General features: G+C 36.2%; 4 protein-coding genes across 12 annotated transcripts; 1 reads left to right on the top strand and 3 right to left on the bottom strand.

The window, feature by feature from the left end:
* Positions 1-15,780: 15,780 nt before the first annotated feature.
* Positions 15,781-42,975, bottom strand: LOC131143524 (cell division control protein 2 homolog). 5 transcript variants are annotated; one of them, XM_058091890.1, is made up of 11 exons: positions 42,731-42,975; positions 42,143-42,196; positions 32,823-32,869; positions 32,543-32,727; positions 18,981-19,101; positions 17,848-18,021; positions 17,283-17,446; positions 17,119-17,194; positions 16,932-17,012; positions 16,453-16,603; positions 15,781-16,249 (listed from the first exon to the last, which is right to left on the bottom strand). In XM_058091890.1, exons 3-10 carry the CDS (start codon positions 32,832-32,834, stop codon positions 16,514-16,516), a joined length of 903 nt encoding a protein of 300 aa, XP_057947873.1. In that variant the 5' UTR covers positions 32,835-32,869; positions 42,143-42,196; positions 42,731-42,975; the 3' UTR covers positions 15,781-16,249; positions 16,453-16,513. The 5 variants fall into 5 exon arrangements, with proteins under 5 accessions (XP_057947873.1, XP_057947871.1, XP_057947870.1 ...); XM_058091888.1 differs by lacking the exon at positions 42,143-42,196 and adding an exon at positions 42,347-42,475 and having other exon boundaries at positions 15,781-16,195; positions 42,731-42,974; XM_058091887.1 differs by lacking the exon at positions 42,143-42,196 and adding an exon at positions 42,422-42,475 and having other exon boundaries at positions 15,781-16,195; positions 42,731-42,974.
* Positions 42,976-44,712: 1,737 nt separating this feature from the next.
* On the bottom strand, positions 44,713-50,679 carry LOC131143523 (cell division control protein 2 homolog). 4 transcript variants are annotated; one of them, XM_058091883.1, is made up of 9 exons: positions 50,294-50,679; positions 49,755-49,777; positions 49,470-49,654; positions 46,944-47,061; positions 46,124-46,297; positions 45,494-45,657; positions 45,326-45,413; positions 45,187-45,240; positions 44,713-45,037 (listed from the first exon to the last, which is right to left on the bottom strand). In XM_058091883.1, the coding sequence occupies exons 1-9, from the start codon at positions 50,337-50,339 to the stop codon at positions 44,960-44,962; spliced, it is 930 nt and encodes a 309-aa protein (XP_057947866.1). In that variant the 5' UTR covers positions 50,340-50,679; the 3' UTR covers positions 44,713-44,959. The 4 variants fall into 4 exon arrangements, with proteins under 4 accessions (XP_057947866.1, XP_057947869.1, XP_057947867.1 ...); XM_058091886.1 differs by having other exon boundaries at positions 49,755-49,782; positions 50,463-50,679; XM_058091884.1 differs by lacking the exon at positions 49,755-49,777 and having other exon boundaries at positions 49,470-49,683; positions 50,463-50,679.
* Positions 50,680-54,621: 3,942 nt separating this feature from the next.
* Positions 54,622-56,943, bottom strand: LOC131167536 (short-chain dehydrogenase reductase ATA1). The gene is made up of 2 exons (XM_058126338.1): positions 56,882-56,943; positions 54,622-55,474 (listed from the first exon to the last, which is right to left on the bottom strand). The coding sequence occupies exons 1-2, from the start codon at positions 56,941-56,943 to the stop codon at positions 54,622-54,624; spliced, it is 915 nt and encodes a 304-aa protein (XP_057982321.1).
* Positions 56,944-60,133: 3,190 nt separating this feature from the next.
* Positions 60,134-69,894, top strand: LOC131143522 (NADH dehydrogenase [ubiquinone] 1 beta subcomplex subunit 7). Of its 2 annotated transcripts, none has more exons than XM_058091881.1 (2): positions 60,134-60,555; positions 69,658-69,894. In XM_058091881.1, the coding sequence occupies exon 1, from the start codon at positions 60,230-60,232 to the stop codon at positions 60,530-60,532; it is 303 nt and encodes a 100-aa protein (XP_057947864.1). In that variant the 5' UTR covers positions 60,134-60,229; the 3' UTR covers positions 60,533-60,555; positions 69,658-69,894. The 2 variants fall into 2 exon arrangements, with proteins under 2 accessions (XP_057947864.1, XP_057947865.1); XM_058091882.1 differs by having other exon boundaries at positions 69,655-69,894.
* The last annotated feature ends 2,195 nt before the right edge of the window (positions 69,895-72,089 follow it).

The following is a 72,089-nucleotide window of genomic DNA, read 5'->3' as shown; positions in this document are numbered from 1 at the left end:
TAGTTTATCCCAACATAAGATTTATAATATTGAAATCTGTGGGATAAAACTAAGCTAAACTCCCCAAAAATAATATCACAATCAACCAATCAAATGGGAGTATTAGCACTATCGAATAAACACAAGACATCTCAATAAACTCTCTCAATATCAAGATATATCAAGGGAATAAATATTTGAGAGTATTTTGACCAAAATGGGATTTTGAATAGAGAGGATTTTTACTAATTATTTTCGCTAATCTCATACTAATCTTGCAAATGAACCCATATTTATAGACAAGGTCAAAAATATAACCATTTGGGACATGTTAGGAATTATTAGAAAAGATTCAAAATGTTTAAACACCATTAACCCCATTTAACCCAATTTTACAGCAGTTAAATAATTTTTAACCCTCCAAGGTTCAGGTGGCTGAACCGTGCTTCAGTCGCCCGAACAGACACAACTTTAAAAGTTATTTAAATAAGTTCGATCACCCATGTCATGCTTCGGCAGCCCGAAACAAAGTCAGTAGCCTTTGTTCGTGACTTCGGGTTCCCGATCCTAGGTTCGGTCGCCCAAACTCTTGTTTCGATCGCTCGGGGCTCATTTTCAAATGTATAGTTCTGTCACCTGGGTCGGTGAAAAGCACTCAGACACAAGTTTGGGTGCCCGAGGAAAATACGTTCAAAAAGGTTCAATTGCCCAAAACCAAGTCAACTCGCTAACCTCCCTGCGGTTCGAATGCTCGGGGAGTTTTGAACTCTTAGGGTTCAGTCGCCCGACCTTTCTCATTTTATGCCTAGTAGGTTTATTTTCACTTTAATTGATTTCCCAGATATTATAAGTGATATTGGGGGCTTTCTTTTGTGCAAGTTCTAGGACCTAGGGTTTTTTCTAAGGTTTTACTAAGTACGCCAAAAATCTGGCATCGGTCGATCGTGCCCTAAGGTCATTCAGCCCCTATAGTCATTGTACAGTCATTTTGAGCTTACAAAACCTACATGCATGACATGTAAGGATCATTACAGACCAATATACTTAGTTACTATTACAGACCCAAATTACACAAAATATAAATTACAATAAGTCTTCAGGGTCTTTAGTCTTCAAGTCTTCATGTGTCATCAATTGGTTTGCTAATATAAATCTGCACACAAACTTGGCAAATGTTAAATACCAGAGTATTTTTCATAATCAAAACAGGGTATGACCCATGAGGTCAATAAAGGCGAACTTAGTAAACTTAGTTGATTTTAAGCACTTAAGTGTCCAATTTGAGCATACAAGGTCCAAACTGAGTGGGGTTAGTCCTGACACTTCTGTCACATTGAGTCGTATGTGTCAGAACTGACAATGCCAAAAACCTCTTCCTCTAAAGCTTTTTGTGCACTTAGAAGTAAAGTAAGAATACAAACAAACTTATCAAACTTAGAGGATTTTAGCACTCAGGTGTGTAAGTTAGGCATACGAAATCTAAACCAACTGGGGTCAATCCCAATACATCTCTGACATTGAGCTTGATGTGTCGGAGATGACGGTGCCCAAAAACTCCTCCCCAATTGAAAATTATGCGCTTGGAGGCGAACTTAATTAGTAAACTTAGTTACGTTGATTTTAAGCACTCGGGAGTCCAATTCATGCATACGAGGTCCAAAATAAGTGGAATCAATCCCAACACGTCCATCACATTGAGTTAGAAGTGCCGGAGCTAACAGTGCCAAAAAATTCCTCCCTAAAAGCTTTTTGCCCACATAGAAGTAAAGTAAGAATACAAACAAACTTAGTAAAGTTAGTTGATTTTAGCATTCAGGTGTCCAGGTCAAACATATGAGGCCCAAACCAAGTGGGGTAAGTCCTTACACATCTGTGGCATTGTGCTTGACGTGATAGAGCTGAACGTACCTAAAAACTCCTCCTCGATTGAAAATTATACACTTAGACGCAAACTTAGTAAACTTAGTTAATTTTAGGAACTTGGTGTCCAATTCGGGGATATGAGGTTCAAACTAAGTAGGGTTAGTCCTGACACGTCGTCAGCCAAAAAACTCCTCCCAGTGAACTTTTTGCACACTTAGAAGCAAAGTGAGAATACAAACAAACTTAGCAAACTTAGTATATTTTAGCACTCAGATATCCAAGTCAAGCATATGAGGTCCAAATCAAGTGGGGTTAGTCCCGACACGTCCGTGACGTTAAGCTTGATGTGCCGGAGCTAACAGTACCCAAAAACTCTTCCTCGATTGAAAATTAAGTGTTTAGAAGCGAACTTAGTAAACTTAGTTGATTTTAAACACTCAGGTGTCCAATTCAGGCATACATGGTCTAAACTGAGTGGGGTTAGTCCCAAAACGTCCGTCACATTGAGCTAGACATGCCGGATCTGACAGTGCCCAAAAACGCCTCCTCGGGAGCTTTTTGCACACTTAGAAGTAAAGTAAGAATGCAAACAAATTTAGAAAACTTAGTGGATTTTAGCATTCAGGTGTCCAATTCGGGCATATGGCATCCAAACCAGGTGGGATCAGTCTCGACACATCTGTAACATTGAGTTTGACATGTCGGAGCTTACGGTGCCCAAAAACTCCTCCCCAATAAAAAAATTATATGCTTAGAGGTGAACTTAGTAAACTTAGTTAGGTAGACTTTAAGCACTCAGGTGTCCAATTCGTGCATACGAAATCCAAACTAAGTGGGGTCAGTCCCGACACTTCCGTCACATTGAGCTAGACATGCCGAAACTAATGGAGCCTAGAAACTCCTCTCTAGGAGCTTTTTGTCCACTTAAAAGTAAAGTTAGAATACAAACAAACTTAGCAAACTAAGTGGATTTTAACACTCAGGTGTCCAAGTAGGGCATACAGGTCTAAACTGAGTGAGGTCAATTCCGACTTATCAAACTTAGCTATTTAAAATTGTATCATTTTTTTAACTATGTCCAAATGTTCAAACATTTTGCTATCAAATCATTTTTACTTATAGTACGTACATATATGTTCAAAAATCGTATACTAGTTTTTTGTATAATTATTACTTTGTAAGGTTTGCGGCTATCACACCATCAAGAGGATGCCAAGCACTACAGTTGGATGTAGATTTTGACTCTTTCTGTATTTTTTGTTATCTGAACATAATGAAATATTGTATTTGAATTTTAATTTGTATTTGTATTTGAATTTTGAAGAATTTATGAATTTTGAACCATTTTTGTTTTAATTTTGAATAATTTATGAATTTTTTAGTAATTATGGTTCAATATTATGTATTCTAAAATGTAATTATAGGCTTTTATAGGAATTAATGAATGAATTCAAAAAAAATTTATTTATTTTAAAACATTAGTGACGGTTTTTAAACCATCACTAATAACACCACTGCAAAGTATTAGTGATGGTTTGCAAAACCGTCACTAATAGTACCCCCTACAAAGTATTAGTGAGGATTTTTAAATCGTCACTAATAGTACCACCAGTATGCATTAGTGACAGATGGAAAACCGTCACTAAAAGTGGTTACTATTAGTGACGGTTTTCAAACTGTCACTAATAATTGGTCTTTAGTGACGATTTTATGTCAAGAAAATGTAGAATTTATAGTGAAGGTCTTAGTCTTTTAGTGACAGAATAAAATCATCACTAATACTTTATTATTATTGATGGTTTTAAAATTCGTCACTAATAAGTATTTGTCACTGCCGTTTTAGTGACTAAATTGAAACAAACACTAACAACCTTACTTTTTGTAGTGAGGTAAGGTCTGGCAATGATTTTTACTTCATGCGTGGAGGCAAAACCCTTATCTCTTCTGGCTTTTCTACTCTCTTTTTGTTAAATATGATTGCATCGGGTGATTCGAAACAATATAAAATGGTAAAAAGGACTATGACGTTGATTTTGACCTTATGCACGTAAATTGAGGTAAAATCTCTATCATTATGGGCTTTTCTACCCTTTTTTTTTTCAAATCTGACTACATCAAGTAATTCGGAATAGTACGAAATGGTTAGAAAGGATATGACAATTTTTTGACTTTAAGCACGCAAAGCAAGACAAAATCCTTGTCATCCATACTTTTCTACACTCTTTCTGTCAAATCTTATTGCATTTAGTGATTTAAGGTAGTCCAAAATGGTAAGAATATGTCTAATAAAGGTTTTGACTTCAAGCATGAAAATCAAAGCAAAACCTTGCCATTTCTGGGTTTTTTAGTATTTTTTTTACTAATTCTAATTGTACCAGGCGATTGGGAACAATTTGAAATGATAAAATAGTATCCTCTAGTAATTTTGCCCTCTAACACAAAAATTGAAGTGGAAGCCCCATCATTTTTAGCTTTTTTGGCTCTTTTTTTGCCAAATCTGGCTACAAGTGATTTGGAGCAATTCAAAATAGTGAGGGGTCAAACTGTAATTTTGACTTTTTACAACAAAAAAAAATAATAATAATAATAATCTAAACAAAATTATGATTTTTCTATAATTTTTGACTTTGTTGAACACTTCTGAAATTTTTGGCCATTTTTCATGGATCCATGTACCTTTTTCTTTAAATTTGTAAATTAAATTTTTTTTAAAAATATTAATTAAATATTTTAATATTATAATATTCGATAAAAATGTGAAGATTTGAAAAAATTTAAAAATATAAAAAATAAAGAAATTTAAGGATGGCACGTGGCCGCGCGTGCAAGTACGTAGAGGTATTAGTCAAAATGAAGTTGGGCGCATACATACACACACCCACATGTGTAGCCCATGCACAAGCATGTGCCCGCAAACTCCCACCCCGTCTTCTTCCTCTCTCCCCCCTACGCGTCATCCAGTGAGTCTCTGCCATTTTCTCCGGTAGGGACCCATGTTTCTCGTTATCTCTTTTTTTTTTCTATTTCTATCTCTGCCCTCCCCTTTCATTTTCACCCTCTTGCACACTCCACCGTCTCCCAACATCTCAAACTCATCCCCTCACCCCTCTGTAGCCGCCCTAGCAGTGCAGCTCCGATGTGTTTTTTTCCCCTTTTTTGGCCTAGAAAAGCCGATGGGAGAGGGTTTTTGAGGGGTGTCTTAGCTCTCTCTCTCTCTCTCGTATTTCCATGGTGAGTGTGTATGTTCTGATGCAACCTCTGTGTGTGTGTGTGTGTGTATGTATGATATGCATGTATTGTATGAATGCATGATATGTGTGTATACATAAGTATGCATGCGCATGCATGTGTAGACATAGGGTATGTATGATATGCATGTATGCATGATATATGTGTATGCATGAGTATGCATGGTATATGCATATGTATGCAAAGGGAATGCTTGATATGGATGTATGTTTATATGCATGATGATTGCATGATGCATGCGTGATAAGGATATATGGATGTGTGTTATGTACTATATCATGTATAATATGTGTTATGTGTATAGTATGACTACTAATTTATATATATTGTGTATTATACACACACACACTATCATATACATATATGCTATCATATTATGTATGCTATATACCATATACGTGATATGCATGTATGACATATATATATAAGGCATATATATAAGTAGATTTAATAGTAGTATATGTTAGTGTACTTACCTATGTATGTGCATGAGTACATATATGTATATATGTATTTGTATATAAGTACATATATAGTATGAATATGGGTGTTTGCATAAATATGTGTGATGATACCATTATGGGATGTATGCATGTAAATGACAGCATGTAAAATGTATTATCTGGATATGCATGTAAGTGTAAGCATGTGGGGTATTGACAATGGTAAGTATGCTCGTTAATATTGCAACATGTATTTTCATTTTGTCTTTATTGAAAATCCCAAAAACTAAAAAATATTGAAAATCTCAACAAAGAAAAAAATTTAAATTTAGTCAACTGGTTCCCATAGTCTATTTATGACTAATGATGGGATTGAGGGGAGAATTCTACTAATAGTTCTTTCTTCCCCTTATCTTTTGGCAGGAATTTTAAGTTTTGAAAATCGTATAATTTGAGAAGGATTAAGGATCTGGCTAACAAAATTAGACCAAATGAGCCATGTTTTATTCATTTAGTGTCGAAGCTTTCATTTTTGAAAAACAAATCTTCTCAAAAACCTAAAAAATATGTGTTCTTCGGTATATTTTCTCGATTTTAGAAGGTGGATTATGAAGCCCTAGAATTTCAAAAACTCATGCATTTCACCACACTTTTCAACTCCAACTCCCATTTTCAAAACCACTATATTCACTCACTTCTTCTAAATATTGGTAATATAAGTTTGGTTCCCCTTTTTCTAAAACTTTGATTTTTCAGGTCAATAATATAAGCTCGGCGTTCTCAAATCAACTATTTTCATTATTCATTAACACCATCTTCACCATCATGTTTTCATCAAAACTTTGGGTTCTAGGGTCAATCCCTTTTAAAGCAATACTCTAGGCTACTCAAAGGAAGAGTGCTCAGAGGGGATTTAATCATTGGAGCCTAGAGGACCAAAAGGGTTCTTTTACTTTTCATTTTCTATTTCTTTTTTTTAAGCAATTCTACGAACGGATGTTGTTAGAGATATTGAAAGGTTGATTATGACTAAGATGATTGGTCAATCACCTTTCCTATGCACAAGTGTAATCCCAAATTCTACTAACATGATAGGACCACGAACACTACTAGTAAGAGTTTGCAACTCCGCTCCATTATTAGTACCTGACTCAAATTTTTCAGAAAAAAGCGGCCTTAATATTACCTGAGAGAGGATCACCTAACCGAAGGCCCAGTTGAGACTTGAAAAAACCCATACACGTACCATTCATCATGATCGAAAACCATGGGCTCTTAGCACATTCCGCTATTAAGTTACAAACAAGACTAGAAAAGTCAAAACCCTCCAAGATCCAAATCAAAAATCTCCAGTCAATCCGATCATAAGCCTTTGCCATATCCACTTTTAAAACTACATTTCCCCCTTTACTCTTTCTGTTGATTGAGTGAACTATTTCCTATGCCTGAGTAGTATTTTCAAAAATACTTCTATTAGGGAGAAAAGCCCCTTGCTCCGGAAAGATATTTCGAGCCGCTTTCAATACAAATAATCTGATATCCCAACTCTTTACAAAGTCAAAAGCCACTAGTAAAAGCCTGCAACTCCGCTCCATTATTAGTACCTGACTCAAATTTTTCAGAGAGAGTGGTCTTAATATTACCTGATGAGTCGCGGATGATATCACCACAATCACAAGAACCCAAATTTCCTCTACAAGAGCCATCTATATTTAAGTTCAACCAACCTATAGAAGGCTTTTCACAGACTACTTTTCGAGGAGTTCTAATCTTCGCCTTTAATTGCCATCATTTGGTTCTCCTATGTTTCCTTGGGTTTTTATTTTGCAGGTCTTTTGTTTTTGTTTGTGTTTTTTTTTTTTTTTTATTACATATGGGCACGTTTAGTTTGTTTTACTTGGTTAATGGTATGGGTTTTGATAGGCTTGTTTTGGTTTTGCCGTCTGGTCTGGTTTTGATAATTTATTTGCAAATCCCTTATGGCATGTTTGTAAGCACGGTATTCCTTCACCATAAATGAGGGCTATCAATAAATTTGGGATTTTTGCAATAAATAAATAAATGATAGGACCATGAACAACCGCACACTTATCTGATGATCAAAGAGAAGCTGGTCTAGGCCCTATAAAGTTGTTCATTGCAGAACACTCAAGTTGTTCTTGCAAAATCCCAAAATTGTAGAATCATCAAAAGTTTGAAAAAGAGCAAGATTTTGTTAAGAAAAGTATTATGGATTCTTATAAAAAGGACACTATTTCATGGTAATAGGATTTCCTCATGCAATCATGAAAACATAGAAAATAGAAATATGCCTTCTGAAATAGTGTTTGCAATTGAAAATGCTAGTATTGCTAGCTTGTGAGGATGCACCCTCATTTGTTTGTAAAATAACAAATGTATAAAATGTTGCAGAATAGAAAATGTTTCAAGGCACGTTACAATGTTGTTTTCTTTAAAGCGTTATTTGCCCCTACCAGATCGGTGTATTGAGTCAGCAAATACGTTTTCAGGATACAATGAAGCGCAAAATATATTCTGATATCAATTTGCGTTATACACAAACGAAAAACTGATCACAAACATCCTTAGAGGAATCTGAACAAATTTCTAGAATTCTATTTCGGCAGAATATAGAACTCGGGATTTAAAAAATATATAATTTGTGAAAGCCTTATGAGAGAAAGAAAGAATGATTGAATATTTCTATCTATTTATGGAGTAAATTCTGTCTTTATATAGACAGAATTATGTCTTTTCCAAAAGGTTACATCTATTCAAATTTATTTCATTAACAGCCACTCGCGAAACAAATTTCTGAAGTTGACTAAGCGTCGACCTGGTCACACCCTGGTCACACCTTGGTCAACACAGTTTGGAATATATTTAATTCTTTCTTTGTGTTCAGTAGACATGGTCGCACTTCCAAGGTCTCCCAGTCGCGCCCTAGTCGAGACATTCTAGAAAATCAATTATTTTGACCGTTAGATTATGCATACGGTTGAAATCGCATCACTTGAACTTATAAAAAAAAATATAAGATTACTTTTAAGTCATCTGATCATGATCAATGGTCACGATCTCACAATGATACAAGTGTACAAAGTGTTAAGTGCTTGTGCACCAACTAAATGCACCACATGCGCCCTACAGCCCATGCCATAAGCACACGCGTGTGCAAACTTTCGGACAAACCCACATGACATTAAATACTCATTAATGCTTTAGAGAATTTATAAATGAAGAACTTTGAAAACCCATAAAATTGATTATTTTAGAAAATATTTCAACATTATTTGCTATCTATACTACAAAAAGTGCAGTCTATGACAGCTAATTCCAAAACATTATTTGCTATCACTCTCTGGCCATGGATGCTACCAGCCCTCTTCAGTTTAGTCCTCTCTCGGTCCATACAACCTGATTTCAAGGTAATATTTTTAGTTTTTTTTTTTTTTTCGCATTTTAGATCTTACATGCACATCTTTGTGTTCAAAGTTGGGTTGACCTATTATTTTGGAAACAATTAATGCTCGAGAAAGGGATACATTTCAAAAAGTGACTTAAGAAAAGGAAACCTTTATGATCATGCATTTAGTTAATAATGATTTCTCAGATAAAAATTGAAACCTTTAGTATTTAAGTTTTAAAGCAGTAATCTAGTCAACATAAAATATTTCTAAAACAATATTATGAACTTAATAGTTGAAGTATTGGGACTTCTTGTTGCAGGTCGCATTGTGTAGCCTAGCCTAGGCATGGTGTAGGCTTCCAATCTATCACCGACCATTAAAAGAAAGATAACATTGTTTGAATAGGAACACAAACACATATATACTCATAAGGTAGTTTGTGAATTTAATAATAGAAAATGTTTTTTGAAATTTTAACTCTTTAGCATTGAATGGAATTAAAGATTTTGAAGTCGCACCATTCCAAGTTTTCATTTTCAATTGAAGCTAGTGTTTGATGATACAAATTATGAAATGAAGTTAGCTAAACTTGTTGAATTTGCAGGTGTGGAGCCGCCAACAGCCGCACTAAACCAGCCACCACCTTTGACACTGAAGACCGGCAGCCACCTACGCTGCAAATTTTGTTGAAATCTGCAGCTACCCTCTTTGAACTCTCCGCTCCCTCTCGTATATATATACGTGTATGTATGGAGTTGTGATTGGCTATGTGTTGTGTGTAGAGAGCAGAGAGTGTGGAGAGCTTTGTATGCTGTGTAGAGTGTTATATTGTGTAGTGCAGAGAGTTAGAGAGTGTGAGACAGAGAGAGTAGAGTCGAGCAGTGTGGCTCCTCCCCCTTGTTATATTTCTCTCAGTTTATAGTGCAGTGGTGTGTGCTCCCATGGATGTAGGTCAGTTTGGACCGAACCACGTAAATCCGGTGTTCCATTGTGGATGTGTTTGAATTTTTCTTCATGTGTGATTGTTGCTCCAAGGATTATTCCCCAATAATTGGTATCAAAGCCTTGGTTGGAGTAAAATCGCCCGATCGAGAAAAATTCTAAATTTTTGAGCCTCTGTCCAGTAGCTCAAAATTTGATTTTGAGGCTGCCATTGAACTCCTCTTGACGAGACGAAACTAACAGAGGTAACCGGAGCTCCAACGGAGCTTGGAACACACTGTACGCGCCCACACGCGCCGCCAGCAACAAGGGGACGTTTTCACGCCCCTGCACGCGCCCTCACGAGCCGGCAGACACGCCGCAAGTCCCTGCATGGGCGTCCACGCGTCGGTTATCGACCGGCGACTCAGCAGAAGGAAGAAGACGGTCCACGTCGACCGTCCACGTCAGCTGACTGCGCCTAGTCAGCGCGCCACGTCACCGCCACATCAGCAGTTGAGAGAGCTACCACGTCAGCCGGGCCCCACAATTACTCGTAGGTGGGCCATAGTGCCACGTCATTAGTGGGCCCACGTGCCATGTTAGCAGACAGAGTAGATAACGGCGTCACTAACACCGTCAGGGAATATTCCGTCAAGGAAAGGAATATTCCGTTAAGTTGACCAGATTTGGCCGAAAGTTTGACCGGGCTTTTCGAAACCATTTTGGGTCCGTTTCTCAAACAAATTAAGCCATTTCTAAGGTTTTCAGCCGTTCTGGATCCAACCGTGCTATCCGATTGAGCTAATTCCATCTCTAGATCAGCGAATCGAGATGTCGAACGAAAAGAGCTTTCACATTGAGATGTTTGACGGCACGAACTTCGATTTTTGGAAAATGTAGATCAAGAACTTCTTGTTTGGTAAGGAGTTGCACTTACCACTGATGGAGAAGCCAAAATCCATGAAGGAGAGCGAGTGGGAGTTGCTTGACCGAAAAGCCCTCGGAACCGTGAGGATGACGTTGACAAAGTCTGTTGCCTTCAACATCAAGCACTTGACAACCACTAAATCCCTTATGGATGCGCTATCTAACATGTACGAGCAGCCATCAGCCACGAACAAAGTACATCTCATGAAAAGACTGTTTACAATGAGCATGTCTACAAGTGAGAGTTTCAGCAGGCATTTGAATAATTTCAACGAGCTATCGGATCAACTCGTCTCGGTCGAGATTACCTTTGACAGTGAGATCCATGCCCTATTAATTCTCAGTCAGCTGCCTGAGAGTTGGAAAGGTATTGTAACTGCGATCAGTAGCTCTGCAGGAAAATCGAAGTTGAAATATGACGAGGTTATCAGCATGATTTTGACAGAGGAGATCAGAATGCAGTCGAACAATGACTCCACTTCAAGTTCAGCTTTGAATGTGGAAAGCCGAGGAAAGGGAAGCGGGCATGGACGATCTAACAATCGTGGCAGATCCAGGAACAGGTGGTCCAAATCCAGAAATCCTAGAGGCACTCAGGACACAGGTTCCCAGAGCACAAAAGTTATTGAGTGCTGGAACTGTAGAAAAACTGGTCATTACAAGAACCAATGCAGAAGTCAGAAGAAAGATATAAGGGCAAAGACAGAAGCAAATATTGCTTCCGAAATTGATGATTTATTGATCTGCTCTTTGGAGAGCAAAAAGGAGTCTCGAGTGTTAGACTTTGGAACTTCATTCCATGACACTTGCAACAGAAATTGCTTGGAGGAGTATACATCAGGTAATTTCGGTAAAGTATATCTGGGCAATGATCAACCTTGCGACATTGTCGGTAAGGGGATAGTGAAGATCAAAATAAATTGGTCAGTATGGAAACTAAAAGGTGTAAGGTATATTCCAGACCTAAGGAAGAATTTGATCTCAGTCGGTCAATTGGCAGATGACGGTTATAACACATCTTTCATTGGTGATGAATGGAAGATTTCGAAGGGTGCATTGACAATTGCTCGAGGTAAGAAAAGTGGTACTCTTTATGTAACTCCTGATACATGTATGTCTATTACAGTTGCTACAGGAAATGATGATAGCAACCTGTGGCATCAACGACTCGGACACCTGAGTGAGAAGGGACTCAGAGTGATGCACTCAAAGGGTAAGTTGAGTGATTTACAATCAGTGAAGATCGACACATATGAGGATTGCATATTTGGAAAACAGAAGAGAGTCAGTTTCCAGACAAACCTCAGTACCCCGAAGAAGGAGAGACTTGAGCTAGTCCATTTAGATGTATGGGGACCAACAACCATTTCGTCTACAGCAGAAAAGCATTATTTTGTCACGTTTATCAATGATCATTCACGGAAGGTATGGGTTTACTTCCTGAAGTATAAATATGATGTTTTTGATGCTTTTAAAAATTGGAAACCGATGGTAGAAAACGAAACTGGTTTGAAAATCAAAAGGCTAAGAACAGATAACGGTGGAGAGTATGTTGACACCGAGTTCAAGAAATTCTGCTATGAGCATGGTATCAGAATGGAAAGAACTGTGCCAAGTACGCTTCAACACAACGGCGTAGTCGAGCAGATGAACAGAACGTTGACAGAAAAAGCCAGAAGCATGCGTATGTAGTCAGGCTTGCCAAAGATGTTTTGGGCACATGCAGTCAACACGGCAGCTTATTTGATTAATATAAGTCCTTCAGTACCATTGGACTATTGCCTACCAGAAGAAGTTTGGAGTAACAAAGAGGTAAGACTTTCACATTTGAAAGTTTTTGGTTGTGTTGCATATGTACATATCAATGATCATGTTAGGGATAAGCTGGATCCGAAATCCCGGAAATGCACTTTCATCGGTTATGGTGGAGATGAATTTGGATACCGCATTTGGGATGATGAAAACAAAAAGGTGATCAGAAGCAGAGATGTGATTTTTGATGAAAATGTGATGTACAAAGATAGGCACACAACTGAATCCACCAAACCAGTTCAGAGAGAATCAACCTGTGTGATATGGATGATGTCCCAGAGTGTGTCGGGACACAACAGCAAAATGCCGAGAATCCTCAGGTGGAGGAACCAGTAGAGCAGATCGTCACATCATCGTCTCCTACTCAAGCTCCGGAGCTTAAGAAATCTACTCGGCCCCATGTACCAAACAGAAGGTATATAGATTATTTACTTCTTACAGATGGAGGAGAGCCCGAATGCTATGATGAAGCATGTCAAATAGGAGATGCGAGCAAGTGGGAGCTTGCAATGAAGGACGAGATGAAGTCCCTCACCTCCAACAGAACGTGGGAACTAGCTGAGTTGCCCAAAGGTAAGAAGGCCCTTCACAACAAGTGGGTGTACAGAATCAAAGAGGAGCATAACGGCTCCAGGAGATACAAGGCTCGATTGGTAGTTAAAGGCTTCGAGCAGAAGGAAGGAATTGACTACACCAATATTCTTGCACTAGTTGTGAAGTTGACAACCATCAGATATGTTCTGAGTATTGTTGCCTCAGAGGGTTTACATCTTGAGCAGTTAGATGTGAAGACGGCGTTTCTTCACGGTGAACTTGATGAAAAAACCTATATGCATCAACCAGAAGGATTCTCAGAGAAATGTAAAGAGAATCTGGTGTGCAGGTTAAAGAAGAGCTTGTATGGTCTTAAACAAGCTCCCAAACAATGGTACTAGAAATTTGACTGCTTTATGCACAGGAATGATTTTATAAAGTGTAATGTCGACCACTGTTGCTACTTCAAGAGATATCGATGTAACTATATCATTCTGTTGTTATATGTGGATGACATGTTGATCGCAGGACCAGATATAGAAGAGATCAGGAAATCGAAGCAGCAATTGTCAATAGAATTTGACATAAAGGACTTAGGCTCAGTGAAACAGATACTTGGGATGCGAATCTCTAGAGATAAGCGACAGGGAACATTGCAACTATCTCAGTCGGAGTGCATTGGCCGTGTTCTACAGAGGTTTAACATGAGCAACGCCAAAGCAGTAAATACACCTTTGGCAGGACACTTTCGCCTCTCCAAGGATCAGGTTCCCCAGACTGATGAAGAGAAGGACTTCATGGCTAAGGTACCTTTCGCCTCAGCTATTGGAAGTCTTATGTACGCTATGGTTTGTACCAGACCGGACATTGGTCAAGCAGTAGGAGCAGTCAGTAGATTCATGTCTAATCCAGGGAAGACTCACTGGGAAGCAGTGAAGTGGATCTTCAGGTACCTCAGAGGCACTATTGATAAGTGCTTATGTTTCGGCAAAGGAGACTTGAAAGTCAAATGATATGTAGATGCTGATTTTTCTGGTGAAATTGATCACCGCAGGAGCACCACCGGATACGTATTCACTGTTGGCACAACAGCTGTTAGTTGGATATCGCAAATACAAAAGATTGTTGCCCTATCCACTACAAAAGCTGAGTACGTAGTAGTGACAAAAGCTAGCAAAGAGATAATTTAGTTTCAGGGTTTGTTAACAGAGCTTGGGTTAAAGAAGGAGAGGAATGTTTTGTACAGCGACAGTCAGAGTGTGATACATCTGATAAAGAACTCTACATTTCATTCCAGAACCAAACATATCAGATTGTGTTATCACTTCATCAGATCTCTATTAGAGGATGGAGTACTGACACTTGAAAAGATTCAAGGCAGCAGAAATCCAACTGACATGTTGACAAAGGTGGTAACTACAGAGAAACTGAAGTTATGCTCAACTTCAGTTGGTCTTCATGATTGAAGACAGACATGAGCACAACATTTGCATATACACTGGTTGAGATGCTGTCTCCACCTCCAAGTGGGAGATTGTTGAATTTGCAGGTGTGGAGCCGCCGACAGCCGCACCAAACCAGCCACCACCTTTGACACTGAAGACCGGCGGCCACTTACGCTGCAGATTTTGTTGAAATCTGCAGCCACCCTCTTTGAACTCTCCGCTCCCTCTTGTACATATATACGTGTATGTGTGGAGACGTGATTTGCTATGTGTTGTGTGTAGAGAGCAGAGAGTGTTGAGAGCTTTGAATGCTGTGTAAAGTGTTATATTGTGCAGTGCAAAGAGTTAGAGAGTGTGAGACAGAGAGAGTAGAGTCGAGCAGTGTGACTCCTCCTCCTTGTTATATTTCTCTCAGTTTATAGTGCAGTAGTGTGTGCTCCCGTGGATGTAGGTCAGTTTGGACCGAACCACGTAAATCCGGTGTTCCATTGTGGATGTGTTTGAATTTTTCTTCGTGTGTGATTGTTGCTCCAAGGATTATTCCCCAACAAAACTCACAATTCTATAATAATAATAATAATAATAAAAGACACATATTGTGCCAGAGTCCAATCTTTCAAAGGGCAATGCCATTCACGTTGCATTTGATGCCATTCTATGAGTATTGAAAGATGTCCTCTAGCATAGCACAACAAGAAGTATCATCCTTTTGCATCATGGTTTGCTGCCCACCTATGCTTGAAGTTCTGCACTCTTGGCTACTCTCATTCTTCGTTATAAAATTAATCTAGAAGATCTAGTCAAATGATAGAAGAGTCTATGGGTTCGCTCAGAAGCAATAGCAGTTGCGTAGGCATACAAGTCACAGCTGGCACATAACGATATAGTGCCCAATTTATAAACTCCGCATTACATATTCTTATAGATAAAATAGGGAAAATAAGTCAAAATATTTTTTTTAGGTGTACAATTCATTCGCTTATAACTCAATCCATTATAAGTAGATTTTGGAGGCATAGATTTCAAGTCTTGGATTTAGATTTAGGTGGATTTGGACAAATTTCAATAAAATTGTGTACTACATCTTATCCAAAGACAACTCCAAATCAAAGGTATCTCTGACCAGAGGATAATTGAATTTGTAAATGTTTTGACTTGCATGTCAACACACCCCAAATAGTATTACTAGCTAGATTTCTAAATAAATTGAATTGGAATTAGTTGAATTAAATTTTATTTTAAAATCATTGCAAATATAATGCAAGAGAATTGGCTATCATGAAGGGATAGAGAGGAGAAGAGCTGAAGTCATCGGAGAAAGAGACGGGGAGAGGGCTTCCTGCTCGATGCTCATATATGTCAACCTTGCACAAATGAAAAGGGAGACCGTGCAATGAGAATAAGGGTACATTTTGGAATGACTCGTGTCTTCAACAAATTCAGCATTGAGTTTAGTTGGCAAGATCAGATTCAGATATTTTCATAAGTATCAGCCAGTGTTTAAGAGATACAGAGAGAGTGGTAGATAGGTCTCCCCATTTGCTTTAGGTAGCTCTCCCCATTTGCTAAAATGATTGATCTCATCCCAAGCCCCCAATAGTACCAGGTCCTACAGAGTTCATCAGGTAAAGCAAGTTAACATCAATCATCAGGATAGTTTTTCCTACACCAACAGCCACAACCACATCAATAGCAATACAGAAAATCTACGGGCGTTGTAACGAAGAATTTACAGAAAGCTCGCATGTGCCATTGGTGAAGCATCCATGAGAGAGAGAGAGAGAGAGAGAGAGAGAGAAACTGCTTCTTTATAATAATAATAATATGACCAGCTTCAAAGACAAAAATTTCACCAAGTGAACGTACCATTCACCTCAAGTCAATATTCCCAAGTAGCAGCAACAATGATACGGCAAAGAAAGGAGTATCAAGGTGCACTCTGGACATCGTTGAAGTATGGATGCATGAGAGCGACAGATGTTGTTATTCTTGCAGCAGGATTCATGCAAAGCATTTTCTGGAAAAACAAACAATTGGGCATAAGTAATGAGAAAGCTGCCAGCTGTACATAGAACAAGTTGAGGATCGCTTCATGTATAAAATTTATTATGTAATATAAACCCATATATGTAAGTACTAAAATGAAAAGGCTTGATTTAACACATGGTTGTTTTAATAACAACCATATGTTGTACAAGCTTATCCTTTGCGATTATAAGAACAAGAGGCTGTGTGCCTCCACTGTAAACAAAACTTCTAGGCTCCAAGTTCTCATCTTCTAGGCTGTGGGTTCATGAATGTTCAAAATTCTACACTCCTTCTACATAATAAAATCTACACTCAACAGAGAGAAGATCAAATCCATCTAGTTCAAGGCCAGTGACCACATCTGCCAGCTCCAGTCTCTCAAAATCTGCAGTCTTAAACTGCAACAAAGAAGAGTAAATGAGCTGAAAACAGATAATTTTACAAGAATGCCAAGGCAGGAGATCAAATAAAAATCCAGACCACAGATCCTCTTTTAATTTTTACCATGCTTAAATCAAAATCAGGTCCACATAGTGAAGTCACTCCAGGCCAGGTTTCTTCATTTGGCACACCAAATACCCTTCATATAATAAATTGGATGTCAATAAGACCAACCGAAAATAGTTGATATCCACACAAACACTAGACTAGTGTAAGCCATACCACACCTGAACATTTGAGATAATACTTCAACCTCAGTCAGACCAGGGAATAGAGGCGTCCCATTCACCATCTCAACAAATATGCAACCCACAGCCCATACATCAACAGGAGTGGAATATTTGGTTAGACCAAGAAGGACTTCAGGTGCCCTGTACCCCACAGTTCCCTCCTGGAGAATTTTAATGTAAATTTAAAAACCACAAGAAGCTGCCAATACACTATTTGAATGATCTGAATTGAAACATACTGATGATACAATCAGCTGTTGAAAACCCTCTACATTCAAAATGTTAAGAAGAGTTATTTTCCTAGACCCCTAGTACAGCTTAGTATTCTATAAAAAACTTGGTATGACAGCTGCCAGTTTCAAATAAAAGTAAAGTGGCAAATAGCATTCAAGAAGATGACATTTCTTACAGAGAAAAAGGTCAGTAAAATGATTTTTTTTTTTTTTCCTTTTCGTCCCACTGGAGGAGTGGGGGGGAGGGGTGTTAAGAACTTAAACAGAGTCGTCCCAATGATAAGTCAATATATTTTGATCAAAATTTGTTAAGATGCGAAAATTGATACCCCTGCAGTATGTGTTCTGAGAGGAACACCAACTGCTCTAGCCATTCCAAAGTCCGCCAGCTTCAGGATATTCTTCTGAACATCTATCAGCAAGTTTCCAGGTTTTAAATCTCTATGGATAACTTTATGAGAGTGACAATAGTGGAGACCACAAAGAATCTGATACAGGAAACTCTGCGAAGAGATTATGTTAAAAAGAAAAAGAAAGTCATGATGTTGATTGAAATAATACTGGTAATATAAATAAAATTGGCTGCAACAGTCAAAATCTAAAATCTAGATAACTGCAAGGAATCAAAACTCAGTGTGCATGTGCCTATGTCATGTGCTACTATGACTTCAGAAAATATCCTCAAGTCTCTGGTTGATCAATACCTAAGTACCTTTCAGTTCAGTACAGAGGTTAATTATGCACTCATGACATGATTGCATTGAACAATTTCTTTTCAGGATAAGATGAACTTTCTTGGTAATTTGGTAGGTATGAAATTAAATGTTTGCCCATATTGCTCTTGATTTCAGAACAATCCAATGCCATGAAGTTCTAGAGGATATTTAAAGTGAAATTTTAACCTGAATTTTATTTTTTTTAAATGACAATAATTCTGCAGTAATGGAATTTCCCACATTAGTCCTTTTGTCGTGCCAGGTCTCCTGCTGCTGGACAGGGGAGGGTGGGTGTCACGATGAAGAGTGGGATAGGTGCATTCCAGCACAATATGTATGGTGACTAATCAAATTGTTGAGTTAGTAAACTATCTTTCTTCAAGGGATTTTCTGGAAGTTATGGTATCTTTCCGGGGAGTTTAATAGGAAAGATCCAGTAAATGAAATAACTAATTGTAAATTTTGAAATTAAGTGGCAAGTCATGTAATTTTATTGTTCTCTTTGTGATATCTTTCTATGTTTGCACATGGCTGTAGGCTTTCAAACAGAATCAAATCAGTGCTTTTGTACAACTATTTTTTGAATTTTTTTTCTTGTTGTCTTTGTTTGACAGTTAAACTCGTGCACCAGCTCCTTCATACAACAAATCACATTGTGCATCAGCTCAAAAGCTATAATATACATTTTACAAAAAGAAAGATTTTCATATCAAAGATGCTCAAAATGACTGAAAGATACCACCCACCTTTAGCCAATGAGTATTTCTCACAGCACTCCTTTGTCTCTTGATATACTTCCACAAGTCAAGATCCAGATGTTCAAATGCAAGACACACAGAGTTCTCAGTGGTCGTGACATCTAATAACCTGTTCTCAAAAATTAATCAAATAGTTTTTCCAGATAAATCTGTTCTTAAAAAGGGTGTCACACATTATAATTAGTCCAATTAAAGATGATAATGCAGCAGATGGTTCAAATTTACAAGTAAATGCACTTTCTGATGCTAAAAAAAAATGTGCTCTCACTGCAAAAAAAAAATGCAACATCCAGTGCACTCTCCCATGCCATATTGTGGGCCTGGGAAGTAGGGCAAAGCAATTGGTCTGTGAATTTCGGTGAATTAACCAAATTCAAAAAAGAAATTCGTTAAAGAGGAAGCCAAACCGAACCAAACTAAACTGAGGGACTTAACAGAACCCTCAGCGGTAATTTTATTAACCAAACTAATTAACACTGTGCAGAGCCTACAAGATGTAAAAACGTAACAAATGCCTTGCCTTCAACTCTTCAAGACTTCAAGCTTCAAACTTTAGTTATCAATCTTCTGATAAATTGGTGATGGGGGTGGAGGAAGGAGGAGGACAATTGGCAAGGTGGAGGTCCTGGAGGAGGTCAAAGACTCGAACTCTCGAAGCATCAAATGACTCAAAATGATTCAAATGAGTCACTAAAGGAGGTTGAAGACTCAAATTGTCGACTGACTCGAAGTCTTGAACCGCGATTGGCGACGGCGATTGCTGATTAGTTGGAGGGGGACGGAAATTGCCAATTAGAGAAGGCTCAGAAAGGGGGTAGAGTTTGCCATTAGACTCGCAGAGGATGAGGGCATTGAGGGGGAAAGGGAGTTGCGGCTCAGGGACTAGGGCTAGGGGGGGGTGCAGCAAAGGGCCCAAATCCAAAAAATTAAATTATGAAAATATATGATATATTATTATATATTGTTTTTGTTAGTTAATTCAATTAACCAAACCAAAAATCGCATTACCCAAACCAACCACAGAAAACCAATGTTTTCATGGAACTCTGACCGAACCGATCAAGTTGAATATATTAACCAAACCGTTTTCACCGAATTTTGTCAGTTCAGTCGGTGAATTCGGTTTTAACTGATCAGCACTCAGCCCTACTGGGAAAGGCACTCATTTATTACTTAGCTTTTAAAATCATATCTAATGATTCACTCTCACATTATCAAATATGCTGATGAGTTTTAAACTAGCTAGAAATTATATGCTTCCTGTGGCCCCTGCCACCTTTCCATATCCACATTGTTTCAAGATAATTCCTTCATTTATCTTTGTATGTTCTTTAAGTGGGGAAAAACTTGCACAGAAATAATTTGCCAATCTAAGATTTCTCTGCCTGTAACATCACCTGACAATACGTACCCCAGCTACAAATATATGTTGGAGTCTAAACTTATTTAAATTCAAACCCAAATTGCTAGACCCTGGGCCAACCTCTAACTCATCCAAATATAATTAACACAATAATCAAAGATTTGGCAGTTATGTATCATTGCAAAAGGTGTTTTAATCTTTGTTTTGATTTCTTCAGCTGACGAACAGGCCAAATGCCAACTTACAGTTCTGCCCTTCTGGAAACCCCTAAAGTTCATACACTGTTCATTTTTACAAGAAAATTATACACTTAACCACCTTCAAGAAAGTGCCATATTTTAAACAATTTAAGGTTTCATTTAATTATTTACTTTCACTCATCCCTACAATATTTGGTGAAATATTTTAAAATACACATGATTGTTAAATTTATTTTGATCATTTTTTTAATTGCTATTATGGATAGAAGGCTCAAACCATCATTCCCCACCACATCCTCCAACCATGTGGCCCATGCTCAAAATGTGCATTTTGATGAATCATTATCATGATTTAAGTAGAATACAAGTGATCCATGGTGTTCATTTCTCTCAATTTGTTGCAGCTTCCAAATGTGCAGTTGATTGATTAGTAATATCCAGGAGTTTTCTGTTTCTCATTCATAGACATTTCATTCATGGAAGGAATCCCATCAGAGTTTCAAAAAAGACAAAAATTAGACTTCTCCCCTTTCAGCCATTCAAATTTCCTGATCATTGTCTTTTCAAAACCATGATATTCAACAGCAGATACCATCAGCGCACACGAGTGTGTGTACAGGTGTTTAATAGCTCCTTTTTTATTTTAAACAAATTGAATCAATTTGTACTTTTAATTCTGTGTGTTCTTCAATGGTTGGAAGGAGTTCATTTTTTCTTACTAATATTTTAGAAAGCATGCTTTCTTATTTGAAAATTTTTCATGAACCGATTCATTTGCTTGATGTGCATGTATGCATGCACACACACACACATATCGGCTTAAACACACACGCTTCTCACTAAGCAAGTGAACTCATATATGAAGGAAAATATAATTATTGGCTTGACCCTCCAATACCATCTCCAATGAAGAGCAATCAACTGATCTCATCCACTTCTAATTCATCTAAAAGTTAGTAATTTTTCTTTCTAATATATTATTTCCCCAACTCAGAAAATATTAGTAGAAGCTGATTTGAAAGGACATGGAAGGACAACACAGGTTATGCAAGGATACCTTGAGGACATGGATATGGAGACAAAAGTTAGTCTATTGATATGATCTTAGGCTTTGTCATGTTATATGATTTCATTACAATGAATACACATTTTAAGAAGAGAAAAGAACACTTAATAACTTTCAAGAGTGGATGGAATAAAAGTCAAATAGATTTTTCCCTTAAATAATAGGATAGATCATTCATGATGCAAGGATTGTAAAGTTTTCCCACATAAAGTTTAACTATACAACATAGAGTTCATGTTAAATATATGTATTACAAAATGGAAGAGAAAGATTAACAACAATCAATGCAAGAGAGCTAGGTGGTGAAACCTAAAGGGAGAAAATATAATATAATTTAAAAATAAAATGATCAAAGTTGATGATTCCTAAAGGGCATAGCATAGATGCAAACAATGTGTGGAGTAGGATAGCTAGCTTTGTTAAAAAGATAGAAAAAAAGAGCTTAGGTGATTCTAGAGGAAGATTCTTGGCTAGTAAAGAAAGTGGATGGTGGGGTCAAGATTTCCAAAAAAATGTAAAGATAAAAATAATTTAGTATAAAATATGGAAAAAAATATAGAAAAAGAGGCAAGAAAAGATGCCAAAAAAAAAAAACATTAGTCAAGCTAAACATAGAGAATAATAATTTACATACTAGTCTTGACACAAAGGAAGCAAAAAGAGAATGATGGTGCTAGAGAAAGAAAAAGCAAGGACTTAAATAATGTAAAATGTATAAAAAAAAAATTGAGAATGATAGTAGCTTGGCTAAAAAAGAAGAAATAAAAGAAAGATGGTGGAGTTGCTTTAATGAACTATTTAACAAAAACCAAGTAGAAAGCTTAAAATTACAGTTGACAAGTGAATAAAGGCTAAAAATTGAGTGTTATTAGAGTTAATGAACTAGAAGATGAAAATGAAAAAGCTACAAGACTGGATGACATTCTTATTGAAGTTTGAAATGCAGAGGTGAAAACAGAAGTTATGCACAATAGAGTCATGACTAGTGTTAAGACTCTAGGTCGAGATGGAGAGTCTAAAAAATTTCCAATCGCTATGCATGTATATCAAGGATCTGTTTTGAGCTCTTATGTTAAACGCATCCAAAATGAGGTTCCACGGATGTTGTCTGCAGATGATATTGTCTTGATTGATGAAACCAGAGGTGGAAATGAATCTAAGTTTGAATTTCAAAAAGAAGCTTTAAAATCTAAAGGTTTTAGATTAAGTAGAAGTAGAATATATCAAATGTAATTTCTGTCATTGCAGGGGGGATATTAGAAAAATGATAAAACTTATGGTCAAGCAATTAATAGCACTAGTACATTATGATACCTTAGATCTGTCATGCAAGTTGAAGGAGAAATCGAAGATGTATTAGAAGAGATAGGCTTTCTTAGCAATTATGTGGTATAAGTAGGGGTAATTTTGTCATTCAAGATTTTTATTATTAATATAAGAGGGCAGAACTGGAGCCGAATTTAAGTCTCCAGGAAACTGCCGCCTCCTTTCTCTTGCTTTCTTCTTTTTAGTTTCTCTCTTTCTCTTCTTTTCTTCTTCTCTCTAACTTTACAACATGGTATCAAAGCATTAATCTCCTCTAAATCATATTTTCTAAGTTTTTTTTTTTAGTCTGACACTCCATTTTTCGTTTTCTTTCTTACTTCCCCTAATCAGATCTCAAATCTGATTTTTTTGGTTGGTATGAAAGTTGTTTAAGATCACTTCTCATCTTGGTTTCTCTGTGCAGCATTGTTGGTAGGATGTTAAGTGTGTGTTCATGGTCATTTTCTGATCTGAGGTGATGCTCTGTTTCTGGTATCTACTATTGTTTGTCTTGATGTTCGTTGGTTGTTTGTGGCATGATGATGTTGTGTGTTCATGACTGTTTTCTGCAATCTTGTATCAGTTGCTGGTGGTTTTGATTTGTGTTCAATAACTTTATTTCCTGCTCTTTCTGGCATTTAGTTCTAGTTGCTGCCAGCCATCATACATGTGTGCTGCCAGGTTGTTTATCAAGTGCTAGCGGTGCTTGTTGTAGTCTGCCCACTTCCACATGGTCAAGTAATTCCTCATAGGATATTTTAACTTATGCTCCATGTGTGCCATCTTGAAGTTCTAAAGTTCTGCTCTGTCCTTGTCTGTGCTGCCCGATTTTGTATGTTGTGATGTTCATTCCCAGTAGGGGAGTGCAGTTATTGTACCATATTGGGGGTGATTTTGACAGCCTCTACATAGAGAGCTTGGACTGATACTATTAACATACAGATCCCAACCATTAAATTGGTCAGATCCTCCAACTACCTTTTGTGGTCTTAGGCAGTGCATGTGTATGTTAACGAGAAACGAAAATTTAAATATTTGATGCATTCTCCTCCATCTCCAGCCTTCCAAGGATTATGAAGATTGGATGAAAGAGAATGACATATTGCTTGTGTGGTGGTGGAATAGCATGGAGCCATGAATTGTTGTGAATGTGATGTTTCATAGAACAGCCAAGGCCATACGGGATGATCTCTGTGAAAGCTTCTCACAAGATAAAAATCAAATTCATGTTTTTGACCTATACAAGAAAATTTTCAAATATGACCAAGAAGGCAAGCCCATTACTAAGTATCGTAGCACTCTGAAGGGTATATGGGGGAAACTCAACATTTATCAACCTATTAGTTCAGACATTGAGATGTTTAAGAGGCAAAGGGCAAAGTTCTTGGCTGCCAAGTTTTTGGCTGGGTTGAGTCCAGAGCTTCAACCCATCCCCGATTAGATTCTTACAAGAGAATCAAAACCATCTATGAATGAAGCATATGCTGGAATCCAATGGATCACCAAAGATGGCTCTCAATCTTCTCGAGCTTCTTCATATGATAGTTTAACCATGGTTAGCACTACATTTAACCATGGTCAAGGAAGTGTTAGGACAAGGACTAGGTTTGGATAGTGGTTGAATCAAAGGTAGCATATCAGGATGAGGAGCTTGTGGCAATTCTCGCATTTGCACACATTGTGGCAAGCACAATCATACTAATGATCAATGTTGGGATCTCCATGGGAAACCTACTTGGGCCAATAAGTCTCTTGCCGAGGATGATTTTACTATTGACACTTCAATTGCACCTAGATACTCCACTAGGGAATTAAGTACATCATCTACCATGTTCCAAGAGAAGTATAACAATCATGTCTACACAGTTCAACAACTTCAAAACCAATCTTCTATTTAGTGTTACTATAGCCCATTCAAATACAACCAAGCTTCTTGCCTCTTCATCCTCCTCACTATAGGTTATTGACTCTAGTGCCTCCTCCCCTATGACAAGTAGTCCTAATTTATTTAAGTCATCAAAACCCACTACTTTACACTCCAAGGTTACTCTTGCCAATGGTCCAGTTATACCGGTCTCTAGTTTTGGCAATATTCTTTCATTTCCTTTTGTTCCTCTTTCTTATGTGTTATATGTACTTAAAGTTTCCTTCAACCAATTATCAGTTAGTCAATTAGCTAAGTCTCAAAATTGTTCTATGACCTTTTTTCCTGCTCATTGTGTTATTCAAGATCTCTAGGCAAAGAAGAGGATTGGTGAAGGGCTTGAGAAGGATGATTTGTACTATTTCAATGGTGGTGGCGGTAGATCCAATTCTTGTCATACGGGTACGACTTCTTCAATTTCCACCCATGGTGTTTCTATAGATCATTGGCCTACTTGTTTGGTTCGTCCATCACTTCAAAATTTGCAACAAGTTTTTCCTATGAACATGTGTATTTCTCATTTTGAGTGTTCTGCATGTCAATTAGGAAAACACACAAACATATTTTCATGTAGAGTTGAGTCTCATAGTAAATCATTGATTTCTCTTAGTCATTCAAATATTTAGCGTCCCTAGAGTGTCGAGCATTTGACTAGTCATCAATATTTTGTGTCTTTTATGGATGATTTTTAGCGTATGACCTGGATCTATCTGTTAAAATACATGTTTAAATTTCTTAGAGAATTTTCTCAATTCTATGGGGAAATAAAAACCTAGTTTGGCATTAGTATTCAAATTTTTTTATCTAATAATGTAGTTATATTTGTTCAAAATGAGCTTCAAACTTTTGCTTGCCCAAAGGAATTTTTCATCAAATATCATGCATTCGTAATACATGCCCCTAAGTAGAATGGAATAGATGAATAAAAAAATGGAAATTTACTTGACATAGTACAGTCTCTTCTCTTTCATATGCATGTTCCTAAAGCCTTTTGGACCAAAACTCTTTTACAACTAGTTTTCTATTGAATAGGATGCCCTCTAGTGCTTTAAGGGGACAATTTCCCTTCTCTATCGTGTATCCAAAAGCATCCATGTTCTCTATTGCACCTTGTTTCTTTGGGTGTCTATGTTTTGTTCATGTTTCATATACGAATCAGACAAGTTCTCATTTGATCTTTGTTTGCCAAAACGAGAGAGGTTTGGTGCTTCTAGAAGTTTATGTTGATGACATCATCATCACTAGCCACCAAAGTAGGATCATGAATGCCAAGCAATGGATTCAAGAAAATTTTCATATCAAGGACTTGGGTACTCTATGTTAGTTTCTTAGTATTAAGATTGTATGATTTAACAAAGGATTGAATCTATCTCAACAAAAATATACCTTGAACTTACTACGTGAATCTGGTATGTTGGGAGCTAAACTGGTTGATACTCCTATGAATCTAAATGTGAAGATGCTTAGGGATGTTAGAACATAATTTGAATATAAGATCGATATAGGCAATTGGTTGGCAAGTTGATCTACCTGCCTATCACTAGACGCGACATATCTTTTGCTATGAGGGTGATCAATTAGATTAAAAAATCTCAAACAAACACACCTAGGTGCTGTTAATAGGATTCTAAGGTATCTTATGCTCTCCTAGTAGAGACTCTGTGATCATGAGATAATTTGATACATATTGGGCTAGCTCAATTGATGATCAAAGGTCTACTACTAGATACTATATATATCTTATTGCCTTCTATAGTAAGAAAAAAACTACTATAGCTAGATCTACTATTGAAGCAGAATACCGAGCCATGGCTCATGCTATGAGTGAGCTAATGTGGTTGAAGTCTCTTATGTTAGAGATTGGATTCTTGGTCAAGAAGCCCATAGATATGTTTTGTGATATCGAGCTGCCATTTATATTGCTAGCAAACTAGTGATTCATGAGAGGATAAAGCACATTGAAGTTAACTGTTATTTAATAAAGCATGTTGTGTTGAAGAAGGTTGTAAGACTCCATTTGTGAAATCTATGGATCAATTTGGTGATTTTTCACAAAGGATTTATTTTAAGCTTGCTTTGTCTAGTGGTTATAACAAGCTAGGGTTAGGTGATTGTATACACCTCTAGCTTAAGGGGGAGTGTTAGAAGAGATAGGATTTTTTTAGTAATTATGTGGTGTAAGTAGGGGTATTTTATCTGTCAATTTTTTAGTTTTAATATATAAAAGGGCAGACTAGAGCTGAACATAAGTCTCTAGAAAGCTGTCACCTCCTTCTTTGTCTTGCTTTCTTCTTCTTCTCTCCCCCATCTCTAACTTTACAACAAGATGTAATACATGGAGTGAAAGAAAGCTAAGTATAATAGATAAGTGCTTCAAGTGTGTTGTGTGATCGTAGAATATCCTTAAAATTAAAGAGCAAGTTTTATACGATGACTATAAGGTCAACCATGCTATAGTAACCCAAACCAAGAAAATAAGAAATAAATAAAAGAAAAAGGAAATGGAAAGAAAAGAGGGAAATTGGTTTGGCACAAGACCAAATTGTCGACGGTTTCAAGGAGTCTCAAAAAAACCATCGATGGTTTTCCTACAAGGGCAAACAACCGAGAGCATTACACAGGCAAAATAGGTTTGGTAAGTGGCCAAACCATCGACAATTTTCCTGCAGGCTGAGTTACTTAAGGGCTAAGTAACATAATTTTTCTTCATAACTCTCATTTGCTCTCTCTCTCTCTCTCTCTAATTAGGGTTTTGGAAGTCTCTCTCTCTCTCTCTCTCCTAAGCCTCCCAGATCACCTTCAAGTACTCCTTAATCCTCTCTCCCTCCTCCCAACACATAGGCCATCGATCTTCAGCAGAATCGAGCAGCTAGGTTTCGTGGTTTTGAAGGTTTTAGGTAGTTTCTTCAAGAACAAATAAGGGGATTAGATTATGTCAGTTATTTTTAAAATATGAATCGAATAAATTGTAGTATATGTTTACAGAAACAGTATTTATGATTTTATGAACGAATCAGGCATATGAAAATGGTTGTTTTGACATTTATACATTTTTTTGGGAAAAAATAAAGTGAATGGTTTGAACATCTCTTATTTTCAGTAAAATATATAGTTTGAGTTAAATTAAACCCTGGAGATGCTCATACCCCTATTTTCAGCAACTTGTATGTTTTCCAGACAGTTTATTATATTTATGATTTATCAAATAAAAATTGTGTGGCATGAGAATGGTTTAAAATTGCATAAACAAATAGAATTGTTATACAGTTATGATACAGTATGATATGACAACTATATGCCGAGATGTGATATGACGGCTATATGCCGAGATGTGATATGACGGTTGTAAGCTGATATGTGATATGACGGCTCGATGCCGAGTTTTGATATGCCAGTTTTATACCGAGACAGTATATGACAGATATTTTACAGCTTATGTTTTATGAACAGCTAATGTTTTATACAGTTTTATGAAAGTGAGTTCATGACTACAATTTTTATAACAAAAATTGCCATATATGATTTAAGAACCCTGAGGATCAGATGTGATATTACGAGTACGGTACCGTAGCTATGTTTTGGCCAGTGAGTGCAATCACACGGGGATGGAAGTGTGATGCGGGATAGTCGATTTGTGGCCTAGGTACAGTACTACTCCCGATGTAGTTCTGGGGGAACCCTCCCGATATAGTTCTGGGTGACCCTGCCGATGTAGTTCCAGGTATAGGGTAGGCACAATCGTACTTACTACCTTTCTCTGACTTAGCTATAGTCGGCCAACCATATGCTAAATCCAGCCTTCGAGCCGCACAACCCGTCATGGGGGGAAGCATGTCGATGGGAAAGCATGACGATGCTACTTCAACAATACAGGGTGTTTTCTTTAATGCATATATGGGCAAATTTACTATAAAGGGGCTATATTAAGCCAATAGTATATTATTCAGAAATTAAATGTATTTTAAGTATTCCAAGACAGTTTTAAAATACCATTTCAGATGCAGTTAAATAATGAATATATGTTCACACGAAAACTCATGCTAGCCACAGACTGATAATAACCTAATCTGCCTTACTGAGAAGTGTATCACCCCATTATCCATCTCATTTTTCAGGTTCTACACGGAACCGTACCTAGCTTATTGTTGGGAGTGGTAGACAAAGCTGTTGAGCCACCAGCTAGTATGCTTGTTACTTTTGGGTTGTAAAATATTAACAGGTAGTTTTATATATGTATCTGGGGACAGTTAGAACTCTGGTAATGTAATTGAGGTGTTTTTATTCCGCTGTATGGCTTATTATCAGTAATGACAGGTGCACCCGGGATTCCCTGCTTGGGGCAGGTTGCAGTAATTATGGTATAAGGGAGTTTTTATTTTAACTAGAACTCCGAGCCCCACTCTCGGGTTTCGGGCGCTACACATGCTATATGGATTAGAATGTTAGTCAACTAAGAAACAACATATTGAAAGAGTTAAAGTTGTTGATATGAGAACGCTAAAGTAGATAAATGATATTACATTAAAAGATAAATTAGGAAATGATCCTATTCGTAGTAAGTATAGAACCTGTAGTAGATAAGATAAGAGAGTTGCGGCTCAAATGGTTCAGTCCTCTGCAATGCGGACAAAATAGTACACTAATGAGGAGTGAGCTACTTACTGCTAGTAGCAGTAGCAAGGGTAAGAGTAGACCTAAAATAGCTTGGAATGAGATAGTGAATAAGGCTTTAATAACCCTTAGTTTCTCAAAGGAAATAGCTCACAATTGTGTAAATTGGAAAAAAAAAAAAAAGGATTCATGTAGCCACACCCACCAAGTGGGACTTCAGGCTTATAGTTTGTTGTTGTTGTTGTAGGGGGAGAATTCCATAATTAAATTAACAATCAAGTAAGGAGAGAAATTTTTTTGATTGAAAAAAGAAAAGATTTTATTAAGGTGAAGAAGAAGTACAAGAAGGAGCATAAGAAATCCTCCTTGTAAGATTGAAAAATAAAAAATTGAAAGAAGTCAAAAGAGCCCAGCCAGCCAATCATGTTGTAAATAGGGAAAAAAAATCCCTCTGAAACATGCAAAAGTCCGCAAAGAGGCCAGATACTAATCATATACCAAAGCATAATATAAGACATCCTCTTCCCCATAAAAATATGAGCATTCCTTCTCCAACCAAATCCCCCCACAAAACTGCAAAAATCACATACCTCCACAAAATCAAACCATCTTTTTACCCCTTCCAAAACCTGAAAATGAAATAGCCAACAAATCCTCTGACAACTCTGGGCACACCCAACTTTCTCCAAATAATCCAAAAAATTCCACAACCTCCATGAAAAGGAGCAATCAAGGAATGGGTGAGAAGCAGATTTTGGATTTTCAGGACATGGAACATACATCCGGAGATAAAGCCTTGAAAGGCCTCCTACTCTGCAGCAAATTGTTAGTGATAACCCTATTTAGAACAACCAACCAAATAAAAGCCTTAATCTTAGAGAGAACTTTAGCCCCTCCTGGAAAGAAGCCTACATCCACCAAACTTAAGCTTAGTTCATATATTTTCTTCATATATAAACTACATCCTTGTTGAGTGAGAGACATGTGTTTAAGGTATGCGTCAATAAATATATCTTCAAGTTCTTTTTAAAAGATCATTTCAATGTTTGCCTCAATAAGAACTACTATAATATAGATGAGGTCCCCAATTTTCTGATTATCAACTTTGAGATGTCCAATTCAATCAGTACTTGCAATTTGACCCAAATAACTTGCTCAATGTACCCCACATTATATCATTTTATACTTCGATTAGAACTGCTATAATCTAGATTAGCTCTCCACTTTTCTGATCTAGACCAAACTGAGCACTTACCATATTTGAATCAAATCATCTTGAAAAAGTCCAATAGGTCAGTTCTTGGACTACTCCAAAGGCTTATAACACCCACCTTATCTAACCCAACAAAACATAAGAAAACAATAATTCTAATTGACATAAGCGCCCTCTCTCTCATTACATACACAATATTGGAGAGCAGTTTTTGAATGGATGATTATATGATGTCTTGAATCAAAACTGAGTGCTTATTATTAAGCTTGCTTTTTCTGGATAAACACAAATATATTAATAATTTAACTGTCAGGAATTATAAGCTATACTTTTCCGTACAACTGTCATTTTTATTATTTCATGTAAGAGGGAATGGGCATATGTCTGCATTGTTTCAAAGGTGTGAAGGAGTTAAACTATCAGTTGTAAAGTCTAAAGGCTACCTCTAACAACATAAATTATGTAATCTCAGTAAAGTGAGGATATGACATAAATATAATCGGGAACACACAGTACTAGTTGATTTTTTTTTTAAGAATTTGATCCTTTCAATAAAGAAATGTATATTTTGACTGGACTGGAATATAACAAAATAGAAACTAAATAACAAAGAAGCAAAGTATGAAACGAAATAAGTAGAATAAAAACACCAAATTCAAGATTACAATGAAGACATGGGATCATTGAACCAAGGTTTTCAACATTTTGATGGCCAAATCAAGGATTCTTCAATAAATAAAATAAAATAAAATGATCAAACTTGTGGATGAACATATCCATACTCAATTGAATGCATTTTAGCATTATAGACAAATCTGATTTTGTTCTCTTCTCAATAATTGCTCTCCATGTCCATGATAAATTTTTTCATTAACAGAATTTTACTTCTTGTTGGTTAGTACAAATAGAGAAAAGTGTAGCATGCGAATTAATAAATTGAAGCTTCATACTAAAAGAAATTTGGTATACAAAACATCACGATCTTAGGCCAACAAGTTTGACTTTAGGGTCACAAGGGTTTATCAAAGGAAATGCTTTTTTAATGTAGACAGCCTAGTTTATTTGTCAATACTTGTTCCTTTTCCTTGCATGAGTAGATTTTGTGGATTATTACCCTCGTGCAGTTGATGAAAAATAAATTTTTGCAAACAAAATTTTTAAGAAATTGAATTAGTAGGTATTAAGTCTCAAATTACCAATCAATTGATATCTTGGTCTTACAATGGTTTGACTTTGATCTGATCAAACCAACCTGGACTGAGTTTCATTCCATAAAGTCAATCATGATTTCATGGCTTTTCGACCCATCTATCTCTCCAAAGTACATGCAAATAAACAATCCATATGGACAGACGGTACATACAGGGAAAATGGCTCATGTTGGAGCCACAAGGAGGGCTATCCCAAACCTACTTTGGCAAAATCCTGCATGAAAGTTAAGCCTGAAACCCTACGTAGGGACTAAACATACCTAGAATATATCAATAATAAAATTTGAGGAAAAACTTAGAACCTTTTGGGCTATTTCTTTTGCATGTAATTCTAGAAATATACAAATTGTGCAGTGGGTTTCATATTTACTGTCTTGTAGATACAAATGAATCAACATTAATCATAAATACAACATATCGACTAATTCCCATTATGTCTACATATCTACTTTTCATTGTACTGATAAAAATTTAATAACATAAACTAAGCATTTAATAACTTTTACATCGTTTTCATGTTTTAAGGAAAAAGAGAACAGTACATTACTCTGAACAAAATCAAAACAAAGCTTAGGGTCACAAGGGTTTAACCAATATACCAAATTTTATTCTTCCATATTTTAGTCTAACAATAAAACTGGAATTAAGTAATGTCACCTGACAATGTTTTTGTGATGTAGTTCTTTCAGAAGTGAGATTTCTCTCATCACTGAGCTTGGGACACCGTCCAATACATCCAAAATGGGGATCATTTTTACAGCTACAATCTCATTGGTAACACGGTCAAAACACTTGTAAACCATGCCAAAGCTGCCCTCTCCAATCTTTTGAATGACCTCATACTACAAATCCACCAGCATCATTAACGGAATATTAGTAAAGAAATGTTAAACCATAACCTTATCATATACTTGATCATGTATAATAGGCCAACTACCTTATTGTCCATTTGATGAGGTATGACAGATCCACTTCAGAAAAAATCTATAGGTTCAAAAATAAACCCAATCATCAAGAAAGAATAAGTTTATAAAACATTTAAAATAAATCATATTATGCTCAACAAACATGCAAATAAAATAAAATAAAAAATTCACCAATTGTCAGAACAAGTATTGCCAATAGCATTTCAAAACTAAAAAGAAACTGAAAGATACAAAAAATCAAAATCATGCATACTGTTCCGCTAATATGAAATATAAAACAATAAAGTAAATGAAAACAATTCCACGCCTTACAGAATAAAAAAACTTGGAAAGTTCTTCAATCTCAAACCTCAAAACTGCAAAATTAGTTATATGTGTGTGGATGTGTCTGTGTATTTATATGTCTATATACATACATATATATATATATATATACATACATACATATATATATATATGTGTGTGTGTGTGTGTGTGTAGGAAAACATGTTTAATGACTTGTATTCTATATGTGTATAGTTAGCTATTTTAGGAAATTTTGTAACAGCCTGTATTCCCTGAATTAGGCTGATTTGGTTAGTTTCTTATTCTGTTAGAATATCCCATAAATCATGGGATCTGATATAACCTAGTTAAGTTTCCTTTTGTGCTGCTAGGGTTGATGTATATAGCTAACGTTTTGTGTATTATTCATATTAAATGAAGAAAATTCTTCCACAAAGTGTTACTCAGTTTGTGTCATGGTATCAGAGCCTAAAGCTTTTTTCTGGGATTAAAAACCTCTTCACACAGACCTTCATTGCCAAGACCATACTGCTCCTTCTTTGTACCCTGTTTTACCCTGTTTTTTAGTTCAAAAAACAGAGTCTTTTTGCACTTTTTCTGTTCAGCCTTCATTGCTGAAATTTCTTAGAGCAGTTTCCATTCTTATTTCTACCTTTGCCAGCCTTCATTGCAGGTGGTCTCCATTTCGAGTAATTGACCTTAATCGACAAGAGATCATTGTTCGTGAAGAATGTCAGAGGTTGCAGAGATGACCGCTATAACACAATCGGAGGAGATTGTTCGATCCCAACAGCCGGGGGAATTGCAAAATATCCAGGCAGCATATAGGCTGAATGGAAAAAACTACCTCAAATGGTCTCAACTTGTCCACGCCGTGCTGAAGGGAAAGAGAAAGATCAGCCATCTCATGGGTACAGGGCCAAAACCAAGAGATCCTCGTTTTGAAGCATGGGATGAAGAAGATTCCATGAATATGGCGTGGCTGTGGAATTCTATGATTCCTGAGATTAGTGACACATGTATGTTCTTGGCTACTGCCAAGGATATTTGGTATGCGATTCAACAGACATACTCAAAAGCTAGAGATGCGGCTCAAGTATAAAAAGTGAAGGAGAAGACGATTGCAGCAAAACAAGGGAGTAAATCTGTTACTGAATATGCCAACCAATTGAAATCTTTGTGGCAAGAACTTGAACATTATAGAGTGATAAAAACCAAGTGTCCTGAAGATGCCACTGTTCTAAATGATTTCATCGAGCAAGATAGAGTCTACGATTTTCTTGTTGGACTTAATCCAGAATACGATCAAGTGAGGATTCAAATTCTCGGCAAGCAGGAAGTTCCATGTTTTAATGAGGTGGTGGCACTAATTCGAGGGGAGGAAAGCAGTACAGGTCTGATGCTTGAACCACAGAACACGATCAGCTCGGCTATGGTGGCTAGTGGTGGCAATAATTCAGTCACAAATGTGGAACGCGCACCAGTTTTTGAAAATGGGAGACCTGGTCAGCCAAAGGTCCAGAACTGTGATTACAAGGACAACTTGTGGTGCACTTATTGTAAGAAGGCACGCCATACTTGTGAACGGTGTTGGAAACTTCATGGAAAACCTCCAAGCTGAGAACGGGGACAGAAAGTAGAGCAGCCAAGGAACAATGGTCAGGCTCAAGTTGCTGCAGTACAGAAAAATGAAGCAGCACCACAGCAATTAGGTGGTCTCAACCAAGATGAGGTCAAAGAGGGTGAGATCTCTTATTGGCAATCTTGACAAATATTCAGGTACTTGCTCATTGGCATATTCAGATGAGTTTCCTACCTCTAATGGATTAAATGTCTCAGGTGAAACCTTTGCCAACTCCTAGGTCATAAACTCGGGAGCTAGCGACCATATGACCCACTCACTGATGGTTTTTTCACATATTTGTCATGCCCAAACGGTAGGAAAATAGCCACAGCCGATGGTTCCATGACCACTGTAGCAGGTGCAGGAGATGTCAAAATAGGCCCATCACTGATTTTATAAAATGTTTTCCTTGTTCCTAGATTATCCACAAAACTTGTCTCTATTCAAAAACTCACTCAATATTTACATTGCAATTTGGTCTTTCATCATAGTTATTGTGTATTTCAGGACGAGGATTCGGGGAGGATGATTGGACATGCTAGAGAACGGGATGGACTCTACTACCTCAAAGCACCGAGTCAGTCAAGCATTACCAAGGGCAAATTATCTCTCTCTTTTGTTTCTGAGCATTTTTCGTCCAATAAAGAGAAAGTTTGGCTTGACCATCGCTGACTTGGACATCCGCCATTTAGAGTCATTAAAATTATGTTTCCTTCTTTATTTAAAGGTTTAAAAGTTGAGAATTTTCATTGTGAAGTGTGTGAACTTGCTAAACACAAACGTGTATCTTTTCCAGTCAGTAATAAAAGAAGTTCTATTCCTTTTATCTCATTCACAGTGCTATTTGGGGTCCTTCTAATATTCCTAATGTTTCTGGGGCACGATGGTTTGTGTCATTCATTGATGATTGTACTCATGTTACTTGGCTTTTCTTGCTCAAACATAAACCCGATGTCAGTACCGGTCTCCCAAATTTTTGTTCTATGGTTAAAAATCAATTTGGGTTGATATCGAAAGGTTTAGGTCAGATAATGCTAGGGATTATTTCAATCAAATCCTAACTCCATACTTTCAGAAGGAAGGGATAGTACCCGAGTCATCTTGTGTCAATACCCCACAAAAACGGCGTAGCAAAAAGGAAAAATGGTCACCTTCTTGAGTCAACCCAAGCTTTCATGTTCCAGAAAAATGTGCCTAAATACTTTTGGGGGGAAGCAATTCTTACAGCCGCTCATCTTATAAATCATTTGCCTTCCAGAGTCTTGGGATTCAAAATTCCAATGGAAATGCTCTCAACATTCTATCCTTACCTACACACTACAAATAATCTTGTCCCTAGGATATTCGGGTGCACGTCATTTGTTCATATTCATAGTAAAAGTAGGGGAAAGCTAGATCCGAGGGCATTAAAATGTGTCTTTTCGGGTTATTCTTTGATTCAAAAGGGGTATAAATGTTATCATCCTCCATCTAAGAAGTTCTATGTCTCAACAGATGTTACTTTCAATGAACAAGAGTCCTATTTCACCACTCCTTATCTTCAGGGGGAGAGTTCAACAATGGAAGATAAGGATAGGGATGTTTTACTTGATCTGCTATCACTTCCCGTATCTAAACCAGTTTCTTGTTCCCCTGTGCCAAATCCGGTGTCTAAGTCCGTGTCTGAGCTTGTACCAAATCCTGTGCCAAATCATATGTCCAACCCATGCTCGAAATTTCCCAAAAAAAAACTGATTTTGCTCTTGAGAATGTGAGATTTGGCAAAGTGTTTTCAAGGAGGAAGGTGACTGTCCCTGAATCTGTGCATGTCCGAGACTCCAACTCGGATCCTGAGAATGAGGTAACAATTTCTAACCCTTCATTGCAAGCTGAAACCGAACCTCAGATTAATAACCAAGATCTTCCCACTCCTGTTAGAAAAGGAACTAGAGAGTGCACAAAACAACCTTTATATCCTCTCTCACATTTCTTGTCCTTCAAAAAATTTTCACCATCCCATAGATCCTTCCTTGTTAGCTTAAACACCATTTTCATCCCTACCACCTTATCCGAGGCTTTATCCAATGAGAAATGGAAAAAGGCTATGAATGTGGAGATGGAGGCATTGGAAAAAAACAAAACCTGGGAGTTGGTGGAATTGCTGACACGAAGGAAACCCATGGGGTGTAAATGGGTTTACAGTGTGAAGTATAGGGCAGATGGATCAATAGAGAGATACAAGGCAAGGTTAGTGGCCAAGGGTTATACTCAAACCTATGGAATTGACTACCTATAGACTTTTGCTCAAGTTGCGAAGATGAACATTGTTAGATTCTTGTTGTCTCTAACAGCTAATTATGGTTGGGACTTGCAGCAGTTTGATACCAAGAATGCATTTTTGCATGGAGAGCTAGAGGAAAAAATTTATATAGAAGTCCCGCCAAGTTATGGGAATAGTTTGGCTGCTCATACTGTGCGCAAGCTGAAGAAAGCCTTGTACAGTCTTAAACAATCACCACGGGGATGGTTTGGAAGGTTTGCAAGAGTTATGATGGCCATGGGATATAGATAGAGCCAAGGGGATCATGCATTGTTCATTTAATCACTCACCTTCATGGGGAGTCACAACCCTCTTGGTAGTGACAGGGGATGATGATAAGGAGAGACAGATTTTGAGTCAATGTTTGGCTAAGGAGTTTGAGATCAAGGCATTAGGGAGGCTGAAATATTTTCTTGGGATCGAGGTGGCTCACTCTAGACAAGGCATTTTTATATCTCAGCAAAAGTATGTCACGGATCTCCTCAAAGAAAATGGCAAGACGGCAGCAAGTACTCCAATAAATCCTAACATTAGACTTGGAAAGGCAAAGGAGGATGTAGCAGTAGATAGAAAAACGTACCAACACCTGGTAGGAAGACTCATTTATCTATCTCACACACGACCAGATATAGCTTATGCAATGAGTGTGACTAGTCAATTTATGCATAGCTTGAAGGAAGTCCATCTACAGGCAGCTCATCGAGTGTTACAATACCTCAAAGGGACACCAAAAAAAGGTATTCTATTTAAAAGGATGGAAGCTTAGTTCTTGAGGCATACACAGATGTCGATTATGCTGGGTCAATTGTTGACAGGAGGTCGACCTCTGGATATTGCACCTTTCTTGGCAAAAATCTTGTGACGTGGAGGAGTAAGAAACAAAATGTGGTGGCTCGGTCTAGTGCGGAGGCAGAATTCCACGCAATGGCTCAGGGTTTATGAGAACTACTTCGGTTGAAGATTATCTTAGAAGACACAAAGATTAAGTGGGATGGTCTGATGAGACTCTATTGTAATATAAGTCCGCAATCAGCATAGCTCATAATCCGGTATTGCATGATCGAACAAAGCACATTGAAATTGATAGACACTTCATCAAAGAAAAGTTGGAGAGCGGATTGATTTGTACACCTTATGTGTTTACCCATGGCCAACTTGCTGATGTACTTACCAAAGGGTTAAATAGTTCAGTGTTTCAGAGTATTGTATCCAAGCTAGGAATGGAAAATACCAAATTCTCCAGCTTGAGGGGGAGTCTGGGAAAATGTGTTTAACGACTTGTATTCTATACGTGTATAGTTAGCTATTTTAGGAAATTTTGTAACAGCCTGTATTCCTAGAATTAGGCTGATTTGGTTAGTTTCCTATTCTGTTAGAATATCCCATAAATCATGGGATCTGATATAATCTAGTTAATTTTCCTTTTCTGCTGCTAGGTTTGATGTATGTAGCTAACGTTTTGTGTATTATTCAAATTAAATGAAGAAAATTCTTCCACGAAGTGTTTCTCGGTTTGTGTCAATGCATGTGTGTGTGTGTATGTTGAGATTTGGTAAAATGAAAGACCTAACATGACGATAGGTCTCTCCTTATATTTATAATACATATCAATACATTCTGATGACTATAATACCCTTACTAACTCTCACTTATTAACATAGCACTAACATACTAATGATACTAAAATAACCACTAACTCTCCACCTCAAGCTAGAGCATAGATATCAAATGCACCTAACTTGATACAAATAAATTTAGCACGAGCACCAACCAAGGCTTTGGTACACGAATCAGCAAGTTGCATATTGGACTTCACATAAGTGGTGGTAATGACATTCTGAACAAGTTTCTCTTGAACAAAGTGGCAATCAACTTCAATGTGTCTTGTTCACTCATTGAAAACCAGGTTGGAAGCAATATGAAGAGCAGTTTGATTATCACACATCAATTTCATAAACTGAGAATGTGGAAAACCCAATTCTTCCAACATGTTTTTCAACCAAACAAGCTCACATGTAGTGTGAGCCATGGCCCTATACTCTAACTCAAAACTTGACCTGGCCACTACAGTTTGTTTCTTGCTCTTCTAGGAAACCAAGTTGCCACCAAGAAAGATACAATACCCAATTGTGGATCTTCTATTTAAAGGTGATCTGACACAATCCACATCAATACATCCTTGAATATAAATGTGGCCTAGATCTCAATATAAGAGACCTCTCCCAAGAGCACTTCTACGATATCTTAATATGCAAATTATTGCACCCCAATGACTTATCCTCAGAGAATCTAGAAATTAACTAACAACACTTGTTACGAAAGATAAGTGTGACCAAGTGACTAGAAGATAATTCAACTTCCCAAAAAATCTCCAATATCATCCTAGGTTAAGCAAAATATCACCCATATCTGACACTAACTTGTTGTTAGGACCCATGAGTATATCAACCGGTTTGAATCCCAACAACCCTTTTCTCATCCAAAAGATTAAGAATATACTTCCTTTCTAACAAAATAGTTCCCATATGAGATTTGAATACTTCTATACCCAAGAAGTATTTCGATGGTTCTAGATCCTTAGTCTGCAGAAAATGTTTTAGGCTTTGAATAGCTTGATCATCACTTGTAATTACAATATCATCCACACACGCAATTAAGAAGGATCCTCCCTGATGAAGCATGACAATAAAACGCAGAGTGATCCACTGCACACCGCTAAAGGTCAAACTCAAGTACTACAACACTGAATCAACCAAACCCTGCTCTTGAAGATTGTTTCAAACCATATAATGTCTTATTGAGCTGACACACTAAGCCCGACTCCCCTTGAACAACAAACCCAGGTGGTTGCTCCATATAGATCTCCTCCTTAGGACCACCATATAAAGAAGGTATTCTTCACATCTAACTGATGCAAAGGCCAGTGACAAGTGGTGCTTAAGGATGTGAAAAGACATACTAAATAGAAATCCTCATTGATTTGGAATCTCAACACATCAATTAGAAATCTCAATTGATTTGGAAATCCTGACACATTAATTAGAAATCCCAATTGAATTGGGAATCCTAACAGAACACTCCAACCTAACTCAAATCGTCAACTCTCATACCCAAGAGCAGAGCTACATTGGATTGAGTGTGGGCAAATGCCCCCATTCAATCTCAAAAAATATGAATATTTTATATGCGGAAGAAATTTGCCCCCACTGCTTGCAGAGTGCAGGCTGTGAAAGCAGGCGGCAGTAATCAGTGTACTGCACCATTTGAAAGGCTTATACACCATATGTATATTTTTTTCGGGGTAGCTAAAAAATATACAATATAATGATATCTTAATATTTGTAAATAGTTATGATATTCTAATATTTGTTGTGCCTTGAAAACTTAAAAAGCAAGCTAACTGCCACGTACATGTATGGCAGTGTATATAGCTTAAAAAATAAACAGCAAACTGTCTCTCTCTCTCCCTCTATATATATATATGCATGGTTATATATAGCTCTTCTTATATGTTAAACATCTAATCTAAACACTAGATTTGTTTCCATAACAATAGGAATAACCTATTTTCCATAAATAAAATCATTAAAATATTATAGTCAAAAAAGAAAGAGAATTTTATGGAATCTTAAAAGTTTAAGTAAATTTTAAAAGATCATATCCCTATCTTATTGAAGAGAGAAAAGATTTTGTGAAATTTTAACCCTATCTTATTGGGATATTAACAAAATAGCGTCCTATTAGGCTATTAACAAAGAGAAGAGAATAATATAAATTTTGAATTTCCAAAGGAAACTCTAAAAGGCAAAGCAGTTCTTTTGCTCTAGTCCCATCACCATCATATTTAATCATTAAGCAAAGAGAACCTTTGTAGTCACAGCAATTAATATGGCATTTATTTATTTTCATTATTTGAGTATTATGTTTAAATCAATGTTATAGCAATATATGATAATAAATTATTTAAAATTTTAAATATTTTAATAAAAATCTTAGACTAGAAAAAGGTCCTACCTCTGCCACTGCTCATACCATTTTTACCACTTGGAGAGTCTTGCTGGACTCGATATACATGAGCAACCTAAAATCTAAAGCCATTAGATATTTAGCCCATCCATATATATAAGCCACTCATCATCCACTCAATTTTTCAACATGGGACAAGCTAACATGTGAAATTCCTCAACAATCTCTGCCTCACTTGTGAGTTTCAACTATCACCCCCTACCCCCACTTGATCTAAAAGGTCAAGGTGTAAAGTTAATTGAACTAAATATCTGATTTGTTGAATTCAGGAGTCTTCCCCAAGTGATAGCTTGCACGCAATATTTTTATTATATATCAAAATCAAGAAGAATATTCGTCATTACTAGAAGTATAACACATTTTAGTAGCGTTCATGGACCAATACGATCACAAGAAGACTTATTGGAAAAACTAGCATTTTAAGTTCAACTTCAAAGGACCAACTTTGATCTAGAAGAGATGAGGCCTTCAACATATGCACAGAACCCTAGATGAGCCTTGGCACTATTTGTCTATGAGAGCCCACTTTAGACCCCAGATTTGATTGCCTTGATAGCCTGTAAGCAGCTTTCTTATTCAGTTGTTTTCAATTTTGGATTATTTTGATTCCTATTGAGACACAATTGAAATTTTATGATATTTGATGGGTAATTGTACTCCAAGATTTTAACTTTTCTAGGATTTTCCGAATTGTCTTGGAGAGTGCTAAAATTTTAGGGTTCTGGAAGTATTTACATCCTAGTAAGACAATTGGCTGTTTACTTTAATCGCTCTAAAGCTAATACTTTATTGTTTTCCACTTCCAGTTGCCCCATTATTAATGAGGAGAGAAGAGGGGGGGGGGGGGGGGGGGATAAGGAGAGTTGCCCATCACTGACCCTCCATTTTAAGCACATTTCAAATAATTTGTTTATGTCTGTTAAAGAATTTTTCTAACAAATACACTACAAAAAACAAAATATTTTTGTGACTACAAGTTTCTTCCCCGCCCCCCCCCCCCCCCCCCCCCACAAAAAAAAACCCCACCAAAAAAAATAAAATGTATAGAACAATGAAGGAAGCTATAACACGGGAAACAAAATAGATTAAATAATAACAAATTCTGCCACTGAGTGCTTTATTTCTTCAGGTTAACTGGTCAACGACGATTCCTACATCAGCATCAGAAAAAGATTAACAGAAACAACCTTAGGGACACAGTCATAAAAGGAAAAACACATTTCATTCAAATAGGGGGGTAATCATATCAGAAATTTTGACTAATTATTGACCAAAAAAAAAACATTCAGATCAATCTTAACTGATAATCGCAAAAGCATTAAACTCGCAGCTGATAACAGAGGCAAGACAGATTAAAGGCACTCGGAGAAACTCACTCCGAAGCCAATATCAGATGAACGGTGATTAAAGAATCCAGCTTAAATCAGAATCTGTCAAATAAACATCAATACCTCATCTTCAGCCTCAAAAAATAAAAGAAAAAGAAAAAGAAAAAATGGAAAAAAGAAACTAAAAGACTCAATCTACAACCAAAATCAAGAACAAAAATGAACGATCATCAAACGCAAACGAACATCAAAAAATTGTACATATAGGGGCGTAAATATATATATTTTTAAAAAAAGAAAAACAAAAAGAAAAAATTAAACATAATCAAAGATGAGAGAGAGAGAGAGAGAGAGTACCAAAAGCAGATATAGCGCGGGAAGAACGGCATCTGATTGCAGAGAGTGAGAATGAAATGTGGCGCGAATCACATATAAAGAATTTGCGTTAACATAACGGCATTTCCCTCGAAAAGGATTGTCTGGTTCCGAATCTAAGAATCTAACCGCCTCGATTCTCTTGGCACGTGCTCCGATTGTTTTGTCTGAAGTAGAAAGGGATGGATAATGGTTCGAGTACATGTTGAAATTCTGAAAACCTCTACCGCGGCAATAGGTTATTTTCTTTTTATTTTTTTTTTTTCTAAGCATGCAAAAATAAGTAGTAAAATTATTTGACCAGTTTTAAAATTTTTGGACCAGTTTTCATCAGGCAGTCATGATTGATACTTATTTTCAAATTACCTATTTCTATTATAAATCTATTCTCCCAAAATAAAAGTTATAGTGTATGCTATAATTTTTATTTTGAGAGTAGAAATTTTGCTATTTCATATCCTTCTCAAAAAATTCCTCTATACCTTTCAATTATATATTATGACTATAGTGTAAGGCAAAGTATATTATGACTATAGTGTATGACTATAGTATCTAATGAATTTTTATTATGACTATAGTGTAAGGCAAGGTAGATGTTTTCATGGCCTCTGAATCTATTTTTCCGCCTTGTTTGCACTATATTATTTGCATCCTCTTCAAAATCTATATTGGATTTAAAATGACCCAAGAACTCCTCCCAATCATGGGAAACCTAATAACTATTACAATATGTTTGGTTTGCAGAAAAAAAAAATTGGATAGGAAAGGAATAAAATGAAAAATCGTACAAAAAATATGACCAAATTAAGTGATAAATTTAATTCTATTCCCTTCAATCCTATTCCATTCCTACATACCATTAGTGTAATTATTTCTCTTTTCCTACACCTTCATTGCAAGCACATATTCTTGTCTTACTCAAGTATGTGGCCTAGTTGTGCTTTGTCACACTACTTCCTTTTTCCCCCATATCTTTTATCTAATTAATAATCTAGGGCAATATCAAGACTTTGAATCGAACAAGGTGTTCCATCCCCTGAACAAAAATTCTACAAGAATATGTTTACTTTTATTAATCAAGTCAATGTAAAAAATGTCTATCAGTGCTTGTAACAGTACAACAACAATTTAAAAATCATCGACTACTCAATTAGCTGCATGCAACTAGCAACTAGTGTGTGTTCAAATTTATAGTTATAAGATTCTAAGTCTGCTCAAATTATTTATCTAAGCCTACTCCATGTATGTGCTTTCTATGCACTATAGGACATAGGTGCTCCCTAGCTATTGCATTATTTGCTAGTGCCAAACGAAGCAACAAATATGGACTTCAGAGGTTCGTGAAAGAGTTCAATTCCTATGCATTAGGTTTCATTTGGTTCAACCAAAAGTATCTTCCCAATATAAAAAATAAGAATATATTTCTATAAAATAAGCAGACTATTGGTCTCGGATTTTCTTCATTTGTTTGAAAATTTGTATGTGAAGGTTGAAGAAATCAAATGATAAATTTTGATTACATTCCGTCTAATTACATTCGATTTCTATGTACAAACATGTAGTGAAAAGAAAATTATGTTCTACTCTCACCAAAATGGGAAAAAAAATCCATTTTTTCCTGACAAACTGACCTATAATTAAAAAAAAGAAATTTCAATTGGCCGCCAAAGGCATCATTCACCTTATAGAATCAAGACAACTATATCGTGCATCCTTGATTCTTTTTTAATTTTTAATCAGCAGAATGAAGCAAGTACTACCCAAGAAAAGTTTACAGAATCTTTGGTCATATGTTTATCTTTATGGTGAGCTTTAACAAGATGTTTCAGGAATGCAAATGTGATGCCAATGATATTTCATTCCATGTTTCATATACTTATGGTGATCGTTATTTCTTTCACGTGTGATGCCTGAATCCCTAACATTGAGTATCAACAAAAAATTAGAGTATAGAAGAAAGGTCCTGCAACAATCAATGCTTCTGGTTATTACTTATCAGCACAATTCTATCTCAAATATGATAGAAAGCGAGTGAGAGAATCATTTACAGGCTATAGTTGTATGTTAATACAAAACTGTAAGCCTATCTGCAAGGAATAGGAAACATGAAAGCAAGACATTCTTAGTCAAATCAAATCCAACATATGCCATTCCCTCTAAAGATAGCAGAAGAAACAAGGTGAAGTAATGTACAGGGAATCGAGGAACATTTTAAAGGTTGAAGAAATATTCATGCTCGAGGGCCTCACGAGCTGAAATTCTTCTATTTGGATCTAGGCAAAGCATTTTCTGGAAAAGATAAAGCTAAGCATGAGTAAAACAAATCACAAGTCTGGAAAATTAATTTAAATGTAATTAATTGCCTGCAATCCAGCAAATTTTGCCTTTAATGATTGTTTTCATCTAACCACAACTCATGTAATAACATTGAAACTTACAGAAAGTAGATCAACTCCAGCTGGCTCAAGGCCAAAGAATGTTTTTGCCAAGTCCTGAACATCAAAAGATGGAATGAAGGTAAAACATTTTCAATTTAAAAAGGAAAAAAGAAGGAAATCATACACAGAATTTCAGTACCTTGGGATCATCCTTCCGTACAAAAACAAGGTATCTACACAGTGAAGTAACCCCTGGCCAGCTTTCTTCAGTTGGTGTACCCAAAAGGCTTCATTCATTAAACTAAATATAAATAGGATTGTGCTAAAAGTGTCTGTGGACTAAAAATTATGTCTGTAGTCTATATACCTAAAAATTAAGTACAATTGATGAACCTCCACATTGCCAGGGAAAAGAGGCTTCCCAACTATCATTTCACCAAAGATACAGCCAACAGACCACATGTCAATGGAAGTTGAGTATTGGAGGGAGCCCATCAAGAGTTCTGGTGCCTTATACCAGAAGGTTGCTACCTGGAGAACACTACAAAAATATAAGAAATTTGCACAGAATGCAATTGATAACTTATAAAACAAATAAAGTGGAGCATGGCTGTTTGTTACAAGAGCTGTTCATTGCAATAAAAGCAAAATTTCGGGTGTTGCATTTTTTGTTCCAGAATGTTAAAATGTGTGAGAAATCTGAGTTTGTTTTCCAGCATACTCGGCTTATTACAACCTGCATAAGGTTGCAACTAAGTTTCTTGCAATCAACCCACAACATTGAGAAGAAATTTTTTATCTACAAAATTACAAATTTTGAAGGAAACGTTCCTCACTGGAATAAAATGACACATAGCATATCCAAATTCAATCTTGGGTACCATAGTTACCCTGATTTAACAATTTAACAAGATAGAAGATTCAGTTGGAAATCGATATTTAGCAAATCTTGGAACAAACGAACAGACCACGGAAACCTAAGTGTCAATGCTATTACCTTGCAAGTATATGCCTCAAGAGGGACACCAAATGCCCTAGCCAATCCAAAGTCTGCAATCTTCACTAAGCTGTTATGAACATCTATGAGTATATTCTGAGGTTTCAAATCTCGGTGAAGGATTTTTTGGGAATGGCAATATGCAACACCAGAAAGAATTTGGTGCAAGAATTTCTGCAAAGAGACAACAAGATCAATAAGCATGAAGTTAATTAGTCATCCAAAACTAAATGATAAAGACCAGCATTGGATTCCTCAAGGAAATTCAATCATCTATTGACTTACATAGTCCTTGAATGACTCCTGTTTCTGCAAGTTTTCTAATGCTAATACTGAATTAAGTCATGTTAGAATTCAAAATGTCCTCATTTCTATTCTCTGGCAATCTGAATCAATTTAACATAATCAGTGTTTTAACTGCCACTCCATTTATCTGAACAACCACAAAAAGGAGAAAAAAAAAGCACCAAAACCTAAAAAAGAAAATCAGTAGGAAAATATCATGCTTCAGAAATATATTTGATCTTATATGCCAACAAAGTTATAAAAGGTTAAGCAGAACCAACTTATGGATATTATAAAATAAAATATTATCTGTAAAGTGAGAAATGAATGACCAGTGGCACCAGCCTACATTTTATCTCTTCATTTTGAGGCACTGTATGTCCCATAATAGGTCTTCGGCCAAGTTTAATCCAGGCAAATATTCCATGCCCATGTTCTCAGTGCAATAACTAAAGACTCCATAGCTAAAGAATGTTAGTATAATTTATTTATATGGAATACATGAATAATATTAAAAACAAATAATCTCACCCACTTTGATTAAATGTGAGTTCTTAGGGATCTCTGGACTGATGATGAATGTCTGAAGATCGAGATTCAGATGTTCAAAAACAAGGTAGGTTGCATTTCCTCTGTTCAGCACATCCAGCAGCCTGTTATTTGTAACCTCAAATTAAATAAAAATAGACAGACATTATATATTTATATATAAAACTTCTCGCAAAATTTCATGAACTAGTTGAAACCGGCTGGAGATATGTCTGTTTAATGCAGTGGATACTTACCATACACAACCATATATCCCAATGTATAACACACATACACCTCAAGCAATCACAGTACTCAATAAACAAGAAATCTACACCTCAAGCAAACACAGTACTCAATAAACAAGAAATCTACATGACTCATCACTAAATTTTAAAATTATCCACAATCTTAAAAGTAGAATTCCATCACAGAATTCAGCAATATGGCATATGGCACTGGTCCTAGTCTACATATAATAAGGCATTAATGGAGGATAGCAAAGTGAGAAAAGGAGAGGGAAAAAGAGAGTGAAACAGAAAAGGAAGAGAACAGAAGAGATGAGGGAAAGGCGAAGAAGAGAGAGAGAGAGAGGACCCAGATGTGAGCAAGAGATGAGGGATACTGAATTCAAGTCACCCTCGTAACTCACTGTCATATTACACAAAAGCAATATCTATAATAACTAACCCGGACTTAGAGAGCAAATTAAATTACTAAATAGCCCAAAAGTAACTGAAATTTTCAAGCCAACTCTAACTAAAATCCCCAAGACATCTAGATTTCTTAAACTAAACATAATCCCCAATTTCTAAATCTTCAAACTGAATAGAATACCCTATAATAATTGTCCAGAGGTCATTCTCCATAAAACCACCCTGATTAGAGAAAACTCCTTCTCGAGTTTTGAAATAATGTAGTACCAAGAACTTGAAAATCCAAATAATGTCATCCAAGTTGAAAAAAAATGAAAGAATTACGTGAATGTCATGGCATCCTAAAGAACCACAGGAAAGTAGGAAATAGATTCTCCAGTTGAAGACTCATCGCTCAAAAGCTTAGCCTCACAAAATCTATACCAGAGTTTGTATGTAGAAACACCTATGGCAACAATATAAGAGCTCCAGCAAGAGAAGCACTAGCTAATCTAACAAAAATCACATACAAACGTAGAACCTTCGACATACATCAATAAAATAACAAGTTCTCCTAACAAGAAAATAAATTAACATCCAAATCTAATGGCAAATCAAGTAGATAAACACTTGGTCCTTACTCGACGAGGATGCGAAAAATTTCAACAGATTTGGAAGAACATATGATTGAAAAGACCATGTCATGAAGGAAAAATAATCTCGAAAGATTTTCAACAATATATACAATAATCAAAGAATCTTCAACAAACTCCAGAGCAAACAATTGTGGCTCATTCTTTGGGTTAGGAGCTGGTAATTGTTGTTTAAGAAGTCATCGGCAAGCATCAATCCTTGTAGTTGGCAGCTCATCCCAGGGTCCATCACAAGTCTTGTGACAAATTAAGGTTATCAAAGGGTGCATCTGTTAACGAAACTGAAGAAACATCAAAATTTCCTTGGGTCATCAAAGACAATTCTAAAATCTTATCTTGGAAAGAACTATGACTCACATCCTATGGGGAAGAAAAAAAAATCTCAACTCATGTCCACTAAATGGTTAGAAACTTTCATAACAACAATATGCAATTCATTAATCTAATCATCGCATTCAAGTTGGTCGACTCAAGTTGGTTGTTTCCATAAACATTTTGGAAAATATAATAGCTACCTTTTTAACACTTGGAGCTTACCCTATGCTAATGAAACTCCCCTAACATGAAGTTGATATTTTTGTGATTGGATAACTATTAACTACAAGAATCTTGAAGCTTCCAAAGCCATGTGATAAACCTTGGAGAAAGTGACAGAAGCCTTTGAGTTTTCCAAGGAATTTGACTCTTAGTTTCTTATCTTAACAATTTTTTTATCACAGTGACAGACACTTTTTAATTTTTTTTATTATATCTAAGAATGAAATCATTGAATTTAGCAAAATATGCAAACATACTAGAAACCAACTGTTAAATGTTTATAATTCACCTACTTATTCCTCCCAATAAGGAAGGACATACTTCTTACAAAAGGTTAAATTTTCAGAACAGGTGGTTACAGGAATTTCTACAAAATTCTTGATGGCTCTTTCAATGATTTGCCAATATTGATCCACTACCAATAAGTTTGTCTTTAACAAATTTGATGCAGTGACAGTCAGAAAATCCATACCAATAAAAGTAGCTAAATCAACAAACCAATCCAAGGAGCAGTAAGGGTCAAAATCAAACGGACTCCAAGGTTCAGCTATCAGGATTCTTAGACGGTCTCAGCATTATAAAAAACAGCAGAAGGTAAGCCTCCATGCCAATTTTGACATTTTGATCACTAATAAGACACTAAATAAAGTTCTCAATAGTCAATTATCTTTGTAAATTGAATAAAAGAATTGTAGCATGAGGGTCTACCTGACAATGTTTTCATGATCCATCTCCTTCAGAAGGGACACTTCTCTTACCACCGAGGATGGGACACCTTCATATTGATCTTCTAATATGACCTTTTTAACAGCTACAGTCTTTCCTGTCTCACGGTCGCGACACTTGAAAACCTGACCAAAGCCTCCTTGTCCAATCTTCTCAATTTCCTCATACTGCCGAAGTAAAGAAGACACCTCCATGACTAAACAGCATATTTCACAAGTTCAAAATTCAGTTTGAGAAAAAAATAAAACAAATAAAAAAATCCCCCACCTTATCCATTTCATCAATCCAAACTGCCCTAACACCCAAAAAGAAAGGAAAAAAAAACTATAAAAATCAATATGAGAAGTTATATCAAATCAATACAAGAAGAAGTACAAATGAACAGTAAACAATTCGTCCGTCATTGGTTACCAGAGATTATTGAGAAACTCAATTTTTCGTCTAATATTTCCCTTTTTGATCTACTTTCTAATTAAGGTTGGTTTCTGAAGCAAAAACATATTTTTTCTGAAAAAGAAATGAAGTTTCTGATTTCGCTCTTCGATGTAAAAGCTTGACCTAATTGTATTACCACAGGAATCAAGCTTCAACAATCAAGAAACAAGGAACAAAGCGTATCTTTTTTTCCTTCTATTTTTTTTTGGGGGGGGGGGGGGGGGTGCTGGGGTTGTTGGGGGGGGCAAGTAAGAACAGAATGTATAATAACTAAATACTCGATCAATTAAGCAAGTGAATTAAGAAAATGCAAGCTCCAACAACGATATTCCTCAAGAAACAATCAACTGACTGAAAAATCAGATACAAACATAACGAATTAGAAGAAAACTGAGATTGTCGGTTTAATGCCTCCATTTACGCTCTTCAACGGAGAAGAGAGAAATCTAACATCGAATCCCAGAACTGAGCTGAGGAAGAAGAGAGAGGAAATAACAAATTCAAAAGATCAATGATGAATTTGACATTAAAACATCATACCACTGCCAATCAGCAAACACTCACTTCAAGAAATGCAATTCAGAGAGAGAGAGAGAGGAATTGAAACGGTTTTTTCCCTCCAAGGATTTTTTTCTATTTAAGCTCGGAGGTTCAATCTATTCTTACATACTAAATGCGTACTACAAATTATTACATAATTCCTTCACATTTGAATGTATGGATCTAGATAAAATGTATGTAATATAAAATTATAATAAATTCCTACAAAATTCCCGGCAAAACCTAAATCTAAAACTTGAAATTCATAATCCCTAATAGCCTTATATACTTTCTTCCTTGGAAGTTTAATTTATGTATCAAACAGTAACTAACAATTTATAGAACATATTTGGAGTGTCCAATTAAAATATCACCTAAGACACAAGATTAAAATTTGTAACTATAAATAGATGGATTAATATCATATGCCAACACATATTTACTAATTTTTCTTTTGCTCAAACCTTTATTCTTAACTATAAATTTTGGATAAAAAATTGGCGAATGGCTGCAAAAAAAGTCAATGTGGCAAAGATTGATTCGTGACCTGTCAATTCAAATTAGATTTAGATTTAAGGGGAGTGACCTGTTTGTGTTAAGGTAAACTCTAATTAATGGCTCATATGCGGTAAAGTCAAATTATCCAATTAATTTTTTTTTAAAAAATTAGCAAAGTCAAATAATTTTCGGCTAGGTAATCGGCTCTGATACCATTTTGTAAGGCTCCAACCTGGGTTTACCAAGGAGCACTGCGTCTCTCCTCCTCCACCTGGACCAGACAACAGGGGATGGGCCTCATCGAACTAATGACTAGCCCCACAGATCAACATGTGTCTTTTTCAGTGTGTTTTGTCCTCACTCACACACTTCCTGAAAATTTTTTTCAAAAAGTCACTCATTCCAAGATTACTCCAAGTCAAACACGCTTAACTGTGGAGTTCTTATGAGAAGGTTCCCGAAAAGAAATGTGCACCTTGTTGATATGGATAGTAACATCAAATCCTTTTAAGTCTTTCTTCCACGGGATATCACATTAGGGTTCAGAGCGTTACATTTGATTAAATCCTGATAATCCATAAATAAATCATACGTATGTAACGGAAAACATAATTATGATCCTCAATCATAAAAATAATATACTAGAATTTACTAGTTCTATCCATATTCCATAATAGTCATTCATCACTTGTATTCTCATATATACACACATCTTCAAAAATATTCAGTATTCACAAACACCAATATGTTCCACAACCATCCATACCTCAGAAGACTTTAAAATATAAAATGTAAAGTCTTGTCGATGAGACTCACAAGATCACTCGACGAGCACCTATTTGTATTCTTTTACAATTTCTTTTCCCTTTTCTTTTTTTCTTTATTCCTTATTTATCTTTTTCATCTATTATTTTTCCTAATTATTTTATCATTAAAATTTTATAGGTCATTACATTTTCGATTTCCATAAGCTCGAAAACAAACTAATCTTTAGCTTATTTAATTTCTAAACTGCGTAGTATATATGATCAAGAATTTAAATCATCCACGCAGTTTATAAGTATGCTAAAAAATAAAGAGAGTAAGGAAAAGAGAAGGAGACCAAGATTTTTGCGAGGTTCAACTTATCCCTAGACTACGTTCTCACTTTAAGCAAACCACCTAAGGATTCTATTATACTTGTTCCTTTCCGAGGAGAACAAAATCATTACAAGCGATAAAACACTCCTTCACTGGGCTAGAGCAACGCCTCTCCAAGCGATACCCCACGCTTGGGCACTCCTTCAATAGGTTAGAGTAATCACCTCTCCAAACGATACCTCACGCTTGGTCAACGATCCAACAACCTGAAATTGTCCAAAACACTACAAGAATATAAGATAATCGTTGCATACAAGAACACTCTCTCAAAGAGCAGATTAGTACAAATTCAATATTATATACTTCAATAACTGAATATCAAGATGAAATAGAATTGAAACTCAAGTATAGAATTCACCAAGATTCCTTCTTAGATGATGATTAGTAGTATAAATCAGTGTAGGAAAGATCAGCTCTTCAGAAACTTTCAGCAATTTAGTTGTACAAGGGTTTAAGCAAGATAGAGCAGTAAGATAGCTTTCAACTAAAACAGATTTTTCAATTCATTTGTTCTTGATCTTTGATTTTATTGGGTTAAAGGAGTATTTATAGAGTTTTTAGAGTGAGTTTCTTTGTTGCCCTAGTTGCTTGGAGTGTCCCCCAACATTTAAATTTGAAAACCTAATTTTTCGAAATTTTTCCGTTGAAGTTTGAATTTTAAATCTCTGTGGGTTAGTTGGCTGAGTTACTCAACTGGACTTATTTTTGTATAGGTCAGTCGGCTGAGTCCATTCTGTCTGTCCAAAAATTAAAAGATTTAATTGTCAGTTGGCTGACAAAACACTGTTCAATATGGTCAGTTGGCTGGATAGTCAGTCGGTTGAAAAAACATAGTTCATTCTGGTTAATCAGCTGGACAGACCATTTTTCAAAAAAATTCAATTTTTAAGACTTTGAACCCTTGTTATTTGAAAAACTCAAATGTGACTTTTTAAAATCATTTTCGGGGTTTTAAAAAATTGGTCTCTAAGTCAATATTGCATCCTAAAAAGCTTCAACATATTTCAAGAGATATTCAAATATGCAATATTTACATAAAGACTTCTTAAGACTTTGACATTTGAAACACTTAAAGTCTTCATGCTTGCTTTGGCTCTATTTTGTCTTCAAACTTTAATATACTTTGAGCTTTCTCTTTAATATCCATGCTCTCATAATCTTCAAGTTTTAATAGATCATCTTGGAATCCATACCTTTTTTTTTTTATCATATTTCTTTGAATTTTAAGTTTTCAATGGATCCTTGTGAATACTTGACCTCACTTTCTCATAGTTGAGTCCTGAAATGTCATCACTTAACCAAATATGTTAAGTTCCTTTTGTTTGTTATCATCAAAACAAGATTTTAAGTCTTATAAGGCCAACAGTTAGCAATTGAGAAGATCATTGGCAGCAAAAATCCAACATACATGTTGACAAAAATAGTGACTATAGAGGAATTTGAGTTATGCTCAGTTTTAGTGGGTCTCTTAGATCCAACGAAACCATCCAAGCAATGATCGCTGCGTAAGTACCATAGTAAGGGGGTGCAATCATCCAGAAACTAAGGCGAAGACACAATGTTGCAACACCAGAGCAGTCGACATTTGGTTGCCCCCACATGTTTGGAGAGGGTAATTTGTTGGGTCACACATGTGATTGCAATAAATGAGAAGATTGTATCTCCATAATCAAATATTGACAGCTTGTAAATCTTGGCTCAATAAATGCTACGCTTGCTATGCTATCTCCATGTGTCTTCTTTCCCCCACCCCCCCACCCTATAAAATGGGTCGTGTGCTGTGTGTTTTTGAGAAAAATGACACAAGAGTAATGAGTGGTGTAAGCAAGTGAGTTGTGTGTTGTAAACTGTGATTGAGAGGTAGAGTGGTTGAGCTGAGAGTTGAGTTTGAGTGTGTTACTCCTCCTCCGCTATATTTCGTATTGATATAGTGAAACTCCCTCTCTCCCGTAGACCTAGGCCGAGTTTGGGTGAACCACGTAACTCTGGTGTTTCTTGTGATTGCTTGCTTGTGCTTGTGTTTTGAACCTTCCCCAATTCCTAAGAACTTGTACGAACATGTTTAGCAAAATTTTGCACTCCAATGTTATGAATATGCGAGCTTCTATGAAGTATTGCATTTAAATGCTAGAACTTTTTGGTATGTGATTATTTTTCAAGGAAACTATGGTTACAGTGTATTTCTAATCTAATGTTCTATCTATTCTTTTAGGCCGCTCATTAGCTTATTAAAATTTAAATTGCTAGCCCAAATTATGACAATAATGCATTATCAACCTTCACACAATCTTACCATAAACAACACTATAAATAACAAAAAACCACTCTCAAAATCCCATGATTAGAGCTCCGTGCAAAGGAACTAAAAAGAAATCAATTATTTTAATAATTGTTGGGCAAGTAGCAATTCAGAACTTCAGATTAGGTAAATAGTCTGCTGAGAACTACGAAAACAAAGATCAGCTTTATGATTATGTCATTGTTTCTGGATTCTTGAAAACTTCAAACGATTTTTATGAAGTTAGTTTATATTTAAGGTCATCTTCATATCATTTGAATTGTTTTCTTTGACACGTCCTTGGTATATGAAACTCATGCTGCCGAAAGCAGAAGTATAGCCCCCATCAACCACGAGATTGTGCCCCGTGACGAACCCCGAGCACTCGTCGCTGGCCAAAAACACCGCCGCCTCCGCCACGTCCTCCGCCCTCGCCCGCCTCCCCCGCAGCAAGCTCCCCTGCTCCCCCACCATCCTCCCCACGTCCTCCGCTCCCAGCTCCTCCCTCCCCAGCACCCGCCGGTACGCCCCCACCAGCATCTCCGACGCCACTCCGTGCGGCGACACGCAGTTCACCCGTATACCGTGCGCCCCCAGCTCGCACGCCGCCGTCCTCGCCACCCCCACCACCGCCGCCTTCGACATCGTGTAGGCGTGCGATGCCAGTCCCCCCGTCACCGCCGCCGAGCTCGACGTGCATATGATGCACCCCTTCCTTCCCCCCTCTATCATGGCCTTCGCCGCGTGCTTGATCCCGTGGACGACGCCGTTTAGGTTCACGGCCACGAGGGCGTTCACCTGGCTCATCTCCAGCGCGGTGATGCTGCCGCCAGGGCCCGCCACGCCGGCGTTGTTGAACATGATGTCCACGTGGCCTTTCCACTTCAGTGCCAGCTGGACGGCTGATTCCACGTCGGCTTCCTTGGCCACGTCGCAGTGTATATAGCGGCCGCCGATGGAATCGGCCAGGGGAGCTCCCAATTCGTCCAGGATGTCGGCGATGATGACGTGGGCGCCGTTTTGGGCAAATAGTTTTGCCGTGGCTGCTCCGATTCCTCTTGCACCTCCGGTTATGACTGCAACTTTTTGGAGTAATCTGCAGAAATTCAACCAAGTACACTATAAAATTCACGTAAAAGGTATATAATAGTGTTAACAGAAAAATAAAAATTGTTAAAATTTGAAGTAAATGAAAGTAGAAAGTTAATTTCTCCGGTGGAGAGGAGACTCTAATTTACCAATTTGAACCAAGATTAGAAATAGAGTAAAAGACATGCATAGACCTCTCCTAAAGTTTGTCTTTCAACTCCCTAAAGTTTTAAAAATCATGGAGACTTCCCTTGAGATATAAAAAATTTCACTCTCCTCCCTTCAGATTTGCTACTAAATTTTCTCCTATATTTTACAAAAATACAAGTTTTCTAATTAAGGGGTGTAAGCCAGTATCCCAAAGTTCAAATATCAAGGAAGATATGTAAGATTTTTAAAATTTTAAAGACGGATCATGAGATTTTTGAAATCCCAAGATTGATTAGTGTATTTTTACTAAAAGTCGGGAGAGATTAGTACTATCTTTTATCCTAAAAATTAATTAATTTGGGTGCAATATTAGTCATTGAGTATCATTTTATGATAGCTGAAGTGCAAGTCAACATGTACTTAATTGTAATGAACTAATCAATTCGTTAATGAAAAATATAGTACACATTTAAGTGATAAAAAGGAAGGGACATCCAACCATTTGATCATGAGACATCAATTTCGGAGACATCGGTGGCTCAAATAACTTAGAAATTGTGAATAGTTATAGAAAATAAGTTCGGGATGATGGTAAGTTAACCGCTTGTTTGGTTTGCTACCCAATGAACCAGATTTAATAATAAGAATAATAACAATAATGATGATGATAAATAATAAAATTTCAGAGTACAAAACACATTATCTTTGAAAAAAATCAAATGTATCCATTGTAATAAATTTACTATTGTTAGGAACTCATCCTCAAAACTTAGGTATTAAGGTGAGAGAGCTAAGAGGATCTTATATTGGCTTTGGAACTGTTCACAGAAATGATGTGGGACTGAACAGATGTTAATACTCCCCCTCGAGCCCATAGGGGAAATGAGGCGACGAGAGCCCATGGAAGGAAATGAGGCGAGGAGAAGTTCAGCCCATGGAGGAGCTAAGTAGCCCAAGACCCTGCTCTGATATCATGTTAGAAAACTTATCCTAAAAACCTAGGTATTAAGGAGAGAGAGTTAAGAGAATCTTATACTGGCTTTAGAACTACTCACAGAGGCGATGTGAGATTGGACAGACATTAATAACTATATAAGAATGAAATGAAATGAAACAAAAATAATTAAATTGAGTTTACCACACTATTCATTCAAATTTTTATTTTATTTTTCTTTTCTGATTTGTTAGAGAAATTAAACAACTATATCATATGAACTTTAAATCAACATCATCATCTGAATATATACATATATTATGGACGAACCTCTTTGCAGGCAAGCTTTGCATATCTTGAGTAAGCATCTGATCTGCAGCACTAGACTCCATGGACCTCATTCCCAGGTAACTATTAGGGGATCATGTATATATATAAAGTGTAAATGCACGCATGCCATGCAGATGAACATGAAAATATACATATGAATGCAAATAAGTATGGTGCATGGCAAGGAATTCGGGAGGGCAATGTCAAAAGATTTACGAACACGTAGTTTAGAAGGACACTTCTTTACTCCTCCACACTTTCCTCGTTCCCCACATCTACTTTCAACCTGTAATGCTTGACACCTATCTGCCTAGATCATGGTGTTTCTTTTTTAATTTTTTAAAAAATACTAATAAATATTTGTGCGATATGATACAAATTATATTTTTAACTATTAATTTAAATTTTCAAATCTCATTATTTGTCTCATTTTTGTGTACCCCTTTCATATAGGAACTATTGTTTGCCTATGACAATGGCCTAAGTGTTAACAATGCATCACAGTTGACACACTCAATGAGAGTAATACTGTCAGTTACATTGACGGTTTTAAACAGAAAGCAATTCCGAAACAAATCGTTGATGGTTATACCAAATCGTCGACGGTTTTATCAAACCGTCAACAGTTACATTTATCCGCTACAAATTTAAATGACGAAAATCCGAGACAAATCATCATAATAAAGACTAAGGAGCGTCAAAGATCCAAAGTCAATTGTTTGAGGGTCATATATGCTGACAAATCATAACCTATTTATTCAAAAGGAGCATATATGTCAAAATGCATTCGTTGACGGTTATACCAAATCGTCGACGGTTTTATCAAACTGTCAACAATTACATTTATCCGCTGTCGATTTAAATGACGAAGATTCGAGACAAATCATCATAATAAAGATTAAGGAGCGTCAAAGATCTAAAGTCAATTGTTTGAGGATCATATATGCTAACAAATCATAGTCTATTGATTCAAAAGGAGCATATATATCAAAACGCATATCTTATCTCAGATTTCATGAGATTTATGATATCTCAGTTATTATTAACTATATCTTGTAAACTTGTTTAAATACCCTAACAAGTATCCTCCTTAGGTACTTAGTGTTCATAACTCAGTTCTTGTAATAAAATATCATTGGTGCTTCATGTTTTAGTTTTTCTTTACTAAGCACATGACAAGTAATATAAGACGAATTACTTACTGCAATTGTCTTAAGAATTACAAGGAAAGCGAGTCACGTCGCAATCACTTAGCCTAGGTAACTCAATTATTGTCCTATAACCTAGCTAGGAGCTTGCTCGGTCACCAGGCAAGACACAACTTATCACCAAGTCCAAGGGAGGTGCAAGTGGTTATTCAAGCGGTATAGCTAAGTCGTCTAGTAACCAAACGATAAGACAAGCAATTATCGAGCATAACACATGTGAGAATCAATTATAATAATTGGACCTTTAAGAAACGGTCCCAATTTATGATTAAACTTTTAATGATTTGAATTTGTGACTTGTAACCATATATAATTACGTTTTAGGCACAATTTATAGTTAATTGTAACTCTACTTAAGAATGATATAGATACGTGTTTAGTTTCAATTGTTAAGGACCCCAACAATTCAACCAAATCTAATATATTAATACAATAGTCTAGTGTTAGAACAGACCCTAGTGCCTTTTATCCATCTCTCTTATTGCCTCAGTCTCATCTCCCTTTAATATTACATTCCCCTCTCTTCTAATTTGGGTTTTTTCACCTCCCCTATGTTCTCCCTCACTCTATAATTTATATGACTTCTACACTTTCCTCTCACATACTTCTTGTTTCACAGGACACCCCTTGTGAAATAGGACGACTATCCTTACGTACACATTTGACGGTAGCTGACATGATTAACGTAAGTCCATTTCACCCATCTTATCATCATTAGTCGACATTACCACTAACATATTATAATTGATTGAAAAAAAAAAAGGTGCAATATACATGTCTTATGATGATCTTACTAATGAAATATATATTTTTTATCATCCAAAATTTCAACTTAAGCGAACTCTTTGAACCCCTAAGCAGTATCAAATCGAGAAAAAGACGTGACTCGCAAGTATTTCTCAAAATTATTTGTCAATCTACACAGTTAATTAGTATATTTTCTTTTTGAAAAGAGCCAATTAAAAACGTAGGTTATATGTGGGCCACTATATCAAATATCTCACTTATCCATTTGATTGCACGAAAAAATTATACCTTTATTTATTTATTTATTTATTTTGTGTAATAATATCACCTTATCTTCTATGGCTTGAAATTGTCGTTGTGGAGAAGAGAACACACTTTATTTGGGAGCACATATTTTGGATCTTAAATTTGAATTTGAGTGAATTTGGACAAATTTCAATACAATTATATATTATATTTTATTCAAATCCAATTCAAATCCAAATTCAAAAAACATAGGGTGATTGTTTTTGACATTAGCTACACAATTTTGGACTAGATTTGAATAAGTCCTTTTTACATGTTTTTTTACTCTATTTTTTCCCTTTTACTGCCATGAATATTGCTAATTTTTAATTGGTCTTCAAGTAACAAAATCACAAAACAATAAACTACTTTATCTAAAAAAAGAAAATTACTCAAAATAAAGGAATCACATAGTATTTACAATATATGAATAATGTTGTATTATACTAGTATTAGGTAAGTGTACTCAAATGTGTAATTTAAATAATTAAGACTTATATTTCTGATAATAATTGTTTTTTTGAATTTATCTCATATTAAAAAAATTAAGTGAATGATGAATGTTTTTATATATGATTGGATGCAAGACCTTATAGATTTATACTTTTAAATCAAGTTGATGCTCATCTATGTTTATTAAGCGCTTGTCCATGAAAGCGCTAATAATTTCTAACACCAAAAACGAGATTTCCTTGTAATAGCTACCTTGTGTTTTTTTTTTTTCCCAATTCTTAGAAAACTCATATAATTGTTTATTTTTTCAATAACTAAAAAAATATAACAGTGAAATAAACTGATGTCTTTAAAAAAATAATAAAATAATAATACTAGCTACTTTTAAAATGGAAAACAAAAAAAATGACAACTAATTTATTCCTAAATATGCTCTATTTTTTTAAAAAAGAAAAAAAATCATTTGACGTTTAATATAATTAATTTTTTTAGAATTCTATATTGAGAAATTATGTAATAGGATTTATATAATTAAAAAAAAAAAAAAAAACTTATAGAGACGATCCCATCATACCTTGGCTGCTTGTGTTTCCATTTGCTAGTGCCGGGGAACTTGTGAACCACTGTTATAGAGAGAGAGGGAGACAGAAGCGCAATGGAGGTGGAGGGATCATCAAAGAAGATGATAGCGACTCAGGAAGAGATGGTGGAGGCGAGGGTTCCGCTGCCCTACAGGGACCAGTGCGCTCACCTTCTAATCCCTCTCAACAAGTGCAGGGCTGCCGAATTCTACCTCCCTTGGAAGTGCGAGACCGAGCGCCATTCCTACGAGAAGTGTGAATACGAGATTGTCATGGAGAGGATGCTCAAGATGCAGAAGATCCGCGAAGAGCAAAAGCGGCTCAAGCAAGCTCAGAAGCAGCCCATTCCGCTCGTTCCCAATACTGCTAATGCCTAGCGCGCACGCGCTCTTTAATTGGGGTCAGTTCCTCTCTCTGATCATTTTTTTTTCTTTCCCTTTCCTTACGTTTTTGTTGGTTTGTTGTTTCATGGAATTGTATTTGCGATTTGGGTTTGCGCTTAATCTAGGGTCCATTTATCGAAATTTTGATTTTGTGTTATGGGAGTTTCAGTTTTAGGATTTGTGACCAATTTGTGTTTAATCTAGTGTCTCTTTTTTCGTAAATTTGGGCGTTTGTGTTGGTAAGTTTGTGCTTTTAGGGTTTGTTAAGTCGTGAAAAAAAAAAAAAAATCATTGGTTTTCTGTTTTACGGTTTGTAAATTTTTGCTTGATCTAGGGGTTGGTAGACTCTTGCTTTATCAGTTAGACTGAATGCATTGCAATTTGTCTTACAATCAAAATCGGGAATCCTTATTTGTGCTGAAAATATGAATATACACAGATTTTATGGTTCTTCAGTTTTAATGTTCTGCACCTCCCATTGGATGATGATGGCGGTGGTCGTAGTGATGATAGAATTTCAGTTTAAGTGTCTTGGTGGATAGGGAATTGGTAATTTTGTTTTCTTTTTTGATAGCAGGGAATCTTTATTGCTGTTGGTTGTAGGTATACATCACGTATATTCAATCAATGCTTTTCCTGCTAATGAAATTCTACCATCAGAGGGTGCTCATCTAGCTGCATATGCTCACAAATGGCATAAGACATTTTAGTAGCATGTACAACATATGTCCTTGTGCTTTTAGATTTTGCAAATATACCCTAAACTTGGGTTGAAGATGAATATTGGCTTTACTCATAAAAGTTCAAAGTTGCACTCTAATTTAGAGGTAGGTTGTCTAGAGGCATGTGTACAAGTTGATAATAAGGGAATGAGAAGGTTGTGCACGTGCATGTTCCTATATATATATAGATGCTGCTAGGATGGATGACTTGTTTGGTGGTGGGACTGGTGCCACCCTACTGCCATATGTTGTAATGCAGGACTGGTTTGGAATAGCAGAAGAAATGGTTAAATAGGGGCCATGTGGTATCACCATAAAAACTTATGAAAATGAAAACTAGAAGTGAAAGCTGAAAACACAGAAATAAAAACTAAGAACTATAACTGGCAACCTATTTAGTTAAACCTGATTGATTGCATGTCCTTTTTTTTCCTTAGATAACATTAACATTAATCATCATATGTTTTTTCAATCACCGTAAAATTTTCATCATCAAAGTACTAGGTAGTTTAACATAGTACTACTACAAAAATTAGTGAATTGAACATTGGAAATGAATTTAAAGCCTGAATAAATCGAAATATTTTTGGAATAATAAAAAATGCAAAAGAATATAAATTAAAAGATGTTGAATTAGGATAAGAATTATTTAATAATTATATGTTTATGCTCACTCTTTAGTACTCAAAGAACAATCATATCGTATATGAAGATTGTAAATTGGTGAAATGATTTTAATTATTTTTAGATATTTTAGTGATATTTGTTCTTTTCTATTTTAAATTCACATGGAAAATTTATTTTTATTTTTCTTCTTTACAAAACTCATTTACACAATGATTAATCTACTAGTGAATTATGGAACATAAAATTCAAAATTTGATTTTCAGTGCTAAAAACCAAAATTTAAAACGGAAAACTAGGTCCGGATAGCAGTATAGCATTAGTAAAGCATGCCATACTGTTACTCAGTTCCAAAAAACAAAATCAAAAACTGAAAACTGGCAGCCTAAACAAATGTATTGTCATCACCTATTTATTCTTAGTACTGCAACAAAAACAGAAGTAGGACACTGAAATGATACAAAACAATCCTAAAGGCTAGTTTGTTGTAGTCTTTTCATTGGAGGATTTGACACTATTTTGCCACCCATAAAAAACTGCCTTAAGGGATTTTCACCAGATTTCTGTAAATGCAAGGGCTTCATTAGGGTATTTGGCATTATCATGGCATCCATCCTGAATTGACTTAAAATAAGGGAGTTCTGCTAGACTCTGAAGGTTTGTATTATTACGTGATGATAAATCCTGATCCCATGGGACTAGAGAATTGGCAGGGTAGAAAGTTAATCTTCCTCAGAGCAGAGGGCAGAAGGGGAGGGATATAGAGGTTTTTGAGAGATGAGAAGAAAGTAGATGAAGTACCTATAATTAGAAATCTAGATTTGTGTTATGTTGCTAGTAGGACTATAGGGGAATTCAAAGTTAGGAGGGACAGCCATTATCGTTATGTGCAAAAAATCTGATGCTAGACAAAAGGAGTCTATACTATGGTGGGATCCTTTTGTAATTTGAGATGTTATCTGTTATCACAAGAATTGGTACTCTGTTTTGATCACCAAGCATTGCATTATTGCATTTTCAGTAGAAGTCGTGTTCAAAGCATGTTAGGTGTACAGAATTGCTTAATGAGTTTACCTCTATTTAAAGACATAATTGACGTGTTGAGAGAATAGGGTAGTTGATGTCCTTTCCATGGATCTATGTGTCTATATAGATTTTGTTCATGGATTAACGAAAATGTGCAAAAGCTCTATTTGCCTTTGCCATTCTAGAGTGGTAGTCATTCTTCATGACTTCATGTAATTAGTGGAGAGGTCTTAGCATTTGAGCAATTGAAGGTTTGAGTATCATGCTTGTTTTGATTTCAGGATTATCCGATTATCTTCTAGAAGGTGAGTATGTTAGCCATGGCCATGGGGTCATGGGGACCATGTAAACTTCTTCATCTACAAGGGTTACCTTTTTAAGGGCAATGGTTAATGCTATCCACACTTCATTTAGGTATTTTCTAGTTTAGAAATTGTGCGCAAGTGGACTACTCACGATTTGGATAGAGACAAAACCATTGCCTTAGGTGAAGATTGATGCAGTTAGCCCTTTTTAAATGTGGATGTAATGTAGGAAATGGAAGGTAAATGTGAGAATTTTGAGATAAATCAAGAGAGAAAATCAAGGGATAAAGAAGATATTCTTTAGTGCTCAATTCAATTCATCCAAATCTACTATTCATTACATAATATAAGTTTTTCAAGGCCTAATATGTTTTTCCAGTAAAATTTTACTTTTAAATAGGCTTATAAGTATGACATTTGTGTAATGGAACAATATGGTAATGCCTTTGGTATTCAAAATCTTGAACTTCAGGTTTTTTTTTTAAATTTTAAAGTTTTTTTTTTAAAAATTTTAATTTTAATTTTAATTTTTTATTTTTCAATCTTTGGCATGTTGCTTGTAATCTTTTAGACTATCACATTGGTACTTATGGTCAAACTCTTTAGACTCAAGTTCCTATCAATTGGAAGAGTATTGCAGAGGGCTGCCATTTAGGCTACCTAATACCTATATTCCTATATAGAACACTTACTTTTCGCATAGACTTGGGAAAATATGAGTTTTATTTTAATGTGGGTAATGTGACTGTTTTTGGGAATCTTTAGGGTCAGTTTATTTGTGGAAAACAGTTTCTATTATTTCTTTTTTACTTTTCCAATGAATCATAAAAATTCCAGCTTATTTTTCTGGTTTGCCAAAGATTTGTATTGGAAAGGTAGAAAATAAGGGTTTGTTAGTCGTGCAAAACATTTGTTCGTTTTATAGATTTCAAAGTGATTACAAAAAACACAATTTGTTTTCAATTTTCCAAAAATTAACTATGAAAAGTTTTTTTAGACACCAAATTTCCAAGACCTGAACCCCTCCCCTGCTTAGAACTAAACTTAATCTCCCAAATAACTGTCCAAATGCTTACACCCCTCACCCTATTGGATCCCAAAAACCCAGTGACCTAGCATTACCACCCAAAGGACTAGGGGTGCAAGCAGTTTGGTTTTTACAAAAACTGGTAGCCGAACTGAAATAATTGATTATCAAAATTTTAAACAAAAATAGAACCGGAAACTGTTGGTTCAGGAAAATCCAAACTGTTGGTTTAATCGGTCGGTTAGGTTAAGTAATCTGTTTTTGAACATTTTAACTGCTGTGGAGAATTATAAAAGTTGGGCAAAATAATCTCTAACATGAATTGGGTCAAAGACCATGATTCTAGTCAATTAGAGTGCTAATTGAGCTTTACAATAAGCCCAGCCCACGTTTATACCACTACTGCACTCAGATTTGGAAAAGGACAGACTGTTGGCTTTTATAGATGAGTGGAGAGATTTCTACTTACCAAAACAATCTATGTGGGACAAAGCAATGGAGCAGCTCAGTTGAAATACACAGGAACACAATGGCTGCTGGATGCTGGCTTCCAATGTAGGGAAACTATTGTCCGACATTGATAAGGTACAATAGAGCTTATTGCTCTTCTTTATAATAGGTTCTATGGTTTTGAGTTTTGACTTTACAGTCCATGTGTCCAGGACATAAAGCTAGACAAAAAATAATTAATAAAGATAAAAGTAAAATATTCTTATTTATATATTAGCCCAGAGTTCAAAAAGAATCACCTAAGAAAAACCTAGTATCATCGGAAAACTAAAGGTGAGACTCAACCCCCTCTCTACCCACTTCCAGCCTTCCATGAGAACCTTATCAATCACCCTATCCATTTTTAATTAGGACATCAACCACTAGCACAACCAAGAAAGGAGATAATGGATCCCCCTGTCTAACACCTTCAACACTCTAAACCATGATTTAGGTTCACTGTTAACTATAACAGAAAGAAAGAATTTGACAGGCAACCCCCCATCCAAGATTGCCACCTCTCCCCAAACCCCTTCCCAGCAAAAATCTTACCAAAAAAAATTCCAACTTACCCTATCATAAGCTTTGGCAAAATCCAATTTAAAAATAATCCTCTTCTCATTCCACCTATGAACCTCCTCCATGACCTCATTAGCAACTAAAATAGCATCCACAATTTGCCTACCCCCAACAAACACACTTTGAGCCTGAGAGATAGTATCACCAAATGCTGCATTCAACCTGTAGCCAGCACTCCAGCAATAATCTTATACACACTAGTCCCTAAGCTAATGGGTCTAAAATTAGCAATCTTAATAGATCTACTCTTCTTGGGCAACAAAGTGATGATTGGAATTGATACTCTTGCTCAGGATTCCATTCCAATAGAATTCATTGAAGACTTTCAACAAGTCCACCCTAATCACATCCCAAGAATCTTGAGAAAAAGCCATATTAAAACTATCTGGACTTGAGCTTTATGCCTCTCCACTCCAAACCCAATTGCCTGACTCCCAATCCCTCTAGAGTTCTTCCCATCCAAATCACCTGGTCTCCGAAATGGGCTTCAATCTAAACTCTCAATCATTGGCCTACAAGCATCCTCCTTAATATAGAGATTTGAGAAAAAAGAACTGTGATCGCATTTGCAATCAAACAAGGATCAGAAATAACATTGTCCTTTTCCAATTCCAATTCCCTAACTAGGTTTTTTTTTCCTCATCCCCCCATTAGTCAAATGTGAAAAGATTTTTGAATTACTATCTCCATCTCTCACTCATTTAAATTTAGTCTTTTGCCTCCATCTCCTTATTTCCTCGAAAGTCATATCATCTAATTCATTCTTCAACAAAACCCACATAACCTCCTCACTTTTCGAAAGACTCTTCACCTTCCTCTTTTCTATCTAGATAATCCAACTCACCCAACATTCTAGCCTTATTAACCCTAGTATCTCCAAAGACCTCTATATTCCACTTTTTCAAAGTCTCTTTAAAACACTTAAGCTTCCTCGCTATCTTAAACCCTTCTCAACCCCTCTCCAAATCCTCACTCCAAGAATCCTTAATCAAAGAGGGGAAAAAAATCATGATCCAGCCATATATTTTCTAACCAAAAAGGAGTTGGACCTCATTTGACCTTGCCAGATCTCAACAAAATAGGAAAAAGATTAGAAAGAGATCTAGACAAAATAATTGGAGAAAGATTGGAAAATTCATCCTTCCAATCACTGCAAAACAAAAGCCTGTCGAAACATCTAGCAATAGCTCTCTCACCACCCACTGACCAAAAGAAAAGAGCAGTGCCCAAAGGAAGATCCTCAAACCACAATCCCTTATAAATCTATCAAAATTCTCCATACTCGAAGTTACACTCCCTCCCCTTTTTTCTTCCCTGGAAACCTTACCACCTACAGTCCATATAGGGGAACAAAAACCACAAACAGCGTATAACTCATCTGAGATAAAATGACAAAAAAGTGGATCCAGAAGGACAATAAATAGAAGTGAACTGCCGCCCTCCCTTATACATCTTCCAAGATGGAAAGGGAGAATAACCTGACAAGGCTATTGATTCATGAAATTATCAAACCAGAGTCTAACTCCTTACCCCTACCCTCCCAAATACTCCTCACAACAACAAACTCTCTCTCCTCCCCTCCCCCCACCCCCCAAAAACTTTTTTTTTCTCCCAAAATCTACGCTCTCTACTTAGTTTCCTAAAGTAACACTATGTGAGGAGAATGTCTAACTAAATGTTCCCTAATCAGCCCTCTTCTTAATATCCCCTGAAAAAACAAGAGAGGACTAATAGCAATAACATCTATTTTTTCCTTCCTTAAGGCATTAGTAGAAAAGTTAGACCAGTTAGGTGTGGGAAGAATATCTTATTAAGAATTAGATATTCCTTGATCCTCCAATAGAAGTTCTTTCACATCATCACCCACCCCACCCCCATCAGAAATGTAATCACCCAGGATGTCAATGGGATTATTCTCTAGAATAGGAGTGATGGCCAAGGATCCCTTCTCAGTCAAGCCTCTTACCTCAAGCTGCATTTGTGAGTATGTATTTTGAACCTTAAATTTGGATTTGGGTGGATTTGGACAAATCTTAATACAATTTTATATTGTATCTCATCTAGATCTAATATAAATCCAGACCCAAGGCCTCTCCAAACATTGGGTCAGTGTTCTTCAAATGGCGAGCACCAATCTGTGCATCTTTGCTGTGCTTCTTTAGATTACTTTCTCCACCTTCCTGCTGTTCGAGCGAGGAACAATCTTCCAGGTCAATTTTATTACTTGAATCATTTTCATTATTACAATTAGGATTTGTAGGCAAATTATCCTTTTTCTTTGAAACTATTTTCTGCCGACAGCTCATTTTGACAACGTTCCTTTTCAGTTTTGTACATACTTCCCATTCCATCTTCCGATTCAAAACACAAACTTCCATCTGTCCCAGTATCTTCATGGGATTGAGATGAACTCCTTAGAGCAGTCAACAGGAAGATAGAGCCCGTTGAACAGGAATATGTGTCTATGGCACACTTTCATTGGGTTGCTTCATTCTTTTCATGTTGCTAGCTCCCCTTTGTAAAGACCTTCAGATTTCGTTAGATAATTGGACATTCAATTGCCTGGTTATGGTGGAAATAAGGTTCACTTGATGGTGGTAAATTGAAGGCGAAGAAGGGTCAGGGGAATTAGCAAATTTGAAATGTTTGTTGAATTATGATGGGAATGGCTTAAAGATGGTTTTCTTGGTTAATTTTTGTTTTTTTTTTCCTCTTTTAATTTTATTTTTAATTTCTTTTATGATATTTATTTATTTTTGAGGATTTCATATCCTCACCCAGATTGTATATTCACTCCCTCTCTTAATATATCTTTTTTTATTTAATTAAAAAAAAAAAAAAAAACTTTGTGAAGACTGAATTCCCAGCTGCTGAAGATTCATGTCTGGACATTGGGTTCTCCCCTCTGCCCTCCAGCAATAATACCAGCCTCCCTCTTGTTTCTGATGGGCCTCACCTACTTTAATTTCTTCATTAATGCACTTGTCTGATCCCAGCCTGTCTTCTAATTCTGTCTCACGGGGCTTTACTTGCCTTTCTTGTCAACTCACCTAACCTGCTAGGCCCATTAGCCGAAGCCCCAGATTAAATTGCCTCAATTTGTTTATAATTCAAAGTGGGATTTTCTCCTTCCAAATCATGCAGAAGAAGGAACCTTTTCTGGAAAAATGTCCCTTGAATCCCTACAGTTCCGAATGAAGATCTTTCGGGCGATGCTTGACTCCTTTGCTGGAGGTTTACTGTGTACATCGGTGCACGAAACTGCTGTCGAGAGCATCTGAAACGCACTCACACTCCCTCCATTAACATTGATTTTCCTTTTTTGCTTCCTGCTATTGTCTTGTTTCACTATGTATTGTTTTTCCTTTGGGTCACCTCTACCTATGAGAGAGGGTGAATGGATTACCATACAAAATTAAATTATCTGAAAAATTCTCAATTTATTTATTTTTTTGTTTATTATATAGCATCAAATAAGGTAAATTTACATTAATTTGAGTCTCATATGTTATTTTCTTGTTTTGTTTTGTTATTTTGTTTTTATTTCATGAAGATGCATGATATTGCATGATATTGATGATGTGATTATGGAGGATCTTTTTGCTTTTAATAGGGAACTTAATGACAAGTGCCTAGTGGTAATATCTTATTTTTTTCGTACTTGTCGTCACATGTAACATTTCTTAATTTGCTCATTATGCTATCTTGTGGGGTAACATAAGGCATGTGATAATTTTTATTTGTCTTCACATATATCTCATTTTGGCCTTCAGCGTATCTTTGGAGCAGATTGCATGTAATGAGTGTCAATAATAATTTCTTTGATTCTCTTCGTGCTATGCTGCAATATGAATAAAATTTAATCATTGGACCCTATTATATTTAACCATAACATAATGTGTATTGCCTTCACTTGCATGTTTTAAATTTGTAGATTCTGTTAAGTGACAATTAGTAATTGTTTAATGAATTTGGCATTCGTGTAGCTTGGTATATGAAGTTCTTTTGCTTCAAATTCGTCCACACTTCCTAAATCCAAAATGTGCCTTCTTCCAGAGAGTTGAATTGTTTAGTGAGGCTCATTATTTTCATATATGTTTGTTTTATTTATTTTTGGTGCCATGACTTGACTCTTCTATGTACTTGGGTCACCATTTTGTCATTCTTGCTTGTGCTTGCACATGCTTTCACGCATATACAAATTGGTCACACATTAAAAGTGTGACATTTGAGGAAAAAAAAGACTAGAATGGTTGTTCCTAGAGAAAAATAATTTTTGTTAGAAAAAGTTGATCTTTCTGTTGGTCTACATTAATTCAGCTTCTGACTCTGGTTCAATTTTAGCAGGTCACTCATAAGTGCTGGGTTTAGTGGATACATTGCCAAATTAACCGACTCTGTTCAATCCATGTATGTTATTACAATTTGATGTTATGAGAGGACTACAACAAACTCAATATTTCCTGTTGTTTCTCAATGATGTCTTGAGGGTAATCTGCCCTACTATGTACTTCCTGTCGTTTTTTTCTCCTCCACCTTATTTGAGTGGAATAAAATTCCTTCTTATTTTTGGTTCGCTTGTGATATTCTGAGCAATTCATGTTAGAAGTGGGGTTTACCGTACATTGGACACACCACTGCTGTGTTCTCTTCTCTTTTCAATGTTTCCTGACTCTGTCAACTCACCACTAGACTATGCTGGTTACAACTTGAAGCTTTGATGTTCGAGGTTTTGTATTGAACGGAAGGGTATGGAATGGGAGATAAGACTCATAATTAGATCCCTTCATTCTTAGACTTAAATTGAGTATGCACATATTCAAAGTCTACATTGCTTCTATTTAGTACTAGGCAAAATCATGCAAGGTTTTCATGTTGCCATCTCAAACATATATAGACTGTCTCAAAAAGCATAAATATTAAATGTTTTCAATTATTGAAAAATATTTCCTTAAAAACACAAAACATTGTTGCCATATCATTTAGTGAATTGTACGCGGAAGTGAATTAGATGCATAAACTGGGTTCAAAATGGGAGTGATTCTACTTGTTCAATGTTGTGTAAAATCTCCAAATATGCATAGCGAAATATATATTTGTGTAAAGAATTAAACATATAATGCAACATTCTAATGATGAAAATACAGAACAATTAACAACCACAACAAGTAAATGAAAGCAATAACAATCATAAAAATACAAGGAGTTATGTGGTTTGACAATGCCTATATTCAGGGGAGTAAATGGTAAGGATTTACTATCTTATTATGTAAATTACAAGAACAATACAATCCTCTCCTCTTACTACCATGTTACTCTAAATACATCTAATAAGACATAAATAGAGTTTTTAGAGGTTTTTCCTCCAAACACTAACCATATTTAGCATTCATTGTTCAAAATTTGATATTTGCGTTGGGTGGCTCGAGCCAAATCATCGATGGTTTTAGATAGAATGCAATTGTCTAAAAATCCCGCTCTAAGCCGTCGACGGTTAGAGCCAATTTGTCGACAATTTTGTTGCTACTTGATTCTCTCCATGCTTTCCCTTTGTGTATGTTTTTCACTCAGTATGTGAGTTACAATTCACAACAATCTCTACCTTGGCGAACATACGCTCCTTAGAAGAAATATAAAATATGAACTTGCTGCTTAACCTTGAACTTGAGACATTCGGTTGGGACTGCCTGCCATCTAGCAATTGGAGACAAACATAAAGTCCAAGCAACACCGCTTGAACTTGCCGATGGTAGCTTCGACTTCTACCATCAACCTTGATATAGTTGTAGATGTTACACCTGAAAACTTCACCCTAGACTTCCAACAAGGCTTTCCCACAACAGTAAACATAAAAGCTGTTGCAAGCCTTCTATCACAAAAGTCCCTTTGTATAGTCTTCAACAAATCTCATAATTGATGGTCCACTCTGTTGCCTGTCGGAACACCCCATTGCATTATCATGGGGGACCTTTGACATATCTCGAACATCACAGTCGGTCCTTGGGTATTGAGTGGTAGACATTCCATATAGATTCTCCACAGAACTCCTCTGAGACAATAAACAAAGTTTCTCTGTAGTTCTGTCCATAAAGTTACTCTGAGATAACACCAATCTCCCTATAGCATTGTCCACAAAGTCACCTTGAGAGTACATTAATCTCCCTGCAACTCTGTTTATATGAATCTTCAAACCAAGACCCTTCTTGGCCATATCCAGCACATTCATGTCAAAAACTTTTAATAGAGTTCCCAACTGATTAGCCTTAGTCAAAGCCTTTTTAGCCAATAACATGTTATTCACACACAATAGATACATTACCTCTTTGCATCCTATCACCCTTTTCCACACTGGAAGCCTCACTAACTCTCACACCTAGTTCATATACAATACTTCCATTTCTTCCATCATAGCACTCGATCTATTTTTCCCTTTACTATGCATGACAACTTGAAAAATACTAGGAACCTTGTTGCCGATAGTATTGAACGCATAAAACACTAGAATGCCAAATTTATGCTTGAGTGGTGGTATGATAGTGCTCATAAGCCCACCGTGATCTCGCTGGTCTCCTGAGCTGAAACTCTCTGCAACGTGAACTATATCATCTCTGCCCTGATTCTATTACTTCACCTGCATCACATGCCCATTCATACTGTGATACTATTGACCTGAGATAAAACTCCTCACATTTCTGCCCTAAGTATCTAACTCTACCTATGTAGAGACCCGATTAATTTATAGTAATTAATTAGTAAGAGAAAGAAAGGAAAATGAAATT

Source organism: Malania oleifera, chromosome 11 (assembly GCF_029873635.1).
Source record: "Malania oleifera isolate guangnan ecotype guangnan chromosome 11, ASM2987363v1, whole genome shotgun sequence".
NCBI lineage: Eukaryota > Viridiplantae > Streptophyta > Magnoliopsida > Santalales > Ximeniaceae > Malania > Malania oleifera.
The sequence above is the reverse complement of the archived record's forward strand: the minus strand, read 5'-3'. Positions and strand labels throughout refer to the sequence as shown.

Excerpts from the sequence above, each read along its gene's own strand:
- LOC131167536 (XM_058126338.1), bottom strand. The coding sequence starts at position 56,943 with ATGGAGTCTAGTGCTGCAGATCAGATGCTTACTCAAGATATGCAAAGC. Across the intron at positions 55,475-56,881 it reads CAAAGCTTGCCTGCAAAGAG|ATTACTCCAAAAAGTTGCAG; the intron begins GTTCGTCCATAA and ends GAATTTCTGCAG.
- LOC131143524 (XM_058091890.1), bottom strand. Across the intron at positions 18,022-18,980 it reads GAAATACTCATTGGCTAAAG|AGTTTCCTGTATCAGATTCT; the intron begins GTGGGTGGTATC and ends ATCTCTTCGCAG. Across the intron at positions 17,195-17,282 it reads GTATTATCTCAAATGTTCAG|GGTATTTGGTGTGCCAAATG; the intron begins GTGTGGTATGGC and ends TATTATATGAAG.
- LOC131143522 (XM_058091881.1), top strand. The coding sequence starts at position 60,230 with ATGGAGGTGGAGGGATCATCAAAGAAGATGATAGCGACTCAGGAAGAG.
- LOC131143523 (XM_058091883.1), bottom strand. The coding sequence starts at position 50,339 with ATGGAGGCATTAAACCGACAATCTCAGTTTTCTTCTAATTCGTTAT. Across the intron at positions 49,655-49,754 it reads GGATTGATGAAATGGATAAG|TATGAGGAAATTGAGAAGAT; the intron begins GTGGGGGATTTT and ends TTACTTCGGCAG. Across the intron at positions 45,038-45,186 it reads CTGGAGTTGATCTACTTTCT|AAAATGCTTTGCCTAGATCC; the intron begins GTAAGTTTCAAT and ends TATCTTTTCCAG.